The following is a 72089-nucleotide window of genomic DNA, read 5'->3' on the forward strand; positions in this document are numbered from 1 at the left end:
ACCACAAATTTAGTGGCTTAATGCAACATGAATTATTTTCCAGTGCTGGAGGTCAAAAATTCAAAATGGCCACAACGGGACTGAAATCCAGGTGTTGGCATGATTGCGTTCCTGACAGAGGTTCTAGAGGAGAATCCATTCCGATGTTTCTCCATCTTCTAGAGGCTGTCTGTGTTCCATGGCTCTTCCAGACAGCAGTTGTATCACTCCTACCTCTGCCTCTGTCCTCACATCTCCAGCCCGCCAGCCTCCCTCTTTCACTTATAAGGCCCCTCCTGATTACAACAGCCCTACCTGACTTACCCAGGATAAATTCCCATATCAAACTCCTTAACTTAATCGTATTTGCAAAGTCCCTTATGCCATGTTCGCTAACATATTGACAGGTTCTGAGAATTAGAATTTGGGGGCCATTATGCTTCCTAACATAGGGCCATAAGTATTGAGTATTGTTTTTAAAAGTTAAGTGTTAGAAGGCTTACGATCAGTTGTCCTGCTTTATAATTGTTCATCTCTTTCATATACACCCATCATTTTATTTCTGTGCCCTAAGTCTAGTTTATTATAATAATAACAATAGGTAACATTTATTGTTTTCTAAGTACCAGGTACTGTGCTTAGGAACTTTCATTTTCATATTTACTGCTCACAACAACCCAGTGAGATAAGTGCCATTATCATCCCCATTTCGTGGATGATAAAATTGAGGCTTAGAGAGGTTAAGTAATTTGTCTAAGATTAAACAGCTGAAATTCAAGGCAAGGTCTGTCTGGCTCCTAACCCATAAGAAACAGCTCAACTAGATTGAGGCTTGTAACAGAAAGGTGTATTTTTTTTTCTGTAAGCTTTATTTATTTATTTTATTTATGGCTGCATTGGGTCTCTGTTGCTGCATGCGGGCTTTCTCTAGATACGGTGAGCAGGGGTTACTCTTTGTTGCGGTACGCGGGTTTCGCATTGCAGTGGCTTCTCTTATTGTGGAGCATGGGCTATAGGTGTGCAGGCTTTTGTAGTTGTGGCACGCGGGCTCAGAAGTTGTGGCTTGCGGGCTCTAGAGCGCAGGCTCAGTAGTTGTGGCACAGGGGCTTAGTTGCTCCACGACCTGTGGGATCTTCCCCGACCGGGGCTCGAACCCGTGTCCCCTGCACTGGCAGGCAGATTTTTAACCACTGCACCACCAGGGAAGTCCGAAAGGTGTATTTCTTTCTCATGCTCCATACCCATTACAGGTCTGCCTTGGGTCTGCTGCATCTTCATATCTTCATTATTCTGAGACCCAAGATGAAAAAGCAGCCCGATCTGGGATATTGCCCTTCCCGGATATTGCCCTTGGTCAGAAGAGAGGAAAGAGAGAGATGGTGGTAGAACCTCCCATAGGCTTTTAGAGTGTTATCTTGAGGTGACATAATCTTCTGCTCACATTTCATTGGCTAAAGCAAATCAGTGGCTCAGCCGAACATCCATGTAACCAGGAGGTTTAATCTATTGCCAAGCAGCACAGCAAATATTTGGAAAGAATTATACAGTCTATAACAGCTTTAAGTATGGTACCGTCCCACTCACTGAAGACGAGAGGAAAAGTAATAGTTTATCCACAGTCACGATGATGTGGGACCTCCCTTGGTGGCCCAGCGCTGGTCTCTCAGCCAGCTGGACTGCTGGGTCTATGTGACCAATCACCTGTATGGAGGGAAATTCTCAGATACTGAAATTTTCCTTCATCCATGAGCCCATCATTAGAGAGAGAATTGTGCCACCTGAGGATAGCTGTGTGGTACTAGGAGTTATGAACTGTTCTCCAAGGGAACTTTCTCCCAACTGGTGGAATCTAGATGGATGCAGGCCTCCCTCAAAGTATCAGGTGAGGAAGAGTGTGGGTCTCCAAAGGTCCTCTCTAGTCCAAAGACTTCCTAGGATTCTAATCCAGGTGGAGAAGAACACTCTTCTCTGAGGACAGTTCTTAGGACCCAAGGATTAGGAGTGATGGTTGCTTCTTGTGCAGTGGCCCTCAAACTGTGCTCCAAGGAGCCCTTGAGGTTCTATAAAATTGTCTCAGAAATGGCCAGACAGAGGGACACACACCCAGACACATCCTTGCCCTCATTCCTGGAGCTTGCCACACAGACTAGGGCTAGGATAAAATATGTGGCTTTCATAATGAGACAAGAGGTGGATGGAGAGAGAGAAGAGTTCCTTTTGATAAAACAATTCACAGAAAATCTGCGAAGCAAGGCTCCATCTTAGTAGTCTAGAAGATTCGTCTGCCCAGTATTTGTTTCACCCAAGGTTATCAATGTTCTGTCCCACCCCTACTCCGTGTGGCCCATTCAGAGAGGCTGGGACTGCACGGCTGCACGGCTGGGACTGCACGGCTGCCCATGTGGAGGACATTAAGGACACAGGGCCAGGGGAGAAGCAAAGAAGGGAGTGTCAAAGGGGAAGGTTGGTTCCCCATGCCACCGAGGAGGGTGGCCCTGGGGCTGAGCCCATGGCTCTCAAGGCACAGAAGGGCGCATGCTGGATGGTGCACCTCGATGCTCCACCTCCCTCGGAACTCCGTGGGGTCCAGCATGCCCGGAGATGGCTGTCAGTGAGGCCACTTAGCAAAACACTGTTAGGACCACTTCATCTCATGGTAGTATTGAGCGCACACACAGGAAAGGCTTCCACTTAAGATTTACTTTGAATTTTTAAAACAAAAGCTTAAAAACCCCACAATTTAACTCAGTCTTCTCACTTCATGGGAAAGGAAATAGGAACTCAGATGAAAAGGCTTGTCCAAGATCAGAGAGAGATCCAGTAGAAAGTCAGAACCAGAACCAGGATTTTGGGCTCCCAATTCAGTGTTGCTTCCAGGCAGCCCTAAATTCCTCAAATCCTGGGCACGCATCTTTGGTGCTCACAGCCCTGTCACTTAGGGGCGATGACCATTTGCTTTAACTGGGTAACCTCACTTCCAATTCACTGATGGAGGAGAATGAGTATTTGGATTTTGCAGCAAAGCCCCTGCTTCAAAAGGAACCAAACCTTATTCTTGTAGTGTTACTGGGTTCCTCTAAAAGCCACGGCATGGGAGTGTGGGCTTCTGGCTCCCCCTGGGTCCCCACTGCCCCCCACATCCCTTCCCCCGGCCTTCTCACGCTCCATGGAAACGCCGCCCTGACTTGTCGGGATGCTGCAGCCTGCGAGCTGGCTGCCAGTTGGAGTTTTCTCAAGTTTGCCACGTTGCAGTGACAGGACTGTGTCGAGGCCCAGATGCTTCGGCATAAATAAATAGCACATCTGGGACCTGGAAGGGGTCCAGCTGCATAGGATAGAAAAAACTGGGGTGGAAACAGAGCCAAGTGATACACAGCTGGAAACCGTTAAGTTAGGAGCGAGGTAGGGGAGCAGTTGAAGTAGAGAGAGGAAGAAAGAAATGGAAAGGGTGGGGGGAAGATCAAACCAGCGATGACCGTTGTCTGAAGGCTCTGAATTATAATTGCTGAGAAACAGACCTGTGGTTTACACACAGCTGAATTAAGAGCATTCCTACAAAATGATAGTTTATAATCATTGACCTCAAAGCAGAGAGACCAAGCAGGGGAACTTGACTCCTGGATGTCTGGCTGCCTTGGATGTGTCGGTTTGGTCACCTCCTAGCTATTTGCATCTATAAATGGCCTCGTGGTGAGCAGGGTGAAGGAGTTCAGACCTGCATCGATGAGCACCCCAGGGCTCCCTTCCCAGGGTCATCGGCATTTGGGAAGCTCACTGAGTTCCCAGACTCCAGGGCAGCCTCAGTTGAACATGCCTGTCGCAAACACGCAGAGGATTAAAGCGGAGGCTGGGGTGGGGGTGGAGGGACAGTGACATCACCGTCTCCCAGCCCAGAGGCCCCAGCAGATGAGTCAACGAGATGAATCAGCGATGGCTGCAGAGGGAGCTGCACACCCACAGCCCCACCAGAGACTAAAAGCTACCCATGGTATCACCAAGCAGAGGAGAGGAGGTTTGAGTACGGGGAAAATTAGGACACAAAGAAGAGACAGAAACACAATCCGTTCCTCTCTTAATGGAAATCAAATGCATGGATTACCTTCTTAATGATGGCTTGATTTAATCTCCTGGATTAAAAATATCCCAAATGAAGCCATCGTCAAGAGATGCCAGAATGCAGGCTTTCTAAGCAAAGCACAGTATCGCAGGGCAAAGCTTTTCTAGATCCTTCCAGACCCTCCCACTTCATCCTTGTCTTGTCGCAGGCGATAGCAGGTAAATCCCACCATCCTAGAGAGGATCCGAGGCTCCTTCCAACTTACTTGGTGCTGAACATTGATGGCCATAAGATGCAGGCTTGTCGTCTTTTAAGGAAAGCAGATGACTAAACAAAATGGACCCTACGACAACTCTTACACTTGGTTTGGTTGAGATTCCAGGTTTTCTGCATTCACAGGGAATCTGAAAGGATAAATGACTTTCTTTGGGTCTTGGTTGGCAAAGTTTCTAATTGGCAACGATTGCACTTTGGAGAATTCTCAAAATGACTGAACCACAACAGAAAGACTAATCTTGGAAGCTAATTCTTAGTTTGTAGGTTCCCAGCATTCCAGTGAAGGGAGGAAACCAGTCAACCTTCACAATATCATTTATAGTGATTCTGAAAGCTCATAATAACACATATTTAGGGAATATGGTTGGAAGTTGGTATGGTTCAGTTATGGATCTATGCATTATTTAAAAACCTTTGTTCATTTATCCAAGAAATATTTACTGAGCACTTTCTAAGAACCAGGCATTATGCTGGAAGCTGGAGGTAAGTTGTTGAATGAGACACAGCCCCTCTTCTCAGGGAGCTTATAGTCGGGCAGCCAGAGTTCCTACAACCACTGTGACTGTGAAAACACAGCTGTTCATTGTATTTAAAATTAACTTCTTAGCGCATCTAAAGAGAAATTCTAAAGAATTTCTAAATCTAAAGAAAATTTCTAAAATTTCTAAAAATCTAAAGAAAATTCTAAAGAGAAAAGAAGTCTGCACAGCACTGGAAGTATCCCATGCCTCAAAATAAAAATAGGATTGTATTTAGAAAAATCTTAATTTTGTGGTATTCCAAGAAACAGAAACTGCATAAAGGGAGGTAAGCCAGAATTCCTTCTATAGCCTGGTAATTAATTTGCAGCTTAAAATCTCCTACAAGAGACTCTAAACCAAAGTACTATTTTGGGGAAGGAGACGAATTCGGGAGTTGATGGAAGGCATGTTTCCTAAAGCATCTCATAATTCAAAGTCCACACAATTCAAAAGCAATCCTGACCAGGGATAGATCGTTTGGAGGACTCGGGGGCGTGAGTGCTATTTACCAGCTGAAATGGCATGGCCATGTGGCAACAGCAGAAACACTATTTACAATTTGTCCTGCTGCTGGTTTGAAACTGTATCATTCTCGGCTCATTTTTCGGTTTAGTTTGGCAGCCCTCCAGATTTTTCTCCATCCTGTTCCCCCCCAGGAAGTCAATCTGTATGGACTACAGCAATGAGTCTCCTTGCCCTCTGGCTTCCAGGCAGGTCCCACCGGTGGGCAGCACCCACTGAAATCAGGGTGATGGAGGAGGGAGGTTAGGGTATCTACTCCCAGAACCCTCTGCCAGGCCACAGAAGATCAACTGTGTCCCTTTACCAAAGCCCCCAGCTCCTGTCAGGTGACCCTCTCCACCCAGCTACCCCCGGATGGGGTTCAGTAATTGCTTATTCGCCTCGTGCCTTCAGGTCAGGAGGGAAGATTTGTACTGTTGCTTGCGGTTTCCCTACACCCTGCCCACGCCTTTGTCAATAGCTCTTTAATCCAGTTTAAGTGTGCCATCTATTTGCTGCCGGGACCGTGGCAAATCAAGGGGATTTATATTATCTCAAATGTTGTACCTAAAGGGAGGCTTTATTATTATTTTCATATTACATGATTTCAAATTTGCTTGGTTCAAACTTGCATGAAAAAGCAATAAATTTCAAAAGATCCACAGGGCCATCTGCATCAGTAACAGTGTTGAAAATCAAAGTTTACAACAACCTGCCTTAGATCTCCCTCTGTAGCTTAACAGACTATCCTTTATGACTTTGGGGACCTTCCTCTTCTGCTTTATTTGTAGCTTAAATGGTAGACATTAGGTCATCCAACAATTCCTTCTGACCTAGCTTCATTAATTTCTAGGCAAGAAGACGAAAAGACTTTACCGGCAATGCATTAAGGCAATCACCCCTCTGTCTTTCCAGTCATTGGAATTCCATTCCCAGGCAACGATAATCTCTGAAATATTCAGAAGCACACACGCGACATCTCTTCTTCCACTGCAGCAATGCATGGGGGTGGATTTTTATTTGGCTTCATTTTTTCATAATTTCAGCCCCTTTTGTTGGGTCACTGATTCAGTGGTGGACAATTCGGCTTCCACTGCAGCTCAGAGAAGCCAAAGCAGACAGTTTGGCTGTGGGGAAAATGGGTGTCTGTCACCAAGAACCATGACACATCTGCTGATTTATGGACACAACCCATCGTTTCATCTGCCACCTCCATGTGGAACTCCCCATCCATCCATTCATTCTTACTCACTGGTGCCATTTCCACTTCATCACTTTCAAGGAAACGCTTTCTGGAAGCATTGTGGGAAAGGGCAGTCAACAATTTCCTGAGATTCATGTCCGAGGAATATGGATTTAAATGAAAAGGCAGGGATGGACAGTGACCGCCCTTGTAACGGGCAGACCGTGTAGTACGCACACTGACAGCACTGACTTTAGAATCAGATCTGCATTTTAATCCTAGGTTCACCTCCTATTAGCTAAGTAACATGAGTTAGTTGCTTAACCTTTCCAATTCTTACTTTTTTCCTCTGTTAACTGTGGATATCATTAATACTTACTTCAATGGCTGTTGTGGAAATTAAATGAAGGAGTATCAGTAAAGCTCTTAGCACATTGTATGGCACATGGAGCGCTCACTAAATGAGGGTTTTCATCCGGGAGCCCCTTGGTGGTTTTCTGCTGCTCCATGAAGCCCTTCAAATTCAACACACACTCCCCCTTCCACTGCCTAACTACTAACACATAGAAACAGAATTTCTCCCCTTGTTGGTATGTCTAGATTTGCCAATCACGGGGGTTACATCTTCCTGTCCCACAAAGATCTCAGACATATAAACTCACCATTACGGAAAAGTGTAGTGTCATAGGCACACAAGGTTTTGCCCTTTTCAAAGCACTGCTTTTGGGGGGGGGTGGGTGTGAAAGGTTAGGCTGAGCTGGGCTTCTCTGATGCCTCTCTGAATGATGGAAAGCCAGAAAAACACCATTCAACCCATAAAACTATCTAGCTACTAACCCTTCCTACCTACCTACAACTCCTCTATTGGAATCATGTTTATTATTTACCCCTTGTCTCCCCAAAAGCTATGATATTTAAATTTAATTCTTTAGATGAATGGATATCATTGAAGAATTTTAAGCAAAGAGTGTTTAGACTTAGATCTTCCAAGAGCATTCTGGGAGCACTTAGATCTTCCAAGAGCATTCTGGGAGCCGCATAAAGGATGGGGAGGAGGGGCCATAACTAGCTCAGTGCTTCTGGAATGTTTCAGTGTGTCTGGTGATCTTGTGAAAATGCAATTTTTTTTTTTTTTTTTGTACACGGGCCTCTCACTGTTGTGGCCTCTCCTGCTGCGGAGCACAGGCTACGGACGCGCAGGCTCAGCGGCCATGGCTCACGGGCCCAGCCGCTCCGTGGCATGTGGGATCCTCCCGGACCGGGGCACGGACCCGTGTCCCCTGCATCGGCAGGCGGACTCTCAACCACTGCGCCACCAGGGAAGCCCCTGTGAAAATGCAAATTCTTATTTTCAGGAGGCCTGGGGTGGAGCCGAGGTTCTGCAGTTCTAATCAGTGCTGCTGGTCCATGGCTGTACTTTGAGTACCAAGAAGCCAGACCATTTAGTCCAACCTCTGATAGTCCAAGTTTGATAAAGGATAGCGCCCATACCGTGTACAGAGCTGTATCTTGCTCTGTACAGCTCCTAGCATTGGGTGCAGTATAATTATCGTGTTTAATAAGTGCTTTCTGACAATGCTGATGTTGATCGATGACAATGAGAAATAAAACGAAATTGAATTATTGAAAATGTGTCCCAAAGATTTCCAAATGCTGGGGTTTTGTTTGAGAGTGAAGGAAAACAACCCAAGGTTTACCAGTCTTAGTTTAGGTTTTGCTTTCCACCAATTTCAGGCTGTTTCTAAGGGACCACCAAATCAATTTTTTTCAAATGAATGTTTTTAGTTTCATGAAATAATGGGTTTTTTACTTTGATGAAATGAAAAAATACCTCTCACCATGGTTCTATAATACTGGGTTGACCAGAAAGTTTCTTCAGGTTTTTCTGTAAGATGTTATGGAAAAACCCGAACAAACTTCTTGGCCAGCCCAATAATATTAACAGATCCATCCAATGCCCCTTGTAAAGAAGGACTGAGTGTCAGAATGGTAAAAATCCTTCTTGTCAGTCACCTCTTCTCTCCCTGGTCTGTTGTGAAAACAAAGCCATTGGGACTGCATTCCCCGTTCTGTCACTCACACATCTCCATCTCCACGTCACTCAAACCACAAGCAGTTTGCTCATCCAGGCAAAGAATGACTGCTCTACCTCTTGGAGGAGACCTACATCCTCATAGATCAGAGGTTCTCAGTGAGGTTCCTGGACCAGAAACATCAACATCACCTAGGGACTCGGTAGAAATGCAGATTCTCAGGCAAACCCCCAGACCTCCTCAGATTCTGGGGGTGACCCAGTGATCTGTGTTTCAGCAAGCCCTTCAGGTGATCAAGTTGAGAACCGCTGTCCTGCGTTTGGGTTTTCAGGTGAAGGCACTCCAGCTGAGTGACCCTCCTGATTATTTTCTCTGCCTTTTGGAGAGGATCTGTGTCTAACTGGTGAGTCTAGGAGAAGGAGTTGAGTGTTTGGGGTCCGCCACTGCTGGAATCTCTGATTCTGATCTTCCTTCCCACAGAGGATGCACTCTGCCAGGGGGCAGGAACTGGGGGTGCAGAATCTTCTCATTCTTCCTACCCATAAACAATGACTGTGATGGCCTTTGAGGCTGAACTTGATCTGACCTTGCAAGAGCCCTTCATGCCTGAGCAGGCATGGCTGTGACATAAATTTCATTCTAGGAAAAATAGAACGTTTTAGACCAGTTAAAACTAATCCTAAAATTGGCTGTAGCATATGTGCTTTTTATGCATTGGATTTGGGAAATTTTTTGCTACTTGGATTATGTCTCTTCAACATTTCTAGAGGCCAGGTGTTTAAACTACAAAGGCAGCTAAGTTCTTCCTGGCTGCAGAGCGCCAGTGTGAGTTTCATGCCAGACCTTAATCTAGATCAACTACTCAATGTTCTGTTCCTTTCTGCATTGTTAGGAACTGCATTCAAGGACAAGGAAGAGAAGTGTGGAAGTAGGGGGATGATCCACAGGCTCAAGTCACCCCCAACCACCAGACCTCATGTTTATCCTGTATTTGTTCATTATGTAAATTCTGGCCCTAGCTTTACATCCCAGGGGCACTAACACTCCCCAAAGATGGTAGATTTCACTAATGAATACATCAAAGAAGGAACAGGAGCCACTGTTTTTATAAAGAATATCCCATCTTCTTGGGAAAACGAAACTGCCCCTCCCCTACAAAAGCTCAGTGAAATTATTATCAGCCCCAAAGCTAAGAAGGCGATTTAGGAGGCCTGAGTCTGAAACAGTGTATCTGGAAGCAGGTTTGCTCAGAAACTCAGGAAGGAACTGGACTGGCTGTCAAAATGCACTTCTGCCTTATTATCTCAATAGGAGCAGAGAGAGAATGAAAGACAAAAGCAGATGGGCTGATTAAACAGGAGGAAGAGAAAGATTTCCTTAGAAGGTTTGGGTTTTTAGAGACAAGGTAGATGGATATAAAGGAGATCAGGGAACATACCCAGCTCCAGCTGCTCATAAAGAGATTAGGAAGAAAAGTGATGAAATCTAACAGAGCCAGCCAGAACGACCCCTCCCCCATCCCCACCTGCAAAGGGATCCCAAGTTTAGGAAACCGTTGAGAGAGGCATGCCCTTACAGCTACAGGAAGAGAGTCCATAATGAGAGCAATCAGAGAAACCACATGCAGGGACTGAGGCAGCAGTGGTTACAGAAATCTTAGATTTGAGAAGTGAGGATCCATCTAAAATATTCAGAAGAAATACTGGGTTAGTTTCAAGGTGGAACTGTTATCATAAGTGAAGATGCAGATAATACCTATGACCTGAAAGAAATGCCCAAGAAATCCATGGAATTCACACAAAGAAAAGCACGGTGAAAAATGAGACCTTTTAAAAAGAAGGCGAGCAAGACAAAAGTAGGTCAGCTGCAGACCTCAGGTTACATATTGGTTTAATGGAACTGCACCCCTTAGGTTGGATTATCCCATTTGTGAGATGAAGATGGAAAGCCTCTCTGTGAGCAATGGATGCTGGAAAGATCCAGAAATCTTTGATTTCTTAGCTCTCAGTATGAGGTACCCTCAAGAGAAAAATCTAGAAATAGAAATAGAAAAACAATCCTAAAGTTTCTAAATTTTAATTTGCTTCATGGGAGAGAAATAGACCTTGAATTAGGCTTGGTGACTGGGGCTGTCACTGCTGTAAATTTCTAAACTTGGCAAGAAAGGAACGTCCAGTCTCTAATGAAGGCAGTGGCAGTTTCATGTGGATTTCCCTTCCACCTGCCCACCCCAACCCAAGTATGTTAAATGAGTGCCATAAGTAACCTCTTTATGAAAGTTGTCTCCCAACCGAGTTTAAGTTCATAGGTTCATAGTTTAAGTTCACAGATTACGGAAAAGTGCCCTGGATAAACTGGATGGCATTCTGAAAAAGGTGCAACCGAGAGTTATCCTGTCTATCCTCTTTCTCACAGCCTTTATTATGATCTTCAGGATGCTAAATATAGAGTGATGGAGATAGAATTTGGCCAGGCAGGGATACCTGTGCTGGAAGATGGACATTTGATTATGTTCCTCTAGAAGATGGTAATTTTCTCTAGAAGAAAGTAACTGATCATTTTAGGTGTCTTATGAATTATTAAACTAAGAGACTTGGGGTTGGATTAATTCACTTCAAAGACACCAAAGGAATCACACATCTTTCACTTGAAGGAACCCCACCTACAAGAACCTCTGAGAATCCTTTTGGCCCAGCCTGAGCCAAACATACCTGAACAGAACTGCTCCAGCCATTGTACCAAAGATGCCCCAGCAAACTTTCAAAGCATATTTTCTCTTATGCTTTCCTACTTTCCAACTCTCCTCCCCATTCTCCTGTTTCTGGCCACTTTCTACTGGCTCCTGGTTCCCCAAGGCTCCCCCAAATGCAGTACCTCCTCCCTGTTTCCCCCCCTTCCTCTTTGCCTCCCTCTGTGACAACAGGCACAGATCTGTACTGTCCAATATGGTTACCACAGGTGGCTACCAGACACTTGAAGTGCAGCTCATCTGAACTGAGATTTGTGATAAGATTAAAATACATGCTGGATTTTGAAGACAGCATGAAAAAATATGTAAAGTATGTCACTAATTACTTTAATTATATATTGAAATAATATTTTTGATGTATTGGTTAGATATAATATATTCAAATTAATTTCATCTGTTTCCTCTACCTTTTTCAGTGTGGCTACTAGAAATTTTCTTTTTAATTTATTTATTTTTGTCTGCATTGGATCTTCATTGCTGCACATGGGCTTTCTCTAGTTGCAGCGAGCAGGGGCTACTCTGCGTTGTGGTGCGCGGGCTTCTCATTGCGGTGGCTTCTCTTGTTGCGGAGCACAGTCTCTAGGCGCGCGGGCTTCAGTAGTTGTGGCCCGTGGGCTCAGTAGTTGTGGTTCACGGGCTCTAGAGCTCAGGCTCAGTAGTTGTGGCACACGGGCTTAGTTGCTCCGTGGCATGTGGGATCTTCCCGGACCAGGGCTCGAACCCGTTTCCCCTGCATTGGCAGGGGATTCTTAACCACTGTGCCACCAGGGAAGCCCTAGAAAATTTTTAATTATTTATGTGGCTCACATATTTCTAATACAGGTCTAGTGCCCTGGGCCCTGAGAATCTCACTGCACCTTGTCTTACTCCTGATCTTCTAAAGTACCCAAACCAATCTAACTTTTCTTCTTCTGGCTAAGCACAAATTTCAGTGTTCTTAGTTGGAGAATTACGTTATAAATGCACCATATGGTGCTAAGATTGACGATGGCCTAGCATAGTCATACGTTGGGGCTCTCACATGTATTTATTAAACACCTACCACGTGTATAGATTGTACTTGAACCAAGCGGGCATACTAAAGGAAGCATCAATAGCTTCAATCAACAGCCATCCAACAGCTAACAGTCTAGTTGGGTATCACCATTTGATGACACTAACCTGAAATATTGACATATCTTCCCCTAAATGAATGAATCAAATAGGAATTCTAATGCACCGTGGTAGAATAATGGAAACTACTTGTATTATGGTTATAGAGGAAGTTTCATGGAGCCATTCAGTTCATACCACATATGTCTGCATACTTCCAGCCCACTGCATTGTCAAGCAGTTGGAGAATTTTTTTTTCTTTTTGTCCCTGACAAGAATTACAGACTCTGTGTTTCTCTGGTGTAAACAGCATCCTGAAGAAAGGTAAGTGACTTGAGCCAAGTCAGAAAAATAAAAACAAAGTGTCAAAATACTTTCTACTTTGTCTCTTCTGTTTGAAGACAGAGGAGTCTGGGGGCTGTGCCTTGACTGGTGGTCTACCCTGCAACCTCTTCTCAATTCCTGCTCACAGAAAAATCAGACCACAGCCAATTAAATAGGAGCCCCACTCAGAGAGGAAATGATTCTTGCTTCTCTTTTTTCGTTTCATGGAGGAAGCCAATCATGTCAGTTCAAGAGGCCAAGGATAATTTCATTTATAAATCATACATTTTGACTACATGAATTTTAACACAAATTAGGGGTGGGATTTAGTTTCAATTCTCTTTCCTTTGAATTTGATTATTTTAAAAGAGGAATGTTTTCCTTGAAGCAGTTAGTATTTGCAGGCCAAACATTTGCTGCTCACAGCTGTCTACAGGGTTGCCTTTGGATATAAATATTCCTAATAGATCACAGTTTGGGGCTTAAAATGTCCATGTTTATCCCAAAATGTTTATTTTCTTTCTCATTCTACAAACACTATAGTCAATTTCTTTTCCAACCCTTTTTTATCTCAAAGAAAACAAGTTTTATCATTTGAAAGTATATCTTATGCCATAAAACCAGGTCAATATTAAGAGAAGAGTGTGATCACATAGATCAGTATCAGACACAAAACGCAGGATTTAGAGTGGAAAAAGATGAGCTCTTATCAACCACAGTAATTAATTGCAAAGAACAGAGAAAGCGGAGCCCACGCTTCAGCGTGGAGATCTTATTTAGTGGGATCTGTGCACTGGGACGGGGTTCCCTCCATCCAGGAGCAGAAAGAACTCTACTCTCTCCACCTTAAGGTGCCATAGTTAAGTTTGAGCCCCAGGTTCCGATGATAATCAATCATTGATTTACTTTCCATGTCATGCCAGACGTTCCCAGCCCTGAACACACCCCCGCTTTCTCATGTCTCCTTGTTTTTATGGTCTACACTCTGCTCTCTGCCCAGTACGCTTCTCCTCACACCGCTTCCATCCTCCCCCGTTTCCTCACTCAGACATGCCTGCCACCCCACATGTCCTCCCATCCCCCAACTCAAGCAGAACCTCCTCTGAGGAGCCTTCCCTGATGCACCTTCCAACCACCCACACCCTGGCCCCCAGGCAGAGGGAAATGCCCCATGATCCCACTGTAGAACTTCTCACTGGTTTGGTTATTATTTGCCTCTAGGTCTGTCTCCTCTCTGGTAAACTCGTGAGGTGAGGAACTGGATCTTGTCTAACGTGTTATCAGTAGGGCCTAGCGCAGCACCTGGAACCAGCCCTGCTCAGCCAATATTTTTTGAATGAATAAAGTCAACATTTAATTCATTCTTTCTTATGTGCTGAGGACTGTGATAATACCAAGGGCAATTCAAGAAAGCAGTTAGACAAAATCTGTTCCCTATGGAGTCCAGAATCACAAGAAGTTGTACCTAGCCAGCATCATGACGGAGCAGGTGATGATTAAGTTCCAGAGTGGGAGAGATATTGCTGCAGGGTTGAGGGCAGGAAACCCACAGTGGCTGAGAATAACAGCCAAAGCACAATGTGAATATTCATTCATTCATTCAGTAAATATTTATTGTGGGCCAGATGCTGATTTAGGGGTTGTGGATACATCAGAGAATGAAACAGACAGAATTCCCTGCCCTCATGGAGCTTACTTTCTATTAAGGGGAGACAGACCAACAAGTTCAAACAACCCCCAAGAAGACACATGCTAGCCCAATAAGGGGAACAGAGACACTGGTTTTGTTAATCTGCTTCTTTCTGCTACTTGTACTGTATGAGCTAGCCGGCCTGTTCAGCTAACATTAAAAAATGGAAGACCTGGGACTTCCCTGGTGGCACAGTGGTTAAGACACCGCGCTCCCAATGCAGGGGGCCTGGGTTCCATCCCTGGTCAGGGAACTAGATCCCACATGCATGCCGCAACTAAGAGTTCATATGCCACAACTAAGGAGCCCGTGAGCTGCAACTAAGGAGCCCACCTGTCGCAACTAAGACCTGGCACAACCAAATAAATAAATAATTTTTTTTTAATGGAAGACCCATTTGCAACTGCCATTGTGCTCACATTACTTGGAATTATCCTTGCATCATTCACACTCCCAAACAGCTACTTCCCACTCCAACTCTCCTTCCCTTCTCCAGTGAGTTGCCCAGGTCAATTCACAGGCAGTGACGGGGTTTGGGCTACACAATGGTCACTGGTCTTCATTTGCAGTTTCTAGGGTCTGAAGCATTGAGGAATCAAGTAAGAAGAGGATGTGGTATGATGCTTGTGGCAGGCTTCTGTCTTCTTACTTCTTTTGACATATTTTTGAGCACCCTAGTGATCGCCGCTGAGCACACCAAGGCAAATAAATAAAACCACCCATTCATTCAACAGATATTTAATGAGCACCTACTAGAGTCCAGGCAATAAGTCTATCACTGGAGATTCAATGTTGAGCAAAAGAGATGAGGACCCTGCCCCAATGGTACTTGCAGTGTAGTCAGAGGGACAGGCATAAACAAGAAAATAAGTCCATTCATCACACAAATGACAGCTCACTGGCCCTTGAGCAGTGGTGCAATGAAAGCAGTCTTCCCTGTGCTTTCATTTTACCATTTTCTCCTTTTTTCTGTTTCTCTTGTTTATGTCTCTTTGCCTTCTTTGTCCCACTCTTTCTTACTTTTTCCTCTTCTTTGTTTCTAAAGCTTGAGTGTCTCTAGAAACAGCCTTCCCATCCCATTCTACACATTGTACATCCACTCACAAGGTTTCAACAACACCTCTCTGCTGAGGACCCTCAGATCTCTCCAGGTGAGGTCTCTTCTGGGAGCACTTGGCTTCAGGCCTACATATGAAACTGCTCACTAGAAATCCCCACTTGTTTGTCTTCAAAATTCGTAATGTAATACAGTCAAGTTGAATTTATTATCCCCATGCTACCCCCAACCCATAACAGGCTTACCAGCTATTTCCCACAGTCTCGGAACCAAATTGTTAATTTCCTATCTCAATGGCAAGAACCACTTTCCCCCTAGACACTCACCAGAAAGCCAAGGGTTGGCCTTTTCACCTCCCTCTGTCTTCCCGCCACGTTCGATCAGGTTTCAAGTCCTATGGAGTCTGCTTCCCTGACATCTCCTAAACCTACCCCTCCTCTGCATTCCCTTCACCACCACCCCTTCCAGGTCTTGTAGGGATTATCCTACATGCTTTCCATTTCATCCCAAACACCCTGACCTGCCTTTCTGTGGCCACCAGAGTCATCTCTGTACAATGCAAATCTAAGCAAATCTTCAGCGGTCCCCAGGTTATTTTAGGATACATTTATAAGCTTCTTCTCATGGCACATAAGGTTTTGCATGTCTCTCCAGCCCCATCTCTTGCTATAGCCATGCTTAAGCACTTTGGGTTCCACACGCGTGCGCTACTCTCTGTCCCCGAAAGAGTGCCTTTTATACCTCTATCTGCCAGGAACATCCTTCACCCACTTCTTTGTCTGATTAAGTCTTACACACTCTTCAAGACTCAGCTCAGAACTTCCTTCAGGAAGACTTTTGCATCAGCTTGTACGTTTTCAGCTTCAACTAACAAAATATCAAACTAGATATTTATTATAGCATAATTGAGAGGTTATTATTCCCCTGCAATTTCAGAGCTAGTTAATTTAGCAGCTGAGCTCTAGGCTGCCTTTTCTTTGTCTTGGCTTTCCCCATATGATCTCAAAATGTATACCTTGCCTCCAAACATCAAATCCACACAAAACCACACCCAAAGACAGAAAAAAATAAGAGCTTCCCCTTGGACATCTCTCTTTTTTATCAGAGAAGAAAATCTTTCCCAGCAGGCTTCTCTTCTGGTCCCATTGAGTAGGTCCAGGTCACTAGCTCACCCTAAACCAAAGGGAGAAGCATTACTATGGTTTATCTGTGACTGGCGGAGAAGCCCCTCTACTCTGAGTGCCTTCTGCCTCATACAACAAAGTTCAGGTTCTATTGACAAGAATGAAGGAAGGAAATGGTGGTGATGAATGAAGGAAATGGTGGTTAGGTAGGTTACTGACAGTTTTGGCCATGCCTCCTCTCCTAGAGTTCTTTGCTCACCACTCCCTCACCAGAATGAATTAGGTTCTTGTCAAGTACTCTGTCATTGTGCTTTCCAAACTGTTTTGCAGTGTTGACTTAGTTATCTGTCTCCTTATACTGACCTCCATACAGTTTATTCATATTTGATTCCTTAACACCCAGCAAAGACCTAGTGCAGTGCTCAATAAAAATTAATGTTTGAATGATGAGTGATTTAATTAATTAATTAGTAACATGTCCGGGACAATTTCCACATGGTTTCATTAATCCTAATAATTTGACCCATCTATATAGTGATAGAAAAAAAAAACAAACAGACTGACATATGACCATACAGTTTGTGCTGTTTGCTCCATGCAAGTTCTATTGTTTTATTGCTTTTGTAGCTCAACCCTATGGTTGGTTACCTTCTGCTCCCTCTGCAGCAGCAACCAAATGACCACTTTCTTCATTAAATAGAGTCAATGTCTCGTGGCCCCCAAAAGGACCATGCTGGGGCTGAGCCATTTTTTTCTATTACTCTGTTAGTGTCTGCCAAGCCAGCAGGAGTCAACACCATCTGTCAGCTTACCATCTTTGGGGTGGAACTTCAAAGGCAGGGTTTCTTTTTCTGGGTCAAGTTGACCTGTAACTTTCATCTTCTTTATACTAACCCTCCATCTGTAGAACTGCATCATCTCTGCAAAGTGGCCAACAGCGTCTCATCCAGTGCCTTAGCAAATATTTATTGAGGGAGCTAGTGAATGAATCATTTAACTGACTTATATATAATCTTCAAAAACAGCCATAGCAGACAACAGTTCTTATTTAAAAGGTATGTGCCACAGTAGAAACTTTTAAAAATAACCAAAGCAGCACCTTTTATCAATGTTGGCATTCTGTTCGCAAACTAATTACCACCTTATGTAACCGACCTTATTAAGGGATGTTGACACCTTCTTAAATTATCTTTGGAAACCAAAATCAAACCCAAATACAATCATGATCTTGCCAGGTTCAAACACTGCCGTTTTGATGTGGCCAGAATTCCCTATTGAGTTCAGAAATCCAACTCAAATCCTTAAGTTGGAAGAAGGAGGGATGTGAATCAAATCAATAAATGAATAATGAATAAAATGGCCATTAATTAACTTAGGCATGAAAATAAAAATAGAAGTGTCAACTGAAGCCTGCCCTGGTAATCTTCTAACGTAGGATAAACATTAGTTGGTTGGTGGAAAATTTGTTTTTGGCATTTGTATGGAAGATGGCTCCTTAGCAAACCAAAGAACTACAGAGCGATGTCATGTCAATATGCCACGTGACGGTAAGCATTTTCCCTGTGGCGGGAATCACAGCCAGCGTACTGGGGGATCCCCTCAGCACAGTCGAAACATCAAATAGAATGCTCTGTTAGAAGTTAGGGTCCATGAAAACAGAGTCATGGACTCATGCCCCAGGCCGCCCAGGCAGGAGTATATCTTGACACAGGTCCCGTGAACGGGACTTGCCAGAGTTTCGGTGAGAGCCAGACGTCAGTCTAGCCACTAGGTGTGGTACCTCCCGCTGGAACAGGGACAGCATCCTCATGAGGACGTGTGGTGGCACAGCCTCAACAATTCAGCGGCTGGAAATGGGGCTTATTTGGCACAAGATGTAAACCAACCTATGAAACAAAGGAACAACTACCAGCAAACATTGCCTATCACAACAAACCAAAGGCTAATCTTAGCTCACCAAGGTCATAAACTCCTAGAGGGCGGAAACAGCTAGACGGTGGCAAAGAGCATTCACAAATAATATTAAGGTTGGGCTGACTCTGAAATACATGTTCAGAAAATTGTCGTGTGAGATGCAAGCTATTATACGTAGAATGGATTAAGAACAAGGTCCTACTGTATAGCACAGGGAACGATTTTCAATATCCTGTGATAAACCGTAATGGAAAAGCCTGTGAAAAAGAATGTGTGTGTATGTATATATATACACATACATATATATATGTATAAATGAATCACTTTGCTGTACAGCAGAAATTAATACAACACTATAAATCAACTATACTTCAATAAAATAAATTTTAAAAAAGAGAAAATTGTCCCACAAAGATGAGCTTTAGAACTTGTTTAATCCAAACTCCTCACTTAAGAAATCGAGTTTTAAAGAGGGGAAATGACTTGCCTGATCTCACACAGCTTTCTCTGGGAGTGTTAGAACTGGACTCCTGGACCCCTAACTCCAACTGAGGGCTCTTCCCACTTTAACTCTGCACCCTAAAGCTCCTACCACAGTGCCCTGCGTGCAGTTGGCTTTCAACCAAACTTGATGAATAAACCATGTCAATCATGATTGTGTGTTAGCAGGGGCAGATCCTGGTTATATGGGGCTTAACACATCAAGTTTGGAGGAAGGGACTTCTTTAAGAAAAATCATACAAAATGAGGAATATAAAATGTGGTACAAAGGTGACTATTTCTTCAGATTGAGAGAAGAAAGTTTAACAAATTACAAACATAACAAAGTTAACAACACAAGTGTTACAAAATCCATAAATGTAAGATAATATTCTTATGAATGAACTGCCTGGCACGTCTCTGTAATACTTTCTTGCCCAATAGTTTCTGGCGCAATACTCTCTGGTTAACTCTTCATATAATAACAATTGTGTAATCTTCTCCACAGAGAGAATAGAAAATTTACTCTTTCTTCTAACAGAAAAAAAAATTTATTTATTGTTAACAGTTTAGAAGAGTTACTTTGAGCTTCACAAGTTCTTACTGGCGATTTGACATTAATTTTTAAGGTTTTCAAACCTGGAAAAACTCTAATCTAGTTGCTTTCATAAGAGCTGCAGGATTTCAGGACATTTCTTGGCTAATCTTAAATACTTTTAGAATTCATGACACATTCATCAGAGAAAATGCACTTTAAAATGGCTGCTAATCCCACTACTGGGCATATACCCTGAGAAAACCATAATTCAAAAAGAGTCATGTACCAAAATGTTCATTGCAGCTCTACTTACAATAGTCCAGAGATGGAAACAACCTAAGTGTCCATCATCGGATGAATGGATAAAGAAGATGTGGCACATACATACAATGGAGTATTACTCAGCCATAAAAAGAAACGAAATTGAGCTATTTGTAATGAGGTGGATAGACCTAGAGTCTGTCATACAGAGTGACGTAAGTCAGAAAGAGAGAGACAAATACCGTATGCTAACACATATATATGGAATTTAAGGGGAAAAAAATGTCATGAAGATCCTAGGGGTAAAACAGGAATAAAGACACAGACCTACTAGAGATCGGACTTGAGGACACGGGGAGGGGGAAGGGGAAGCTGTGACAAAGCAAGAGAGAGGCATGGACATGTATACACCATCAAACGTAAGGTAGATAGCTAGTGGGAAGCAGCTGCATAGCACAGGGAGATCAGCTCAGTGGTTTGTGACCGCCTGGAGAGGTGGCATAGGGAGGGTGGGAGGGAGGGAGACGCAAGCGGGAAGAGATATGGGAACATATGTATATATAAAACTGATTCATTTTGTTGTGAAGCAGAAACTAACACACCATTGTAAAGCAGTTATACTCCAATTTAAAAAAAAAAAGAAATAGCTTCATCTTGCTAAAACGTTTAGGATTTGACAATTTGAGAGAAAAAACAGGAAATCCTGAAAGTACTTACTCTCTCCTTGTTTAATGGACAACACATGGGTTCCTGACTGAGCGATGCTTCCTCTTGCTTTGATCTGAAGGCAGAGGGAAATACATGTATTATCATTTTAAAGGGTACTTATTAAACTTACTTAAACATATGTATAATATACAAATAAATAATAACTCACTACTTCCAAAAAAAATGGCTGCTATATTTCAATGAGCTACATAATTGTACAATAAATTAGTCATATGCTACACAATGATTCAAAGATGAATATGTGTAGTTTTGTTCAAGGGGTACACTTGTTTCTTCAGCCTGTTTCTTGCATGCTGTTTCGTCTGGAATCGCCAGACTTCCTGAGGACAATTTATATTAGATTCACAAAAACATGATCTGACATGCATGCAGAAAACACAACTTTGCATTCAGAATGGACTCAACATTTACAGCATTGCTACAGGATTGGGTCCCACAAACATAAGAATTCAGATGAAATTCTACTTTATGAGACTCCCATTACAATATTTAAAAATGTAAGGAGTGGGCTTCCCTGGTGGCGCAGTGGTTGAGAATCTGCCTGCTAATGCAGGGGACACGGGTTCGAGCCCTGGTCTGGGAGGATCCCACATGCCGCGGAGCAACTAGGCCCGTGAGCCACAACTACTGAGCCTGCGCGTCTGGAGCCTGTGCTCCGCAACAAGAGAGGCCGCAACAGTGAGAGGCCTGCACACCGCGATGAAGAGTGGCCCCCGCTTGCCACAACTAGAGAAAGCCCTCGTACAGAAACGAAGACCCAACACAGCAAAAATAAATAAATTAATTAATAAACTCCTACCCCCAACATCTTCAAAAAAAAAGAAAACCACAGCTTTAAAAAAAAAATGTAAGGAGTGTTTATTGGTGTACACCCTACATTATCGAAGTATAGCTCTGACAGAAGAGAACTTCCTTTTTGACAAAGAGTTGATGGGCAGCGAAGTCTCCAATTACAGTTTTACACATCTGGTGATTCAAAGACTTCTTCACAGACTAGCGTCTGGATACACTTCAAACCTTGTTTCTTTTCACCTTCCTCCTAGTGTCAAGACTGGGCATTGAAGGACACACGTGTGTCATGGGGCAGCCTCTGGCACAGGGAGCGGGGTGGGGGGAGAATTTCAGAAAGTCATCTACACTAGGAGATCTAGCAATAACTTCACTATACATGCAAGTGACTGAAGACCACAGAATTATATGCCACTAAACCAAACTAAGTGTATCTCCAAGTTTACATCCTCTTAGCAACATCCCTAAAAGTTCAGGCCATGATAAAGTCACCTGACCCAAGGCAAAGTCGGAGAGGAAAAAGATAGTACTCTTAATTGATTGTGGTGAAAATACCATTTTGAAATTTTTACAAAAACTTATAATTATGTGAACACAAATCTGGAGACCCTCCTGTGCCCTTGGAATGGGCCTTATAAGTGAAGGCCCTTGAAGTGGAAGCTTTATGGCCTCTTCCGTCTTCTGGTGGTTCCTAGGAACCCTTGGCATGCTTCAGTCTCTGCCTGCAACGTTGTGTGTGTCTGTGTGTGTGTCTCTGTGTCCTTTCTCCTCTTCTCATAAAGACACCAGTCATATTGGCTGAGGAGCCCACCCTAATCCAACGTGACATCATCTTAACTAATTACATCTGCAACGTCCTTACTTCCAAATCAGGTCCCGTTCTGAGGGACTGGGAATTAGGACTTCGACATATCTTCTTTGGGGGACACAATCAACCCGGAACAGAAAGGACACAGCACTCTCCTCGCTATGCATTAACCAGCTGTGTGGTCCTAAGCAACTCAAACTTGCGATTCAACAGACATCAGTTAGCACCGAGCACGTGCTAGGGATCCCCAGAAAGGAACGATCAGGCAGCCACTCTTACTGAGCCCCCAGCCTGGGAGAGAGACACGTGAACTAACAACACACCACAGGCTTATGGTCGCTTTATTGCAGGCACATATGCCTGGGGAGATCAGCCCTCTGAGGAGAGAGCCCACAAGCACGAAGGTTGGACGGTTTCTGCAAAATGCGGTCTATTTGAATTGTTTTTAAGAATGACTGGATGGATATTCACCAAATGGACAAGAGAGGGGAAGAAATTCCAGGCAGGAGTAATGGTGCATGAAAAGGCTTGGGTTAATGGGAAATCATATGTTCAGGGAGAGTTTTGTGTAATTTTGTACACAAAATTGGAAGCAAAGCAGTACTTGACAGATTAGGTCAGAAAAGTAGAGGGAGCTGGCATGAAAGCCTTATAAACCATGATAAGGAGTCTGGTCTTTATTGTTTAGAGGGAAACAAGAGAAGTGTGGGAAGGAAAATAAAGTGGTTGGATTTGCATTTCAGGGAGATTGCTGTGACATCAGTGTGGAGGCTGGGTGAGACAGAAGAGGACAGAGACCCTTCTGGGGATATGCAGGTTCACATCTTCTTTCATCTCCTCAACAACACTTGAAAGCTGTAGGAACTGGAGCCCAGAGAGGGGAAGGAACCCTCACAGCTCAGCAGCAGGCTAATGCATGCTTGGTTCATAGGCTCAAACCACAGCTGTGGTCCAAGGAAGAGGCAACCAGAGCCTGATCCAAGGCAGGAAGAAGATAATGAGGAGAGGACAGACTCAAAGGATGCTTAGAACTAGATTCCCATAGAGGTGTGGAGTAAGAGAAAAAGGGAAGAAGTCCACTGCCTCTTTGAGTCTTATTTGCTCATTTCTCATGGTCCTTACAACCTGAAGTCAAGTGATCACCTATGACAGAACACCTTGAGGAGATGAAAATGCACGAGACCACCTGAGCATCCCCTTGAAGGAGCGGTTTGGTTTTGTCGCCCTGGCCTCTCCTCCTGGAGTCCTCACACCATAATAGAACTAAACATATCATTCCAGGGATCAGCAAGGAAAAGGGGAAATTCCAGGGAGGAAGGATGAGGGCAGGAAGTAGTCCAGTGCCTTGGAAACAGGTGTGTGTGTGTGTGTGTGTGTGTGTGTGTGTGTGTGTGTGTGCACGCACACGTGAACCAGAGTTAAGAGAATCAAGGCTTTTCTTTTCTCTTTGGCTTTTCTTGGGTTTTTTGTTTTTCTTGTCCTTTCCTTTTTTACCTTTTTTCTTTTCTTCTCTTTTCTTTCCTCAGGTCTATTCCTTTGTGGGGCATTCTCTAAAAGACCTTGGGTGAAGTATCTTCCCAGACACTAGTCTGAGTGTGAAGAATCAGGCTCCCCAGATCCCATAAGGTAGGGAGGACCTCAGGGAGTGGGCTGGGACTCCTACTGGCCCCACCTTTGGAGCTGCTTAACATGTATACCTTACTAATTATCTATTCCAATACATATGTAACATGCATCAGATTGACCCTATTATAAGGTTTATGAAATTGTGGTAATCAATCATCTTCACAAATCCTCAATCTTTATATTTGTTGCTCAAAGATTCATCTACTCACAAATGTTAAGAACTGGGGAGCTTCCGTTTTTATCCTGCCTTTTCATTCTTTCATGCATCTATAAGTCATTCTTCATTTATCAAATGTGTATTAAGAAACTTCTGTGTGCTATCCTAAGATTATGAAAATAAAACCATACTATAAAATAGCATAAAATGTGAATTTAGTAGAACATTCATGCTCCTCTATAATGTGTGTTAGGCGTTACTGCGTCTTCTCTTTTATATGCAAAGATGAGAGCACTAGCCTGCCATCAGTGATGTATATACTTTGAGCTGCTTTCCGGGTATGGCATAGGGTGCCGGAAAACACCCCTTCCATGCCTCAGGCTCTCTGTGATCCTGTGCAGTGATTGTGTTCTGAGACTCCATTCACTCATATACTCCAGGCTTGAGTCTCCACATACAGTGGTTCTGATGACTTCTAATTCATGTAAATGTTAGGGTTGTCTCCTTTTATTCTGCAAAAAGTACCTAAAATACCTTTCTTTTAACCATAATGGTCAACTGGTAGTGTATGCTGAAACCATTGATTTCCCAAATATAGCGCCTGCATTTAGCACTGAGAATAGCCCTTTAATTACTACAAAACCAAACAATATTTGGAGAAGCTTGCACATTGGGGTGCAGCAGATGCTGGGGCACAGGGACTCTGGGTGCAGGTCCAGTGTAGCAGGCAGACCCTTGCCATGTGGAAGACTAGACCCAGACAACAGGGGAGTCAGCACACGGATGCATGGCCAAAGCACAGGAAAAAGGCATCTCAAAATAGACAACACTCCAAAACAGGCAGGCAGTGGGGCTGAATGAAGGCTTTCTGCAGGGGCAAGAGGCAGGCCTTCAGATGGGAGTGAAAGGACAGCTCGCATCAGGGGGACAGAAGAGGGCAGTGATAAGAAAGGTTCACTCTGGCAGACAGACCTGGGTTTGAATCCTGGTCCAGCCACTACGTAACTGGAGAAGACTGCTGGCGGATTCCATACCTGACTCTCTTCTTTCTGAGCACGCGTCCTTTGCAGTTAGTTGTGGCCATGGGACTGCCTTCTTGCCAATGCACCGTGAATGGAAGCCGTTTGGATTGGCACCTTAGCATTTCCCACACCCAGTCCTCCATTCTGCCGCCCCCTTGCAGTGACCTTGGTATTGAGAGGCAATACTCTAAGATGGATGGGGCCTCTGAATCCCTACCTGGAGGAAAGGCCTGGCCAGTCAGGAACACCTGCCCTGGATTTCAGGTGAGCAAGAAATACATTTCTACCTTAACTAGTACAACTTAGACAAGTTATGCAGCCTCTCTAAAACTCATCTGAAACCTAAGAGGAATATTAATTAAATGATTTCCTATCATCCTGCACAACCTGGACCCTCCTTCCCAGCCATCTTCCTGTGCCATTTCTTCACTCCACAAAGGTGCGCTCACACATGGCTGCTACCTGGGAGGGGTGCACCTTGGCCATCCTATTTCATCCTATTTTCGTGCCACCCACCACCATTTTTCTTCTAAATTTACTTCCCCCACCTCCAGTTCCTTTGACAGATGTGTATACCCACCTCCTGCTTTAATTTCCTTCTTGGCATTTATTACTATCTGATTTGTTTGGTTGTTTGTTCATAATATCTCCACCATTAAAATAAAGGCTCCATTATAATATAAATATATAACTATATAAATGTAATGTAAAATAAGTATATAAATATATATATTATTGTAAATAATATAAATATATATTATCAATAAACATAAAATATGATATAAACACTGTATCTTTTGGGTTTAGAATAGTATCTGATCTACAGGAGGCCCTCAGGCAATATTTGTTGGATAGATGGATGGGTGGATAGATGGATAGATGGATGAAGCAGAGCCCAGCTCTAAGAATAGGAATACAAAGTCAAGGACAGACTAAGCAGCATGGGTGACTTCATGTGGAGCTAGAGTCCTAGGTTGGCTCTCTTTACCATCTCCTACACCCAACTGGTCCAAGAGTAGGGAAGCCAAATATGTTCCTGCCTGCATGCCAATCCTCGGCCATTGGGTAGAGCTGCCTGGAACACTGAGTCAAGTGGGATTCTAAGGCTGCAGCTGTCTGGGCTTAGCAGAAATGAAGGTGATGGTCCATTAATGGTGTCTGTCTCAGAAAGGGAAGTAGGAAGTAGTGGTAAGCATATTTGCAGTCCTTTTCCTGGAAGTTACTATGGGGCTGAACCTGCTGGTGTGGGTCAAATTATCTCAGCTGTAGAAGGAAGGGAGCCACAGAGGCTGGGGAAAGGCAGGACCTGACAGCATTTTTGAAATGCCATTTACCACCTGTGCTGGCTGTGATTACACCAAGGCTGACAGTCATGTGATTAAACGTGCTGAGATGATTAGTCTGAACGGGCTTTGGGCTCCTGGCTTTCTTCCCATTGATTTTCAATGGGTACTGATAACACACTGATAAATTCTACATAGGGAAAGAATGCAAGGGCACGAGGACTTTCACGCCCGCCTTAACCAGGCTTGTGTTCTCCTGTGACAATGGCCACATTTCACTAAATTAGTAGTTGTGTTAGCCCCCTTTTCATTCCTGCAGTATGATTTTTTTTCCAGTGGATGGCTTGGCTTGAAGCAAAGTACCCGAAGCCTGATGAAGCCTCGTCTGACAGTAATTGAAGATAAAGACTAAGCCTTCAAGTTTTGAAGCATGTCACAAGGAATTCAGCCTTGTTATACAGCAAACCATAAAGCTAAGGGGTCTGTTATTACCATAAAATATATCTTGCAAAACCATTTTCTATTTGTCCAAGACCAATCATCTCTTTCTCTCTTAGAAAGGAGAGAGCCACTTTTCTCCAGTCAGTTTTAAAGCCAGGATGCTGCCTAATATTCTGTAAGGCTTTAGGATTTGCATAGCTCAGAGGCTGAAATAACAATATAAATGAGTTGTTTAACTTCTCAAAACTTCCCCCTCAAAGGTCACAGAGTCTCTCTGCTGTCCAAGTTTCTCCCTGGAAGAAAGTCAAGAACCCAGCGGTCCTTATTTTGCACACCTTTAATGTATTCAGTGGCCTTGCTTGGGGATGCTATCAAATCTGTCATTGCCAGGATGACACCCAGACCCAAGCTGGTGTCCTGTGTATGTGTATTCATATCCATATCCATTTTTAGGTCTTTTAACTATTTTCAATACATTTTTATTATAGTTTCCATAAAAGCTTTGTATATATTTTTTGTATCTATTTCTAGGTATCTAATTTTTAGAGGCTACTATTTTTTTATTTCATTTTTTAAATGTATTGCTGATAGATAAAAATTCAGTTGCATTGCTGTTTTTGTTGGTTGTTTATCCAGCCACTTTACTAAACTTTCTTATTAAGTCTAATAATTTATCTGTAGACGCCTTTGGATTTTCTATGCAATTTTTAATTCTGTTACTATGACTCTTAGGATCCTTGCATTCCAATCTTATTTCTTTATTAAACTAGTTAGGACTCCTACTACAGCATGAAATAGAAATGGAGATGGTAAGCCCTCTAGTCTTATTCCTGATATTAAAGGGAATATTTTCAATACTTCTCCATTTTTTATGATATTTGCTGTTGGAGTGCTTTTGTAGATTTTTCTGAAGTTAATGAGGGTTCTTCCTATTGAGCATTCTTCCTAGTTGCTAACAGTTTATATATGAACACGTGTTGAATTTTAGCAATGCATTTTCTGTAACTATTAATTGTATACTTTTCCCCCTTTAATTTTTTTTTTTTTTTTTTTTTGACCGTGCCACGTGGCTTGCAGGATCCTAGTCCCCGACCAGGGATTGAACAGGGGCCACCGCAGTGAAAGCACTGAGTCCTAACCACTGGACCGTTGGGAATTCCTATCTCCCTTTAATTTATTAATGCAGTGAATCATATTAATTGATTTTCTAATGTTTAACTTTACATCTTTGGGATGAATCCAACTTACTGACATATTATATTCCTACATCGCTGAATTCAGTTTGCTAATATTTTTGTGTAGAATGTTTGCACCCATGTTCATAAATGACACTAGACTGTAATTTGCTTTTCTTGTACTATTTTTACCAAGTTTGGTATTATGACTATGCTAGACTCATATATTCTGAAATCATTTTTATAAAATCGAGATTATTTATTCCTTGAATGTTTGATAGCACTTAGTAAAATTGTTTTTCACAGTAAATTGTGAAAAAATATTATTTTGTGGGAATATTTCATATTACCGATTGAATATTTTATTTATTATTAAAATATTTTTAATTATTATATTTTTATTTCCTCTTGAATCAGTTTTGGTCAGTTATATTTTACTAGGATTTGTCAATTTTATCTAAATTTTCCAATTTATTGGCATTAGGTTGTTCAAAAGACCATATTTTCTTTTTAATATATGCAGCATCTATAGTCATATCTTTTATATTTCTAATGTTGTTAATTTGTGCCTCTTCTCTCTCTCTCTCTCTTTCATTAATTTTGCAGAGGGTTTCAATTTTATTAGCCTTTGAAAAAAACTTTGGTTTTGCAGGTCTTCTTTATTATGTGTTCATTTTCTGCTTTAATCTTGTTATTTTCTTCTACTTTTTTTGAGTTTATTTTACTGCTCTTCTAAGGATACTTAGTTCATTCGTTTTCTACCATAATTCTTGTCTGACTGTTCTTTAGACTATAAATTTCCCTCTAAATATAGCCTTAGTGGAAATCTAAAATTTTTGATAAGTAATATCTTCAGTACAATTCCGTTCTAACATTCTTTTAATTCTCCTTTTTATTTCTCCTTTGGCCTTGGAATGTTTAGAAGTATGCTTTTTAATTTATAAATAATTGGAAATTTTTCGTATTTTTGTTTTTTATTTGTAGCTTAATTAAGCTGTGGTTAGAGAATATGACCTATATGATAAAATTCATTTAGAATTAAGCCTTGATTTGTAGACTAATACGTGGTTGATTTTCACTGATGTTCTTTGTCTCTAAAAAAAATGAGTTTTTTACAGCTGATTGATGTGGTTTTATGGAAATGATCTATGATTAAGTGAACCACGTTCATTGTATTATGCAAACCTTATTCATCCTTAATGATATTTTTTAGTCTGCTTGTCTTATTATCCCCTTAGGATAGTGGATTTGCCTATTTTCCTTTGTAGTTCTGTAAATTTTTACCTTACCTATTTTGAGGCTACATTATTAAGTCCATATAATCTTGGGATTATTTTATCTTTCTGTTGAATTGAACCTTTTATAAAATAAAGAAATTCTTTCACTAGGAATACTCTTTGCCTGTGGTTTATTTTGATATTAATATAGCTAGGCCAATTTTATTTTACTTAGCATTTGACTAATTATCTTTTCGGTATTGCTGGATAACAAACTACCCCAAAACCTGGTGGCTTAAAACAGTAATCCTTTATTATTGCTCATATGTCTGCTGATCTGGAATTTAGCTGACCTGGTCTGGGATTAGATATGCTTCTTAATGCAGATGCATGGATTGGACTGACTATGGTGGTTCTGCTCCACGTCTCATCTACCTTGGACCAGTGGGCTAGCCAGGGCCCCTTCTTCTCATGGCAATGGCAGGGATACAAGAGTACAAATGGACACTAGTAAAGCCCTTTACAGCCTAAGCTTAGAATTGGTACATTATCACTTCTCTCCATAGACCACTAGTCAATGAAAGTCACATTACAAGTCCAAAGTCAAAGTGTAGGGAAGTATACTGTACCCATAATAAGACCAGGAAAAGGGAGATGGAGGGAAGGGTGAAGAATGAGAAGTAAGTATTCAACCTATCACACCATCCTTTTGCTATCAATCTTTCTGTGTCCTTAGGCTTTTATATGTCTCATGTAAATAGGATAAACTGGATGTTATTTCCTGTTCAGTGTGATCATATTTGTCTTTTTCTCATGTATTACAATTGCTGATATATTTGGATTTATTTCTAGTCATTTTAATTCCATCCTCCATAATCTTAACCTCTCTTTCATCTTTTCCATCTCTTTGTCTGTCTCTGATAATTTCTCTCTCTCATCTTCCAGGTCATTAATTCTGTTCAGCTGTATCTAATATATTAATAAACACATATAATTCATATGTTAATTTCAATTATTGTATTTATCATTTTGAGTTGTATTTTATTTTGTTTCAAATTTGCTTGCCTATTCTTTACAGATTCTCTCCAATGCTCATATTTTCAAAGTTGTCTCACTTCTTTAAATATATTAACCATAGTTAAGAATATCTAAAGTATTTATAGGTCTGTTTCTGAAGTCTTTTTTTTTTTCTTCTGGTGCCTTATATACTCATGATTTTTACTATAAGTTGCTCATTTTTCTTGGAAATTTATCTCCGAAAATCTTGGGGGATCTGGAACGAAGTTGGGTTCCTGCAGAGGTGATTTACATTGGTGTCTGTCGTGCTCCCGGAGGCTCTGATATTTTAAGCCTAACTGTAAATTAAATTCTTGGTTCAATGTTTTTGAGTTGCCAGTTCCATATGAATTCAGGCTTCATATTAGCACAAAGCCCAGTTTATGGCTAAAAATTCTGAGAGGATTTCTTTTTCCCCTGATTAGCAACAAGTTTTGAGACAGGTAATTTCCTCTTCGGTCTAGGGTGAGAGAAAGGAAGAGACCAGGTGGCCCTTTAGTTCTCTGCCTTGAACATACCCTGAGTTTTCTGGTGTCTCCTTTTTCCATGAATCCATGAGAAAAACAAACAAACATTAAGTTTACCAGGATCAGCAACTCTACACAAAACATCATAAGCCCTATTGTTTTCTTAATAAGTAAAACCACAGCACCTTGTGCTTTACAGTTCCTGTATTGAATACCTGAGGAGGTCAGAGATGGTTTAGCATCACCTCTTCAGTTCAGTGATTTGACTCAAATTCAAAGATGGTACACCCGTTTCAATAATTAAACCACCATTTCAAGGGCTTTATCATTAAGCATAAAGAAATAGGAACTAATGAGAGTTGGAGGTGGGGATAATATTGTGCGATACTAGCAATATTCTTGGCAATGTCATAGAAGAGAAAAGCTTAGACTTTAGTTATCTCAAATAAAGCCTTTTCATTTCACACACGAGGAAACTAATGATCAGAGATGCAATGTCATATAGCAGATCACACAGCTAATAAATGTCAGAATCAGAATCAGAGATAGTCTAACTTCTACCTTAGCCTTCTTTCCTCTTAAACCAGTGTCTTCCAAGCTATAATATCTGGAATAATAGTTTCTCCATGAGTTGCTCCCCAAAGGGTTCTTTGATCAAATAAGTTTAGGAAATTCTGCATGCCGTTAACTCTCTTTCATAGACTTAGAAGTCATATAGCATAACCAAGGCTCAGAGACATTGTGAAGTAAGAATTCTTTTTAACTATCTCTTCCCAAATTAATTTAACCAAAAAATCTTTTCCTACAGAACACCTGTTAAAACTGTGCAGAACATTTATGCTCCCCAAAGCAATTTAGGAAATGGTCTCCTGATAAAAAATCATCTCTGCCATTTTCTAAGTAGTATAAAACTCTGTGCAGTCATTAAATCCCCAACAAAACAAAGGGGATCCTGTGGCACATACTGTTTTATTACATCTGAAGTTGTCATGTCTGGAGATATACATCAAAAATTTCATCATTGATTTGAACCTTCAGTTATATAAATAAAAAATCTTAATCTTTGAAAAATGGACTAGAGCGTACTCCCACTTCCAACTATGACGGAGTACCTTTATCAGACCATTCTTCCTGCTATGAACAATTATGAATGCTGAATAAAATATTGAAAAACAGCTGCTTAAAGATATCAGCAACCAGTCAAGGCAACCAAAACCTGATTGGCCAAGACCCCAGAGAGAGGAGAAGGACACTTCAGTGAGCCTGACCTTCTCCACTGACAATTTGTAAATAAAGTGGGGTCAAGAGGCCAAGCAAAAAGTAACTTCTCAGAGCTTTTGGTAGTTCCATAGGGCTGCAGAAATAAAAGTTGGAGTTTTAGGTGACCCAAAGTCAGTACCTGAAGTCTTAAGATACTGGAGAAAAGGAAACTACAGATAAGTGGGCCCAATATTCTGTCTGTGTGGCTTTTCTCATTGAGGAATTTTCTGATTCTCAAGACACATCAGACACAAAGCAACAGCTAAGAGGTGAAAAGCCAAGCAGAACTTTTAGGATTCTCACCATTCTGGGGAACAAACGCTACAAGTATTAGAATTATCAGATATAGACTTTACAATAACCATGTTTAATACTTCATGAAAATAGACAACAAAAGGAAAATTTGACCAGAGAATTCAAATCCATAAAAAAGGGTCAAATGATAATTTTAGAACTAAAAAGTACAATAACTGAAAATAAAAACCCAATGGTGGATATAACAGCAGGCTAGAGATAGCAAAATAGAGGATCAGTAAATGAATGATAGGTCAGTAGAAAATATATTACTGAAGTACAACTAGGAAAACGTGTAAAAAATTACTAAAAGAAGCTAAGAAACATGGGATGTGATAAAAGGTCAACTTACTATAATGCACCTCCCAGAAGAAGATAGGACAAAGCAGTACTCACAGATAATGACAGCACCATTTGAAACAAATTCAAGTCATCAAACCACAGATTTTTAAAGCTCTACAAATTCCAAGTAGCATAAATATAAAGAAAGACATGCCCAAGTACATCATAGGAAAACTATGAAAACCAAAAGCAAATAGGATATCTTAAAACCACTCAGGGAAAAAAGACACATTACTTTCAAAGGTAATACTGGCAACTAACTACCCAAAAGAAATAATGGAAGTCAGAAGGCAATGCAATGTGACATCTTTAAAATGTTGAATGAAAATAACTGCCAATATCCAGTGAAAATCTCCTTCAAAAATGAAAGCAAGATATAAACATTTCCAGGCAAAGAGAGAGAGAGAGAGAGAATGAGAGAGAGAGAGTTTGTCACCAGCAGACCACTCTAAAAGAACTACTAAAGAGAGTTCTTGAGGCAGAAAAATTTATCTTAGCTGAAACCTGCAAATATAGGAAAGAATGGGTATCAGTGAGAAAGGTAACTATATGGATAAATCTGAAGAAAAATTAACTGTAAAAAATAATAACAATGATGCTTTGTTCCATTTTAAATATATGTATAATTAAAATGCATGACAAAATATAGCAAAAGTAGAAAAGGTTAAAAATAATTAAAGTGTACTAAGATTCCTGCATTCTCTGAAAAGTGGTAAAAGTACTCCTTTAGAATGCACCCTTGTAACTCAAGATCACATGTTGTCATCTATAGGGTAATTGTTAAAATAGTAAATAGAATAGAATAGAATAGTAAAATAGAATAGTAAAAATAGATAATACATATAGAGAACAAATAGTAAGATACACAGGACAAATAATACAAATATATCAATAATTACATTAATTATGAATATACAAAATATTTTATTAAAAAAATAAAACTTGTCAGACTATTGTAAAAAGAAACAATTACATGCTGATGATGAGACACACATTAAGTGGAGGAAAAAATTTGAGAGTAAAAGCACAGAAAAAGATACACTACACAAACACTAAACTATAAATAAACAAATAAATAAGGCAAATGTAGTTCTTTTCTTGTCAAACAATGTTAAACGTTAAGGCAAAAAGATTACTAGAGGTAATTAGGGACATTTTATAATGATAAAAATGTCAATCCACTAAAAAGATGTAGCAATCCCAAATTTGTATGCATCTAATAACATAGCCTTGAAATATAGAAAGCAAATTTTAAAACCTCAAGGATAAATTTTAAAATTCACAATCACACTGAGGTGCTTTAATACATCTCTTTTAGTAACTGATAGAACAAACAGACAATGAATCAGTAAAAATATGAAAGATTTAAGCAACACAATTAACTAATCTGACCAAATTGTTACATTTAGAACACTCCATCCCCAAACTGCAGAGTATACATAACATTTACCCAAATTGACCATAAGCCAGGCTGAAAGGCAAGTCTCAATAAATTTTGAAGAACTGAATTATACAAAGTATATTTTCTGACTGCAGCCAAAGCAAGCTATAAATTAATAACAAAAATATAATTAGAATATCTTAATATATTTCAAATTTTTAAAATATATAAGTAACCCATGGGATCAAGGAGAAATAAAAATGGAAACTGGAAAACAACTTCTAACTGATTAATAATAAAAATACAATATGTCAAAACTTGTGAGATGCAGCTAAAGCTGTATTTAAAGAAAAATATATACTTTTAAATGCATGTATTAGAAAAGAAGAAAGCTGAAATTTAATGATCTAAGTATCTATCTCAAGAAATTTTTCAGTCATCAAGAACAGAAATTAATGAAATAGAAAACAAATACACAATAGAGAAAATATACAGAGACAAAAGTTGATTCTTCGAATTTAAGTTTACGAACTCTATAAACCCCTAGCAGTATTGAGAGAGAAAAAAAAGAGAAAACACAAATTACCAATACCAAGAATGAAAAGAGAGACATCACTACAGATCTTTCAGATATTTAAAAGATAATGAAAGCAAATTATGAACAACTTTATGCCAATACAAGTGAAAATTTGGATAGAATGGACAAAGTCTTTGAAATTTTTAACTGGGAACTGACCCCCAATACAAGAATTGTATTGTATTGTATCGTATCGTATTGTATCGTATTGTATTCTTGTAGAAATACACGAATAGAAATATGAATATTCCTGTATTTATTAAAGAAACTGAGTCCATAATAATAACCTTCCCGCTAAAACACACACATACACACAACACTAGGCCCAGATAGTCCACCAATAAATATTTCCAAACATTTAAAAATAACACTAATTTTATACATACTCGTCCAGATAATAAAAAAATATATAGTGTATACATCACAACTTGTGTCATGAGCGCAGCATAACCTCGATACCAAAGCTGACAGAGAACAATTTCAGGCAAAATCACTCTTGTGATACTAACACAGTATTAGCAAATCCAATCCAGCAAAATGTAAAATGTATAATCTAACATAATCTAGTGAGACTTATTTCAGGAATGGAAGGTTTATTTAACATTCCAAATCAATCTCTGTAATTCACTAAACAAATACAATACAGGGGAAAATTATACATTTATTTCAATAGGTACAGAGAAAGCATTTAATAAAAATCAACACTCATTCACTATAAATACTCTTCATAACTAGGCATAGATGTAAATTTCCTGTAAAGTGGATTTACCTGATAAAGTATATGCAAAAAACTTACAGCAAGTACCACAATTATTTTTAGATTATTAATCTATTTGATAATTATTAAGCCTCAAATCCACCCTTTTTTTACTTCATTTTGTGTTTTGGGAGCTGGCACTCTGCAGTTCACATTTTTGCTTTGCCAGCAAGCTTCCTGTTAGGCTTCAGGGAGCATGAGACAGAGGCTGCAAAGCTGGAGGAGGAAGAAGGGACTTTCCTGTTTTCTTCGCACTTGTTTGTGTTAATGCATCCAAAGTTCTTCATCCTGGAAGTGACAGTTGTTTCCAAGAGCAGCGGTTGTTTCCAGTTTGCAGCTTTTTCATACTTAAGACTCTGTCGCACCATGCCCCATCAGAGATAACAATGCCAGCCCTTGTTGCCCCCTCCTCACAGCTCTGAAACCAGCTCCAAAGGGCCCTCTTCAGGAGCACCTTCAGCTCCAAGGTCCTCAGGCACTGATCAGGCAATGTCCTGTCCCCAGAAGACTGCAACCCAAATCCATGGAGCCTCTCATCTAAGCTTTTAAGTTTTACTAATGTCAACCCCTTTCCTTTGTTTCCCTAGCACCAGGGTAGTAGCTGCTTCCTGTGGTTACAATCTCTGTGATACTCAATGTCATCTCTTTGCCTTTTCTCTTCTCCAAAACATGGATGATAATTCTTTAAATTAAATTATCTTTTTTAAAATAACTAATATGGTTTCTGTATTCTGACTGACCCTGACTGATAGAATACCCAATGGTAAAGTAGTGGAAGCCTCTCCCAGAGACTTGTAATTAACAAGGACATCTGCTGACATCTCATCTATAAAACATCATACTGGAGGACCTAGCCAGTGCAGTAGGAAAAGAAAAAGAAGTAAAAGGCATAACAATTAGAAAGGAAGAAATAACATTATTTTGACTATATAATTGTATACATAGAAAACACAAAAGAAAGTACTTAGAAATTATTAAATATATTATATATATGTATCAATGTCAATATTTTAAAAATTATATTTCCAAATACACTGGCAACAAAGTATTAGAAAATGGAATTTTTTAAAGAGATAACTCTACGACAGTATCAAAATCCCTCAATATCTATAAATTTAGCAAAAGATGTACAAACCATTACTGACAAAAATTTTAAAAGACTTAAATAAACTAAAGGATTCCTACCCACTGACCAGGAATACCTGCTTTATATTTACACTGCTGAGGGCAGAAAATAAACTTCTACTGTGCTAAGCCAATGAAATTTAGGGATTTATTTGTTACAGTAGTTGGTGTTACCCTGAGTTAAATGTTTGGGCTGAAAATGCGTGCCAATATGATATGATTTTCTCAAAGGTTAATTAAGTAAGTGTACAACCCCTAAAAATAAGATTTTTATTAGGTTCCATATCAAAAAGTTTTAATTAAAAATCAGTCTCTCTTTATTCAGCTTTCACTCTGCCCATTTCGGAGGCCAAGAGGCTTTTCTATTTGTTAGGCCTCAGAGGTGTGTTAAGATCCCAAGACCATTCTCATGTCCAAGGGAGGAAACCCTGGAAAAGAACACCTCTTTCATCATCTCTCTTTCCTTGATCACTAATACAGTCTTTTTAAAGGCTAGTGTATCAGAGGTAAGTTCACCATCCTTGCCCACTGGTGCTTTTTTTAGAATATATCTGCTCTAATCTCAGCTTCTTGTGGATGTGTGAGCTGAAGTCTTAATCCTTCCCCCTCCCCCAGCAGGCGGGCATGTGATTGAAACCCAGCTGATTTACTGGTCTGTCAGGGACAAATCAGTTTCTGGAGCTGGAAGATCATTCAGATCCATTTTAAGCCACGTTCATGCTGATAAGTAAACAGGGAAACTAGTATATAACCAGTATATAAAGAAGCCAGAAAGCAGTGTTCATTCCTGGAGAAAATCAGGGGCCAGAGAGCATTTGGAGTGAAAGAACCTGAGACTAACTGACAGTTTTCCACTCCCTTGGAAGCTTTGCTATACTTCCTGGAAATGAGTCTCATGAGACTCCTATAGGCTTCCAATAAGTCCCTTCTTCATTTCAATTATTCAGGTTGGCTTCTACTGTTTGTAACAAATAGACCCTGATTGAGATAGAGAGTGTTATGACAGTATTTAGCCAGGAGTCTGAAGAAGAGATGAATCCTGTCTTCTCTTGGTTATTCTTGTGTTAGAGTATCATTCTCAGAATATTAAAAACCTAATTTTCATATAGATAGATAAGTAAGCCCATATCATAGTTCTATTCAGTTCATTAATGAGGGAACCAGCGGGATGGCAATGCTGTATCAAAGGAGGATATGAGAAAACAGGACTTGTGCAGTGAGTGGGGGGTGAAAAGAGGGCTGAGGTAAGATTGTAAATCCAGATACAAAACTGGTTAATATCCAAGAGAGCAGCAAAACTGTAATATTTAGGGTTATCTTCTCTATTGGACAGAAGATAAAATCATCATCATCTCAACAGTACTGTAAAAGGTCCGAGGCCAAATCAGCGGTATAAACTATGTTGCATTCCCCAAAAGAGTGAGAGGACCCCAGGCAAGCTTCTCTAGACCAGTGCTTCTCAGACTATACAAAAATACAGATTCCTGGATCCTGCCCCCAGAAATTCTGATTCTATAGGTCTTGGGCTGGGCCAGAGAATTTGCATTTTAACAAGTTCACAGGTGCCACTCTTAGTCAGCAAAACCATACTTTCAGTAACATGGCCTTAGATGACATTAAAAGGTCATGAAATAATCCTTTTGCTTTCCAAGGTTTGAGTAACATTTCTCAACACTCCACTCAAAGTGGGACTCAAAGTCCCCAAAGGAGATCTAAGCCTCTGGATGAAGAAAAGCAAAGTAAGACAAATAGCACTTTACTCTTGGCTGAAGATTTGAGCTCAGAACTGAGCGAAGGGCTTAGATGAACAAAGCCAGGTCATATGGAGGAGCCCTTCTTTTCTGTGCTAGGTAGGTCCCAGTCACACTGAACCAAAGCAGGCCATTTTCCCCCATACTCGTATTTGAGTCTCTGGTATTAGGGTTGCAGTGCAGGGAAAAGCTTATTTAAGCCACACTAGCCAGTGTCAGAGGAGAAGTAACTAAAGAGAGAGGGAGAGAGTAAATTCCTTTCAAAACCAGGAACCAGGCTGGTCTAGGCTGCCTTCCTGGGAGGCCTCCTTTTGCTGCCACAGTAGAGAAGAGAGCTTCAAGTGGGAGAGGAGAGAGAAGCAGGCCTTCTCCCAAGGGAGCAGTCCTGACCCTGCGTACTCTTCTGGCTCCAAGGGGTAATGCTGCCAGATAAATTACAGGACAATTGACTAAATTTGAATTTCAGATAAACAATGAGAAACTTTTAGTGTAAGTATGTCTCAAAAATTGCGCAGGACATACACTAAAAAAAATTATCGTTTATCTGATATTCACATTTAACTGGGCATCCCATATTTTTATTTGGTATTATAATAACACCAACTTTATATGGCTATCGTGAGGATTAAATGAGATAATGAATGTAAAATATTTAAAACATAGGAAGTGTTTGACACGTGTTAGTTGTTAACATCTTTCCGGTTGTACAGAGGGTAAGTAAGGCTTGGAGAGAGAAAGTAATCTGCCAATACTGGACAGCAGGTGTTAGAAGCCAAATTGTGTCCTCCCATGCCCCCAACACCTGCCAAAATGCATATGTCGAGTCCTAACTCCCAGTACCTCAGAATGTGACTGTCTGGAGATAAGAACTTTATTTTATATATATATATCTTTATTGGAGTATAACTGCTTTACAATGTTGTGTTAGTTTCTGCTGTATCACAAAGTGAATCAGCTATACATATACATACATCCCCATCTCCCCTCCCTCTTGCGGCTCCCTCCCACCCTCCCTATCCCACCCCTCTAGGTTGAGATAAGACCTTTAAAGACGTGACTAAGTTAAAATGAGGCTATTAGGATGAATCCTAATGCAGTCTGACTGGTGTCTGTACAAGAAGAAGAAATCTGGACACAAAAAAGAGGCACTAAGGATTCATGCACACAGAGAAAAGATCAGGTGAGGACACCAGGAGAAGGTGGCCATCTGCAAGCCAAAGAAAGAGGCCTCAGGAGAAACCAAACCTGCTGACACCTTTGCCTTGGACTTCCAGCCTCCAGAACTGGGAGAAAATTAATTTCTGTTGTTGAAGACACCAAGCATGTGGTATTTTGTAACGACAGCCCTAGCAAACTAACAGAGCAGGTAAGGGGTCAAGCTGGGTTCAAACTCAAGAGACTGGGCCCCAGTGATTAAGCAGTGCTTAACCATTAGCCAAGACTACCTACACTGTGACGTCAGCATGGATTCATCCCAGCACCTAAAGTAACTGTCAGTTGTGACAATAAATCCATCTGTTACCACCATCCCTGCCATCCACCCACTACCATCTCCTCCAAGGCTCACACTCACTGTGTCCTGGTTGATTCTAGTTTATCTAATAATCTAGATCATTCTCTACTTCACCTTCCACCTCCCTTAACATTCCTGGTTGCCAAGAACCCCTTACTGAGAACTACGGGTTATCGTCTGATGGATACAGGCACAGAGTAGCACTCAGTTAATGGTCACGGCACTGCTACTATGGCTGTTTAATGCAGGGGTGTTGAATGAACATGTGAGTGGCTGAATGCATGGTGTCCACCTGGTTCTCTCTCCCAGACTCTTCCAGGACCTACCTGTCCTCCTGTCCTCCTGCTTAGACTGCCATGCTATTCCAACCCAGCCCCCACCGGAGTGAAAGCTCTGTGGTTGGCCCTGATTGCTTGTATAACTCTCTGAGCTTTGTGACTGAGTGTGAGTGTGTGTGTGTGTGTGTGTGTGTGTGTGTGTGTGTAATAGAAGTGGTGGGGGGAGAATAAGGGGAGGGCCCATATTCTCATCTGATTGCTCAGTTTATTATATAACACAAGCTGTAACAGGCAACAACATGGACTGGTTTTTTCCCCCTAGCCTTACCAGTGTAAATACATCTAAAGGCTAGTCATGAAACATTTCCAATTAAAGTTGTAAATAAATGTCTCACTAGAATGTTGAATGCTTTCAGTTCTTGAACTGAAAACCAAAGTAAAAGCTAAAACTGGAATAGAAAACAACAAATTACTTAGCTCTGCTCGTAATTTGGGAAACGTGTTCTCCAAGAGAACAGCCATTTGGCTGCTAGCTGACCTCTCACTTGTCCAAAGTACCTATTATGGGTTGAATTGCAACCTCCCGCCAAAAAAATATGTTCACATGCTGACCCCTAGTACCTCAGAATGTAACCTTATTTGGAATAGGCTTAATTAGTTGAGATGATATGAAAAGGAGGAAGGGTGCTGGGCCCCCATCAGTACTGACCTCCTCTTCTCCTCTGTCTACAGGAACCTCTCCTCTCTCAACTACACAAAGCCCTGGGGTACTATTATTTCCTCCGGAGCATCGCAGACCTTTCCCCACCCCTGTAGCAGCTCTCTGTCTGCTGGGACAGCAGCCCCCCACCTTCAGGAGCCCTCAGGTCCCAGAGCAGAACTTCTGGCTTCTTCTGTGGTCTTTCTGGTTTGTGCAGGTCAGTATAATTTTCAGTGTTGAAAACGGTAGATGATTACTTTCTGCTAATGATCTTCTGCCTGGCCTCCTAGATTCCTTTCAGTAACTCCCACCAGAATTTCAGCAATCAATGAGTCAGTGCTTCACTTGTTTGCCTAAGGAACTCCCTGCCTGCTTATCTATGTGGCTCACTGGGACCTCCCCTTGTCCTTACCTCATTTCCCTCTCTTCTTCCCTGACAAGTTGCTTTTTTTTCCTTAATTTTTAAAAAATTTTTATTGGAGTGTAGTTGATTTACAATGTTGTGTTAGTTTCAGGTATACAGCAAAGTGAACCAGTTATACATATACATACATCCACTCTTTTTTAGATTCTTTTCCCATATAGGTCATTACAGAGTATTGAGTACAGTTCCCTGTGCTATACAGTAGGTCCTTGTTTGTTGTCAATTTTATATATAGTAGTGTGTATATGTCAATCCCAATCTCCCAATTTATCCCTCCCTCTCCCTTACCCCTGGTAACCATAAGTTTGTTTCTACTTCTGTAACTCTACTTCTATTTTGTAGATAAGTTCATTTGTACTCTTTTTTAGAGTCCACATATAAGTGATATCATATGATATTTGTCTTTCTCTGCCTGACTTCACTCAGTATGATAATCTCTAGGTCCATCCATGTTGCTACAAGTGGCGTTACTTCATTCTTTTTTATGGCTGAGTAATATTCCATTGTACATGTGTACCACATCTTCTTTATCCATTCCTCTCTTGACAGACATTTAGGTGGCTTCCATGTAGTGTTTCTGAGCCTTCTGCTCTGGCCTCCAGCACTGCCCATGTTCCTGCTCCATATGTCATCCCCACCTACTGGAGTCAAATAAGACTGGACTAATAAAAAGAAAGTCTAATGTCTCCAAAGAAAACATACAGGTGACCAACAGGCACATGAGAAGATGTTCAACATCGCTAATTATCAGAGAAATGCACATCAAAACTACAATGAGGCACCACCTCATTCCAGTCAGAATGACCATCATTAAAAAGTCTACAAGTAACAAATGCTGGAGAGAGTGTGGAGAAAAGGGAACCCTCCTACACTGTTGGTGGGAATGTAAATTGGTGCAACCCCTATGGAAAACAGTATGGAGGTTCCTTAAAGAACTAAAAATAGAATTGCTATATTATCCAGCAATCCACTCGTGGGCATATATCCAGAGAAAATTCTAATTTGAAAAGATACATGCACCCCAATGTTCATAGCAGCATTATTCCCAATAGCCAAGACATAGAAGCAACCTAAATGTCCATCGACAGATGAATGGATAAAAAAGATGTGGTACATATGTACAATGGAATATTACTCAGCCATAAAAAAGAATGAATTAATGCCATTTGCAGCAATATGGAATGACCTAGAGATTATCATATTATGTGAAGTAAATCAGAAAGAGAAAGGCCAGTATCATATGATATTACTTCTATGTGGAATCTAAAATATGAGACAAATGAACTTATCTACAAAACAGAAACAGGCTCACAGACATAGTAAACAAACTTATGGTTACCAAAGGGGAAAAGGGATGAAGGAGGGATAAATTAGGAGTTTGGGATTGGCATGTACAAACTACTATAAATAAAATAGATAACCAACCAGGATCTACTGTATAGCACAGGGAACTATACTCAATATCTTGTAATAACCTATAATGGAAAAGAATCTGAAAAAGAATATATGTGTGTGTGTGTATCTCACTTTGCTGCACACCTGAAACTAATGCAACATTGTAAATTAACTATACTTCAATTTTAAAAACCACTATATATAAAATAGATAGACAACAAGGACCTACTGTGTAGCACAGGGAACAATATTCAATATCTTGTGGTAAACCATAATGGAAAAGAATATGAAAAAGAATATATATATATTACTGAATCACTTTCTAAATCTAAAGATTCTAAATCATCTATACTTCAATTAAAATTAAATTAAATTAAATTAAATTAAAAATAAAAAGAAAGTCTAATTCTTCTGTCTTCGCATGCTTCATGAATCCCTGTCAATAGCTAGCAATTTAACAGGTGTCACTTTTCCTAAAGGTCATTTTTGCCAATTCTCTTTCCGCCAGCTGGGTTCTCTGGATGGCCCTTGATAAGTACACGTGAGAAGGTGTCATTCCTTTTGTCATATCTGCAGGGCTTCTTTACCTTAGCCACGAATGACACTTGGGTCTTAGGAAACAGACCCAGGTGTGTCCTGAAGCTTCACACGGCATGGCCAAACTGAAGGGTTCCCCACTCTTTCCACACGTTGTCGGGGTTATCGCTGCAGAACGCAGACCTTCAACTTGAGTTCACAGCTACCATGAAACAACACGATTCTGTCCTGCTTCCCCTTCATTTGGCAATTGCCATGTTATGGGAGCCAGCATTACTATCTGAAAAGTCATTTCCTTCTCTTACACTCAGACCCCCAGATACATGTAGCTACATTGAGAGATGCATGAGCCAAGTGAAAGACAGAGAATCTCCAAGGGTAAAATTTACAGAGGAGAGTTAGCGCCTGACACCAACACACTTTACTCTGACTCTTGAGCCAGTCCGAGTCCTTTTTTCCACGTGTTTCTCTTTGTCCATAAAGCAAAGGGAAACCTGATGAGTAATGGAGAACATGAGAGTCTATTCAAAGCCTTCTACCCACAGCATGAGAGGAGGTGGCTGGTGACACCGATGTTAAGAGCGAGCCCTAGATTGGCATCTGGCCAAAGACTGTCAATGTTATTGGGAGATGATCATCTTACTGGTCATTTAAGACTGGCAGTGTATTTGGTTTCACGAACTCCAAATCAAGATGAGCAGTTTCTAAATTATTTTCCCGCAGTAAGCAAACACGTCTCTAGAAAAAAAAATTAAAGATTTGTGTGGATGAAGAAATGTCCCTGGGCAGGAAAGTACAAACAGATCATGCTTATATGACGCTGAATAAACGGTCAGAAAGGACCAAATCTATTTGGAGTGATGACTAGTCATCTGATGTCAGACTGCCTGAAACAGCTGAATAAAGTGGGATTTTTACTCTGTAACTGATTCTGGCCCATTAAAAACATGACTTGTTTTGCCTCTCTGTAGCCTCTTCTTCCAAGTTCTGCTTGGAAGTCTAGGGTGGCCCACCCTAGACTATTAGACATTCATTATTCTATCAGTTTACTCCAAAAACATTTATTGAGCACTTATTCCATTCATAGCACTGCATGGGACTCAGCAGAAATGTAGAAGTAAAAAAGCTAGCCTGTACTTTCAAAGATATTAGAGCAACCAGAAAGATATACAAGTGGACAAATAACTAAAAGACAAGAAAGAAGGTTATCACTGTCATTAAAGAGCTACAAGAAAGAAAGAAGGAAGCAGTTAACTCTGACTTAATGATGCTTGTTTTGACCTAAATCGTGTTAAAGTTAGTTGCCTAACAGGGGCACTGTGATTTTCCAAGAGGGAGTTACAGTATGCTATGTCCCCGCAACTCATGTTCATGTCATATGGTGCCTTCATTTAAGGCAAACTGCTGAACCTCTCCCTGCACTCAATTTGTTAAAATGCTGGGGAAAGACATCTATTGTGCAGAGAAAGCTGTGTTTGGAAAGGGAGGCTGGGGTGTGATGGGAAGGGGCCTGGAAATTCCCTGCTCCAAAGAAACTGGCTTAGCCTTCTTGGCTACACCGGGTTTTTCTGAGGCAGAAATAGTTGTCCGGTTGGGGCCTGCTGGCGTGATTCACATGAGGCAGAATTGGTTCCTCAGGGGTTTAACCCAGCCTGGCTGCAGCTGGAGGGCCCCTCTCAAGACCCTTTGTTTTCTTTAGCCAGTAAGTGTGTTTACCCACATGTCAATGGGCCCAAAACAAATGTTTAAAGCCAAAATTTACTAACAACGAATTGCAAAGGCAAAACTACCATGTCCTATGCTAAAGAATTCATCTGTAAAGGACATGTTTCCCATCTGAAAATCCAAACAAGCAGATCACAAATGTAAACAAAAACAGTTCAGGGGAAAAACAAGGCATTCTACCCCTTTGACAGAATATATGTCCCAGATAATAAAAAGTAAAAATGTTCAGAATATTGCTTTTTATATGAAATTAGTTCATGAATCTTATTTACAATCCAAACATATTTTCTAAATCTGAGTTGTGTCAAAACATGCCTGGTTGAGTAATAGGCCACTTAAGAAGAATGACCATCATGGGCTGGTTTCCACCAGCGTTCCTAAGAGTAATGTTTGCATTGTGTTTGCAGTTTTCCAAGCACTTTTATATCTATGACCTTGCTTAATCCTCACAGCGAGCCTATAAGAAAATACAGACAACTATTTTACTTTCACTTGTTGCGTGAGAAAACCAAGGTCTGAGCACAGCAAGCATGGCCCATGAGCCTCAGAGCGGCCCTAACTCTCTAGCTCAGCATCCTTTCCATTCCCCTACACTATTTCCTGGGACAAGTGCCAGCTACTTATAGTACGAGCCATACCAAGGGGACAAGGGATCTCTCAACCGTCTCATTAATTCAGTTATTTATTCATTCATTTAACAAACCCTCACTGAGTGTTGCTGGGCACAGGAGATAAAGTGGTGACACAATACAGCCCCAGCCTCATCCAGTTCAGAGTCAACTGCAGAAGACACACAACTAAACAAACCTTAATAATAGAGTATAGTGACGCTATGACAGGGCAGCCAGGAACTCACTGCCTTAAACTCACTGCCCCATTGTGTGTAGCATTCAGCTGTCTCTGGGCTTTGCTGCCTTTCAGAAAATAATAACAACAACCATTTGCGAAGTACCTACTATGTGTCAGGCACCGCATTTGGCCTAGATACATTCTCTCATTGAATTCTTGCTGTAACTCCTGCAAGTAGGTATTGGGATTCCATTTTACAGAGGAGGATACCGGAACTCCGGGAAAGTAACTTGATGTATTGATATTTGTTCTGGATTGCCGCATAAAAAATTCCCCCCAAACTTGGTGGCTGAAAACAACCACATGTATTATCTCACAGCTTCTGAGTCAGGACTCTCAGCATGTCCCCGGGGTCCTCTGGCTCAGGGTCCCCACGAGGCTGCCATCAAGGTATCAGCTGAAGCACCAGTCACGGCAGAGCTCCACGAGGGAACAATCTCACAGCTCACTCACAGGGTTGCTTGGGGCTTCAGTTCCTGGTGGGCTGTTGGACTGAGGGCCCCGTTTCACATCAGTTGGATGGAAGCCACCCCCAGTCCCCTGTCACATGAGCCTCTCCATAAAGCAGCTCGTGACACGGCAGCAGGCTTCATCAGAGTCAGAGCTAAGGAGGGGGCCGGCACAACAGAAGTCACTGTCTTTTACAAGCTAATCTCCAAAGTGACGTCACTTTTGCCAGATTCTATTCATTCGGGTCACCAGGTCCGGGCCACCCACACAGAAAAGGAGGGAGTTGCACAAGGGAGGACATCCAGGAGGCGGGAGTCATTTTAGAACGAGCTTACCATTCTTACCAACAGCTAATTTCTTGTATATCCAGAGCCCAAATCCATGTCTGTCTGACCTACAGTTCACGCTCAATGCACCACCTGGTACAGCCTCACAGGTTTCCAACACGTACATAGTTAATCATATTACAGTTTTCAAAGCATTAGTACACATGTGATTTGTTTCATTCAAGATACGCACAGGCAGATATTTTAATTTTCATTCTATAAAGGAGAAAACTGAAATTCATAGAGCATAAATGACTCATGGATTTGTGTAAGTCGTTATAATTTTTAGTGTCAACATTTGACGGCATTCTAGTGTTGGAGCTTAAATGATTTTCCCAAGCTCACCCCAGATGGAGCCTGGATTCTGGTTTTCTGCCTGCAAATCCCAAGATGCCCAATGCTGTGATTATCCTTTTGACTGACTTCCACCTATTTCTATTTCTATTTCTACGAAGTCCTCAGTTGCAGCTCCTTATCCCCACTTATCTGTGGGAGGCACTGTCAGAAGATCTTAAAGCCTCCTAAATCCCATCAGAGGGGTCCTCAGCCCCCATCCCCCAGTTTCCCAGTGTGACTGCAGCGCCAAGGCCACCATGACAGTAAGATTGGGGATGAGGCGAGAAGAGAAGCTCCCAGAACTTTAGGATGGTCCCTGTGTTGGAGGCACATCTCACTGCCCCACCCATGGGTCACAAGGTGGCTTTTGAGAACAGTTAGAAGCGGAAAGGTGTCTACCCAATACTCAAAGCAAGCATCAATCTTACGTTCATTCTTATGCAGATAGTTTTGGCCCTTCTTCCTCTCTGGTCCTCAATCACAATCAACCACTAAGAACCCCCCCATTGTGTTTCAAACCCACACTCTGTCGCTTGGTTAACATAACAGCCTCCTTACTAAGTGGTTTCCTTGCCCTAGTTTCCAGCCCTAAGTTCATTCTCCATGGCATCCAAAGTAAGCTTTCTGAACCCAGATCTGATATGGAAACTCTTCTGCTTGAAAATTTCAATTCATTCCCATCACGCTCAACATCAAGTGATATTCCTCATCCTAGAAGGCAAGGCCCTGCTTATCAGAATCCTCTCCTTTCCTCGCCAGCCTCCCATCATCATTTCTGCTCCAGCCACACTGACGTGGCGTGGCCAGTGCCTCTTGCGTACCGTGCACTCTCTCATTTTCTGACCGTTCCTGCCCCCATCCTCTTCCACCCTTTACCTAGTCAAGACTTCCAACTCATCCCTCATATGGCCATTCTTCACCAAGGTTTCCCTGACTGCTTCCAAGTCTGAATTTGGTATCCTTCCTTTGTTATCTCAAGGTATGCCTTGTGCCTGCCAATTGTGTTGTTATTGTGTCCGTGCCAGGAGGACAGAGCCTGGATTTGCCTTGTCTTTTATATCCACCACGGCCAGCATAGCATCAGAACCCATAGTAGTGACTTAAAAATTTTTTGAAAGAATGAGTGAATGTGTGCCCCCTGCTCCCATGTTCCCAGGATTAAAGGTCTCCAGCTGCTTACTCATCACCCCACAGGTCACCAAGGTTCATTTGGTCCTGATGCCTTCAAGGAGATTGTCCAGTTATTGGTGGGGACCTCCCACAACTTGAGGCAACCTATTCATTCATTTGTTCCATCAACAAACATTTGTGCCAGGTATGTTCTGGGCGCTGGAACAGAGTCAAAGATGAGTTAAGCACATAAAAATTCAGACCAAAGTGAGTTCTTAGTCTGGTGTTTGGAGCTTATGCTATTTCAGACAGTTCCTCAGGGAAATAATAGGCTCATGTTTATAAAGTACCTTAATAAAGACACTACCTTGGTATTACTATTCTTTCTCAAATACATCTGGTCTTTAGTCACTGTAACATTACCAGCCTGTGCTAAAATAGCATCATCTTCTACTGTTCCATTTTGTTTTATTGCTTAAGTTTTGGAGTATGTGGCCTGTAGCTAACAATACCCCCTCTGAACTGATGACAGCATACACACCAGCTGCAACGTTATTGTTTGGAATTGTTTTTGAGATGGTGATAATTTTAGGAGTTAATAATCTTACTGTTAAAAAGTAATATAGGGGGCTTCCCTGGTGGCGCAGTGGTTGAGAGTCCGCCTGCTGATGCAGGGGACATGGGTTCGTGCCCTGGTCCGGGAGGATCCCACATGCCGTGGAGCGGCTGGGCCTGTGAGCCATGGCCACTGAGCCTGCGGGTCCAGAGCCTGTGCTCTGCAACAGGAGAGGCCACAGCAGTGAGAGGCCCGTGTATCGCAAAAAATAAAAAATAAAAAAAAATAAAAAGTAATATAGGTCAGTAATATAGTCAGTAATACACTTTAACATTTTACGACCCTTCCTCCATTCCCTTCTTGTTAAAATATAAAAAATAAATATTCTTCTCAGAGGCTTAGGGGTTTGTGAGGTTCTACAGGATTTTAAGCCGTCTTCATTAGAGTTTATACAGCTTATTCTCTACTCTGCCTCAGCCCATGGGAGCAGAGGAAATGTCCCAGCAAAACAAGACTGACTTTTTCTCCTCCAACAGATACATTAATTTATTCAAGTATTTATTTATTCTCTTACTAGTTCTAATACTAACGATAGCAATAATTACATAACACTGATTCAGTATAGTTGGCTCCCATGTCCCTCGATGCAGAACCCACAGATACGGAGGGATGACTGTACTACATCCTTTTACATAACAGACTTGAGCATCCATGGATTTTGGTGTCCGAGGGGGTCCTGGAACCAATTCCTTGCGATACCAAGGGACGAGTGTACTTACTATCTGCCAGGTGCTGCATTAAAAGCTTTACATTTACTAGGCACAACAGCCTTTAAAAATTGGTGTTCTTGGGCTTCCCTGGCGGCGCAGTGGTTGAGAGTCCGCCTGCCGATACAGGGGACACGTGTTCGTGCCCCGGTCCGGGGAGATCCCACATGCCACGGAGCGGCTGGGCCCGTGAGCCATGGCCGCTGAGCCTGCGCGTCCGGAGCCTGTGCTCCGCAACGGGAGAGGCCACAACAGTGAGAGGCCCGCGTACAGCAAAAAAAAAAAAAAAAAAAATTGGTGCTCTTGTTATCCCACTTTACATATGAGAATGCTGAGGCTAAACAAGGTCAGATAAGTTACCCAGAGTCACAAAAGTCCTAAATGGCAGGGCAGCAATTCAACTTCAGATCATCCTGATCCCAGAGCTCACATTTTTAATCAGTGCGCCCTTCTCAATGTCCTTTATTTCAGAAATATCTGAGGTGACTTAGAGTACTTAGAGTAACACATTCAGTACGTGAGGTAACACATCAGTGAAGTAAAGAGATAAAGAGGAAACTTAAGGTAGAAACAAATAAGATGAAGTTGGAATTAGCATATAAAATGTACACCCATAGAGTCCTGTGTACTTTGGAGAAGAAAGCAGCAACTTGGGCTCTACATTTCTCAGTCAAAGAGGGACGTGTATTCATTTACATACTTCGCAGTATTCATAAAATGAAAAACAAACTAGGTGCTTGGGGGGGAAAAGTCTCTATCTTGCTACTGAGACTTATAGAAAATTTCTCACTTGAGTCTCTTAAAAAGGACCGTGTGATATCATGATAGACAGACTGTCGTCTGCCACAGCCTCCAGGCAACGGTTCTGTGAGGCCGGTTCATAGATCCGTTTATAATACATCTCAGTGCAGTGAAACAGCTTAACCTCAAAGCCCAGGTGAAAAGAGCCAAGTCCAGATTTTACAGCTTTCCAACGGCCCGGCTCCCAGGAGGCAGGACTCCATAAACACATTCTCTAACACCAAGGGTGCAGGCATGTCACAGCATCAGCTAAAGGCAAGTCCATGTCCTTCCATTGGGTGTGTATGTATTGGCACACCTCTATGGAGAACAAGAAGCGTTTTGAGGATGGGCACCTGGTACATGCTTCCCATCCCACCCCTGTGCAGAGCCAAACACAGGAGAACCCCCAGAGTACGTCTCAGATTCTCTCTGAAAATGATTTCGGGTACATCAGGGTAACATGGGTGACTGAGCCCCCAAAACCTTACTCCATAGAGTGTAGCTGTGAACATTTCAGCCTAGAAGAAAAAATTCAATCAGCTATTAAACTCCAGGCACAGTCATTTTTAAAAAAACAATAAATACACTGATTAAAGCAGATCTTGAACATCTAAGTTTAAACAATGTCACTTCCTGGCAAACTCTCCAAGATAAACCAGTAACTAAATACACTGACTTGTTGTAGAGGGCTGTCAGGACACGTTAGTTAGATGCTAGAAGATATTTAAGATATGGTCCGTGGGACTCAATCCCAGCATCTTGAATAATTTCTTTCCCACCTGCTTTGAAAGCAGCTGCCATGATCCAGGAGTGGCATCCCAGAGCCTTAGAGCCAATTTTACCACCTGAACAGGACAGTCTCATTCCTGGGCACAAGCAGGCCTCTACCTACACCCTCAGTGGGAGTAGGGGGCAGGCTGTGCTATTGGGTTTTAAAGTACTGAGTGGCCTCAGAACTCTTTGGTCCTATACCCAATCAGTAAAGTATTTTATATTTTATTTATATATAGTACATACGTGTGTGTGTAGGTATATGGTACTACATTATATGTAACAATTACTGTATGTTATATGTATCAATTACCACACTAATGTTCTACAAGCAACAGAAAACATTCATTAAAAGAGACATTAGGCAATCCTACTCCTGGGCATATATCCAGAAAAAACTCTAATTTGAAAAGATACACGTACCCCAATGTTCACAGGACCGCTATTCACAATAGCCAAGACACGGAAGCAACCTAAGTGTCCATCAACAGATGAATGGATAAAGATGTGGTATATATCCACAGTGGAATACTACTCAGCCATAAAAAAGAATGAAATAATGCCATTTGCAGCAACATGGATGGACCTAGAGATTATCATACTAAGTAAAGTAAGTCAGACAAAGACAAACAACATGATATCACATATATAGAATCTGAAAAAAAATGATGCAAATGAACAGAAATAGACTCACAGACATAGAAAACAAACTTATGGTTACCAAAGGGGAAAGGGGGAGAGAGGGAGGGATAAATTAGGAGTTTGGATTAAAATATATACACACTATATACAGAGTAGATAACCAACAAGGACCTACTGTATAGCACAGGGAACTCTACTCAATATCTTGTAATAACATCAAATGGAAAAGAATCTAATAAAGAATACATATGTATGTATAACTGAATCACTTCGCTGTACACACGAAACAAACACATTATAAATCAACTATATTTCAATAAAATTTTTTTAAGAAACAGAGACGTTTGGGAGGAATGAGATACAAAATGAGTAGAGACAAAAGTTCTCCAGAAGTTCTAATATTTTCTCCCCATCCCCCATTATATAGTCTCGCACACTCCTCTTTAGGGGCCACCATCTAAGAGTAAGGAGCTAGGCCTTTGCTGGACTGATTCTTGGCACCTCAGGCAAGGTTTCCATGGTCCATCCCTGACCCATCTCCCAAGCCGCATCCCTATTAGGGCTCTCTACCCACACTCAATTCTCCACATGGGCACCCACAGCGTTTCCTACATGCACAATGCACTCTGCACTTTTTGGGCAGGATCACGTCATCCCTTCAGTCCAAATGCCTTTCCTTCTTTCTCCAGTTATCACACTTTTAAGATCAAGCTCAGGTTCCATCTCCACCCTGTAATTTACCTAGATCCCTTCTCAAATAGGAATCACTTTCTTCCATAATAATAATTCCCACAATTATCCTTTCTATTCTCCCTAATATTGCTGCAAAATATTATTATCTGTTTTGCAGATGGGGAAACTGAGATTTATGGAGGTTGCATAATCCACCCAAGATCACATCCCTAGTGACCGACAGGAGCAGCATTTGAATTACAAAGCTTTCTCTCCTTCATGCCCTGGAATCCCATGACAGAAAGTATATTTTACATATATTCCCTTGTGGCATCTTCAATTAGCCCTGGGAGGACATGCCATCATCCCTAGATTGGAGCTAAGAAAACAGAGCCTCAGAGAGGTAAAGTGATTTGCTTAAGGTCACACAGCTAGCAAACAGCAGTAATGGTTTCAACCCAGATAAATCTTTCTGCTTTGCCTGGCAGGTACATCCATTCTTCTCGCTACTTGTTACTTCCACCTCACTTTATCTTTCAGTTATTTTGCCTCAGATTAAATATCAATTTCAGTATTCCTTTCCTTCATTGTTCACAGGACAGAAGATGTGTTTTACTCAACTCTCTGGTAGCCAAGACCTACACATAGAAAGTATGCTTGTAAATATTAAATGAAACCCTACAGGCAGAATAACTGCAAAGAAATCTCAAGTCACTGTACTGCCCCATCTCCAGAGCCTCTGCACCTATTGGCTGTCAACACAGGATTCAAAGAATATGAAAAGGAAACTGGAAAAGGTGGAAGAGAGTACCACCTCTTGCTATCCCCTAAAAGATCATACTTAAACCATGGTTGTCCTTGGAAACTGATAAGAGACCTTTTTCTGTCAGCTGTGAGCAGAGTGCTGGAACATCTCCTGTAAGATGCCAGAGGTTCAGGTAGCCATCCAGACAGCAAGACATGCCTGGGGACAAGGAGAAAAGTTACTGATATTACAGTGTCCAGGGGATGGTCTGTAACACTCCTCTGCTCTCCAACACTCCTATCTTTGGTGGGATTTTAAGGGACAACACACATGGCTAAGGAGAGACATGGTGTAATTCAGTCTATTTTGCAAGTATCTAAAAGCCCTAGTGTAGGGGACTGAAGCCTAGTGTAGGCTCCCCAAAGATATCAGATTCTAATCCCTGCAACCTGTGAATGTTATTTTATACAGTAAACTCTTTGCAGATGTGACTACATTACAGATCTTAAGGTGGTTAAGAGTATCCTGGATTATCCAGGTGGGCCCTGAATATGGCCCTATATATATAGCTATATAGATAGATAGTATACTGATATATATCTATATAGACATATGGAGAGATATATATCTTTATATAATATCTTTATAGTTTCCTTACACATATCTAGATAGATAGATAGAGATGAAGCTGCCCTGAAAATTATACACACACACACACACACACACACACACACACACACACACACACACACACACACAATGGAATATTACTCAGCCATAAAAAAGAACAAAATTTTTCCACTTGCAACAACATGGGTGGACCTGGAAGGTGTTATGCTTAGTGAAGTAAGTCAGAGAAAGATAAATACTGTATGTTTTCCATTTACACATGGGATCTAAAAAATAAATGAACAAAAATAACAAAACAGAAAGAGATGCACAGATAGTGGTTACCAGAAGGGAGGACAAGCTAGTGGTTACCAGAAGGAAGAGGGGTGGGGGAGGGGGGAAATAGGGGAAGAGGATTAAGTTATAAAATAAATAAGTCTCAGCAATGTAATATACAGCACAGAGAACATAGTCAATATTCTATAATGACTTCGTATGTGTGTAATCTGTAAAAATATTGGATCACTATTTTGTAAACCTGAAACTAATATAATATACATCAACTATACTTCATTAAAAACAAATTCCCATATCCCAATAATTCAATTAAACATGAATGTAGGTACTTCTATGAAGGTATTCTGCAGATAGAATTAAGGGTAGTAATCAACTGACCTTCAAATAGGGAGAGTATCCTGGATTATCTAGGTGGACCCAATGTAGTCACTTCTGCCCTTAAAAGGAGAAGAGTCAGAGAGATACCGCAGGAGAGATGGGGCGGAAGGGAAAGTCAGAGAGCACCAGAGTGTGAGAAGGACTTAGGTCACCACTGCTGGCTTTGAAAGGGCCCATGAACCAAGGAATGTGAGTAGCCTCTACAGTATAAGAATAACTCCCAGCTGGCAAGGAGTCTGCCCACAACCTGAATGAGCCTGGAAATGGATTCTCTCCTAGAGCTTCCAGCAAGGCAACTTGACTTCACACTTGTGTGACTCTGAGCAAAGAGCCAGATCAGCCATGCTGAGCCCAGACTCCTGACCTACAGAAACTGTGAGATAGAACATGGGTGTTGTTTTAAGATGATAAATTTGTGGTAATTTGTACAGCAGTCGTAGAAAAGGAATATATTTTCCAACAGCTCTTTATCTGCCCTTTTGTGGGCCTTTCTTACTCTCCTTGTTCCTTAAACACTGATTCCCATTCTACTCATTCTCCCTGAGTAGTATTCTTAGCGTCATGGCTTCAATTTCCATCTATATTCTACTGAATCCCTAAGCCATGACTCTACATCAGATGTCTTCACGGAGTTCCAAACCCATAGATCCAGCTGTCTGTTCAATATCTCCATTCCTGTGTCATCTGAAACTCAACATGGCCAAATATGAAATCATTTTCTTCCCCTAAAGCTGCTCCTACCTCTGAGATCTCTGTGAGAAATGGTGTCACAGTCATACAGCTGCCAGAGTCTAAACCTGATTCTCATCCTCATCTCCTCCCTCTTCCTCAGTCCCCAAGCCCCAAATCCTGTCTGTTCCAGCTCCCAATCTTCTCTAACCCAGCTACTTCTCTCCATTTCCCAGTACAAGTCACTGTTATCTCTCATCCATGCTACTGCAAAAACTCCTGACTTGGTAGTCCATTAGGAGTAGTAGTCCATTCTCCTAGCTGCAGCCAAAGATCATTCCTAAGATAAAATCTCTATCTGTGGGAGGAATATAACAAAGTGGATATGACTGGAGACCAGTTACCACTCTGAAAGATGAGGTCAAGGGTACCATCCATAACTAGGGCAAAAAGATAAGTAGAAAAATAAGAGGGAAAAAATAAGAGACATGGAGAACCACATTATGAGGCCCAATATCAACTATGAAAAGAGGGAGTGTCTAGCAACAGATGAATGGATAAAGCCAATGTGGTATGTACTATGCATACAAGGAATACTGTCCAGCCTTAAAAAGAAGGAAATCCTACCATTTGCAACAACATGGATGAACCAAGACGACATTATGCTAAGTGAAATGACAGTCACAGAAGGACAAATAATGCATGATTCTATTTTGTGGACTCTAAAATAGACAGGCTCATAGCAGCGGACAGTAAAATAGTGGCTGCCAGGAGCTGGGGTGGGGGGGGTGGAAATGAAAAATTGTTGCTCAATAAGTATAAACTTGCAGTTATACAAGATGAATAATTATAGGTATATGCTATACAACACAGTGCCTTTAGTTAACTACACAGTATTATAAACTTTAAAATGTTAAGAGGACAGATAAGATGTTAAGTGTTCTTACCACCAAGAAGCCCAAAAAAACCCAAAAGAAATTTTGGAGGTGATGGGTACATTCAGTACCTTGGTTGTGGTGATGGTATCATGGGTATATGCATATATCCAAAGACATAAAAATATAAACATTAAATACATGCAATTTTTATATATCAGTTATACTTCAATCAAGTTTTAAAAATAAAAATTAAAAGGTGAGAATGGGATATCCCAAAGTTCTAGAAAGCAATTTCCAAGTGCCCAAGAGTATTAATGAAAAAGACCTCTGCCCAAGCATATCCTAATAAAATTTTTCATTGGAAAGTCTGGATGCCTAAAGACAAAGGAGAAATATATAAAACTTTCTAATGGAAAATTATTTTATTTTTTAAATATTTTTAAATTTATTTATTTTTATTTATTTTTGGCTGTGTTGGGTCTTTGTTGCTGCACGTGGGCTTTCTCCAGTTGCGGCGAGCAGGGGCTATTCTTCATTGTGGTGCGCACCCTTCTCATTGCAGTGGCTTCTCTTGTTGTGGAGCACAGGCTCTAGGCACGCGGGCTCAGTAGTTGTGGCACGTGGGCTCAGTAGTTGTGGCTCGCGGGTTCTAGAGCACAGGCTCAGTAGTTGTGGCACATGGGCTTAGTTGCTCTGTGACACGTGGGATCTTCCCAGATCAGGTACTGAACCCGTGGCCCCTGCATTGACAGGTGGATTCTTAACCACTGTGCCACTTGGGAAGTCCCCTGGAAAATTATTTTAAATGTAGAATCATATTCTCAGCCAAACTAACTTCATATGAGAAGGCAAAATAAAGATTTTTTCAGATATACGTAAAGAGTTCCAACTCTCTAAATGAACTGTCTGTGATGTACACTGAGCAAGTATCTCAACTGGCCTCCTGCAAATCAAAAAGGCAAGTTGCCTCTGACAGATCTGATCCAAGCAAAACAAAATTCATCCTACCACAACTGGTAAACAAAGAAACCAGAAGAACTTGCAGTTAAATCTAAATAAGTTGGTACATGTTTTACAGTTAACCAAATTTTAGAATTTCGCTGTCTCTGGGATAGATTATACTTTGATTCTTTGAATCATGAGATAAATTTCAGAACGTCAAGAGACGGGCTGATTTCACAGCCCTTTATCCACTGTTGTATGTAATGCTTAAATGATATTTAGATACTGCCCACATTGATTTCAGCCCTCTGCTCAAACAATGAAAATACCAATTTTGCAAACAGTCCCAGGACCCAGATCTGGGTTGCTTGCACAGTGCTTAAGGGTGGAGTATGCAAGAAATGCCAGGAGCCTAATGCCAAGCCCTCCGGGGAATTTTCAGGTTATAATTCCAGCAAGCAGATTATAGAGCTATGGTGAAATTTACTTAAAACCACCACCCATGGGGAAATCCATTATGCACTCTGGCCATGACAAAATCCCTTACAACTTTCTTCTGATACAAACAAAAGAGCAAGCAATCAAGAATCCGAAATAAAAAGCTTCAAGCAAATATTTTTTCTCCCTTTTTGCAGATACTGCAAGATAGGGGCAGTGAGCCTTTGGCCCATATTGCTGAAAAACAATGGCCACAATTAGCATCTTCTGTCTATTGCAGGGTTTTGTTTTATTATTAGCTGTAGGCAAGGTTATACCAAAGGCTGCCTAGACTACCTTAGTGACACACTAGAAGCCTTTTTAAAGTTATGAACTCATGCTGATGTTTCAATTTCACTCTAATTTTATTAACTCTTTTCTCATCTGATTTTATATAAGCATTTCCTGATTCACTTTTTCTCTAAAATGCCAGCTTTTCTCCTATCTTCTGTATACAACACATTTTACCAATTTTAATACTCTCTTGTTATATATTGTCATATATATATATATATATATATATATATCTCCTATATATTGTTACCAGGGGTTTAAATTATAATATTCTTCAAAACTTTAAAAATATTAAACTTTTCCATAAAACAATTAACAAAATCACTAAGACATTAATAAAACATATTAGAAATTCACAATTAAAGAAAAGAATCTCTGAGGTAGGGTGGATAATACCCTCCTAAATTATCCACATCTTAATCTCCAGAACCTGTAAATATGTTACTTTGTATGGCTAAGAGCACTTTGCAGAAGTGATTAAATTAATGATTTTGAGATGAGGGGATTAGCCTGGATTATCCAGGTGGGCCCAATGATGTAATCACAAGTATTCTTATAAGAAGGAAGCAGAGGGAGATACTACTACAGAAGAGAAGGCAATGTGATGACAAAGGTGGAGATTGGAGTGTTGAGTTTTGAAGAAGGAAGAGCCACAACCAAGGACACAGGCAGCAACCAGAAGATGGAAAAGGCAAGCAAACTGATTCTCCCCTCAGGCCTCCAGAAGGAACCAGCCATGCCAACACCTTGACATAAGCCTAGTGAAACTGATTCCATACTCTGACCTCCAGAACTGGAGGAGAAAAATTTTGTGTTAAGTCACTAAATTTGTGGTAATTTATTACAACATCAATAAGAAACTAATACCATCTCCCACCAAAAAAAATTTTTTTAACCTGGAAATTGAAAAGCATTCAAAATAACTATTTAATTAGATGAGTAATTATAAACTATTTAGAAAGGAATGAGTGTACTACATATTGAAGGCTACGATATTTGGCCACAGTGGTAGCAAAAGGAAAAATGTATAACCTCATAGGCATTTATTAGAAAACAGAATAATTAAAAGTAAATTTAGCGTTCAATTCTAGAAGCTAAATAAAAAAACAAAAGAATAAACCCAAATAAAAAGCAGTAACTAACAACCAAAAGGCAGACATTAATGCATTAGAATACAAAATAAAAAATAGCAGACAAACACTAAAACTAAAAGTTGGTTCTTTAGAAAGATCAATAAAATAAACATTGGCAAGTCTTGTTAAGAAAGAAGAGAGGAGGGCTTCCCTGGTGGCACAGTGGTTGAGAATATGCCTGCTAATGCAGGGGACCAGGGTTCGAGCCCTGGTCTAGGAGGATCCCACAGGCCGCGGAGCAATTGGGCCCGTAAGCCACAGCTACTGAGCCTGCACGTCTGGAGCCTGTGCTCCGCAACAAGAGAGGCTGTGATAGTGAGAGGCCCGCGCACCGCGATGAAGAGCGGTCCCCGCTTGCCACAACTAGAGAAAGCCCTCGCACAGAAACAAAGACCCAACACAGCAAAAATAAATAAATTTAAAAAAAGAAAGAACGAAAGAAGAGAGGAGACAAAAAACAATGTTAGAAATTCAAAAGATAATAGAACCATAGATACAGAAAAGATTATTTTAAGCATGAAAAATATTCTATACAACTTTATACCAATAAATTTGAATGTTTATACAAATTGCATGTTTTTCTATGAATATCTATGATTCCAGAAGAAACAGGAAAACAGTGGAACGATAACCAGTTAATAAATTTTTTTAATTGTCAAAGATATATCCTGAAAATGATAGTAAGCTCAGATGATTTTAATGGCAAATTCTAGCAAGCACACAAACCCTGTGTTATGTAAAATAATACAGAGCATAGGAGGCATATGAGGCTGGCATAACCCTGAAACCAAGAAGGAAAAGATAAAATAAATCTAGGAAACTATAGGCTAATCTTTCTTAGGAAAAAAGCATAAAAGTCACAAATAAAAAAGCAGCAAATGGAATACAGTAGTAACCTTTTAGAATATACAGCATGGTCAAGTTGAGTTTATCATAATTATGCAAGAATGTCTCAGTAATAATATACCTACTAATTTAATTCAACACATTATCAAGTTACAGATGAAAAATAATAAAATCCAACATATTCTAAAAGAACACACTGGATTTAAAATAAAAAAAAAAAACAACCTTATCCTGTTTTAGGAGGGAAAAAAACCTTAGCAAGCTAAGACTAGAAGCAAGCTTACTTAATACAATAAAATTATCTGAAATTGCTAACCTATATTAAAAGCATTCCAATTAAAATCAGGTATAAGACAAAGAAGTCTACTATCATCATTCTGCAGGAGATCTAGCCAATCCAATAAGACAAGAAAAAGAAACAAGAGGTATTATTTGCAAGATTCGAAAGTACCAAAAGAGCTGCATTCAACACCTGATCTATGGAAAGCTTACAAAGGAAGAGGGAGAAGATGGGACAAAGAGCCAAAACCAGGTCAAGACATAGAATGTGGGGCAGTGCTCTTTTGAGGATGCTAGATAAGCTCAAGGCAGTAGCTCCTAGGTCAGGTAAATTAGTATGTTAGAGTCTTAGCCTTTCCCCCCCCTTCTTTTATTTCTTTATATTATTCAAATGTGAGGTTTTGGAGGAAATCTATCATACACACATACACACCCACAGAAACAAATGTCATTATGTGTATTGGATAATGATACCTTCTAAGAAATACCAAGATAACTTTATTAATGAAAACTAGTAATGGATTCATCAAAGGAGCTGAATACATGATCAACAAAACCAATCTTTTTCCAAAATTAATCAATTAGAAAATCTCATAGGAAGGGGGACCCCATTCACTATCACAGCATAAAAATATCTGGGGGGAAAGTTATAGACAATACTCAGAAAAAAATATGGAGAAAACTCTGGAGAAAATACATTGAAGGATATTTTTTAAAAGGCCAGACTAAATAGCTATCCATGTTCCTGAATTGAAATGTTTATTATTATAAGGACTTTAATTCCCTCCAAATAAAATATAAATCAATATAATTACGATCAAAATTCCAAAAGGACTTTTAAGCTATTTAACAAGTTGATTCTAAAATTTCATCTGGAATAAAGAACACATTAGAATACCCAAGTAAATTTTGAAAAAGAACAATGAAGAGGAATGTGCTCTACGAGCTTTCAAATCACATTATAAAGATAAAATAATTTAAAGTGGGATATTGGAGGAAGAATAGATAAATAGATCAAAGAAAATAGAGAGTACGGACACAGTCTAATGTACACATGGAAATTTAGTATATAATAAAGAGCGATTGTTGTTTTTCCAAATCTTTAGTGAAATAAAAATGGTATGTAACTACCCATTCAAAAACAAACTTATATCCCTGTACAACATGATTTACAAAAACTAAATCTAGATATATTGAAGAATTAAACATAAGAAACAAAACCATAAAATTTTTAGATAGGACTTCCCTGGTGGCGCAGTGGTTGAGAGTCTGCCTGCCGATGCAGGGGACACGGGTTCATGCCCCGGTCCGGGAGGATCCCACAAGCCACGGAGCAGCTGGGCCCATGAGCCATGGCCGCTGAGCCTGCGCGTCCGGAGCCTGTGCTCCGCAACGGGAGAAGCCACAACAGTGAGAGGCCCGCGTACCATAAAAAAAAAAAAAAAAAAAAATTTTTAGATAGAAATAGTGGAAAACTCAAAATCCATAAAGGAAAAAATTGAAATATTGAGCACATAAAATTTTTAAATTGCTATGTGGTAAAAGATGTCATAAAAGATTAAAAGCTAATATGAAAAATATGAAAAAATATTTGCAATAAATATGAAGACTATTTATTAGGATTAATATCCAGACTGTGCAAAGAGATTCTACAAGTTAGTAAGACAACAGTTTATTTTTTAAAAAATAGATCATGGGATAGAAATAGACATTTCACAGAAGAAAAGATACAAATGGTCAATTAAGAGATTAAAAGATGACAAAACTCACTAATGAACAAGAAATCCCAAATTAAAACAACTATGAGATGTATTTTTATCCATTATATTTGCACTAATTCTTAAGTATGAAAATCCAATACTAGGAGAAGTTATGAAAAAGAGCACTCTCATCCACTTTTTATGAGATGGTAAATTAGTAATGCTTTTTGTATCAAAATTAAACTACACCTACTCTTCAACCCAGAATTTCCAATTATAGGTATCTACCTGAGAGACATACCCACATATGTGCACAGAGACACATGCTCATTGCAGCATGATTTGTAAGAGAAAATCTTGTGGGAAAAAAATGAATTTTCAATAAAAACGAGATGGCTGAATGATTTGTGGAAGGGTAATATAAGTAGCTAGGTTTTTAGACCAACTCTTTCACTAAAAACAACTAAAGGCTGGGGGAAATACTAGGAATATCTTAAAGGCAAAGAGAGCTGAAAAATAATTAAGAATTACTAACATCAGATCATAACTGAGGATGGGAACCTCAAAAGATAAGAAGAGCACAGAGGTTCAACTTTCACCTGAGGGTATTTGCCAAGCCTAGTGTACTTGTATTTCATTTTTATAGTCTGAGGAAGGCCAAGACCCATCAAAAGTGGGAGGACTAATAGAAAATTCTCATCCCCTAAAGCTGTATTCTCAGGAGGAGAAAAACAAACAGAATCCTATAAGTTATACCCACAAGCCATTCCTCACTCCAATTTATTGCCCAAATTCATAGTGTCTGACGTGGTTTAAAAAAATTCTCAAAATGAGTATTTAGTTTAAGTTTTTCTGAACTTGAACTTGTAATGCTCTCAGATGCCTGGCAAAGGCAAATACTCACTGGAAGAATTCACCTTCATTCCTGCCTCAAGAATTTTCATGCGCAAACACACACACACATACACAATGAAAGTATTTGAGCTTTTCACAAGAAGTCCTGTCACCAAGTTTGAGAAGCAGCTGAAACAACAGACAGCAAAAACAGACCCCAAAGGAATTTAGATATGTGAATTATGAGTCAAAAACATGTAAAATAGATCTGCTTACTCCAACCAAAAAAAGAAAACAGAAACTTGAAAAATATGTGCAATAAATAAGAAACTATTAAGAAAAAGACCAAGAAGGGTCCAGAGGTTAAGAATCTGCCTTCCAATGCAGGGGGACACGAGTTCTATCCCTGGTCAGGGAACTAAGATCCACATGCCGCGGAGCAACTAAGCCCATGTGCCACAATTACTGAGCCTGCGCTCTAGAGCCCGAGAGCCACAACTAGAGAAAAGCCCTGGTGGTGCAACAAAGAGCCCACTCGCCTCCATAAAAGATGCCACGTGCCGCAACGAAGATTCCGCATCCCACAACTAAGACCCGATGCAGCCAAACAAATAAATAAATATTTTTTAAAAAAAGACCAAGAAGATTTTTATAAAACCAAACAGATATAACTAGGCATGAAAAAAAATCATAATTAGTATTTAAAGCTCTATAGGTAGATTTAACAGCAGAATAGATTCAACAGAAGAGACAATAAACTGGAAGAAAGATTTAAAAAAGTATCCAGAATTAAGAAGTGAAGAGAGAAATATACAGAAAAGATCAGCAAGTTAATAAGAGACACAGAGGATAGATTTAACATATATCTAATGGGAGAAGGAGAGAAGAGAAGGGACAGCAGAGGAAATATTTGAAAAGATAATGGCCAAGAATTTTCCAATAGTCTTACAAGACACCAATCTGTAGACTCAAGACACACAAAGATTGTGAAACAGAAAAAATAAATTCATATATATATACATATACATATATAACCATGAACACAAAGAGGGTCTCTATGTTAAAAAAGAGAAAAAAGACAGATTACCTCCTATCGGTTGGGCTGAAAGCTGAAATGCTGACAGCCACAATGAAAGCCAGAAGTCAATCTTCAACAAAATGAGAGAAAATCACTGTCAACCAGAATGTTATACCCAGAAAAAAAATTTTATAATACATCCATAATATGCATTATGTGCAGCATGTAAAAAGAAAGTGGTATAGTTATATGTGCTGAAAAGAAAAAATTCTGTACTGTATATCATCATGGGGAAAAATCACGTTGCAGAAAATACAGTATAATTCAATGTATACAAAATATAGAATATGTTTGCATGTGTTTCTATATTATATGAATATATTTAAGGAAAAGGCTTGGAAGAAGCCATTAAATAGTAAATAATGATTATTTTGGAGGGGGAATGATTTCTCTGACTATTGAGACAGGGAAATGAGGCAGGAATACGTGTGGCTCCACCTGGCTCTTCCGTGCTCTAGGGTTTGGACAAGGCTGACTGCAGGACACTCGTGTTCTTCCCTCCTCCAGGTAACAAACACCAGGCCAGACCCTGCCTCACACCAGACACCGGGCCCTGGGCCTGCCAGTGCCCTACTCCTCCATCCTTACATCGATTGACAAGCTCAACTCAAATGGGGAAGAAGCATGTGGTCTATTTTGCCCTTGGGTCAAAGTAGCATTTTCTAATCCTGTTTTGTCAGAGATAAAATTCATATTTTGATCCCAATTTGACATCTGTGTCTTTTTTCTCAATATGCTCAACACCTGGACAAGAAATGACATGAATAATTGGCCACTTCAAAACTCCAACAGTGAGAATGTATTTATGTATTAACTTGGAGAGTCCTTGCCCATAGCATGATTTCAAAACATAGAAAACCAAAGTTAGTTGTATTGAAAAAGAAGCAGATTGTCTTCGATTCAGTTCAGTTCAACAACCCAGATATTATAAGCACTGACTATATGCAACCAAACCACTATTTTTGGTAGATACTCGGATGTGTAGGACAAGGTCTAACCTCAGAGGGCATTACAGTGTAGGGGAGGGGAGGGCATGCGGCAAACAAACTTTAACACAAAGCAGAAGGAAAACAAATGCTCAAATAGAGGTAGAATCAAAATTCCATGGGAACAAAAAGAACGGTCAGTTAGTTCCACAGGGAGTCTGAGCAGACTTCACACAAGAGAAGGCATTTCAGATGATCAGAAAGATGAGAAAAACTGTGATGGAGAAAGAAGGGCAGAGAGAATAGTAGACACAAAAACATAAGGTGGGAAAACGCATTCCAGGTTTGTAGAACTCTGAGCTGCATGACACAGTTGGAAGAAAATAAAAGAGAGAGAGGAAGTGACAAAAGAAGACTGTAGTCAGATTAAAGGAGGTGATGAATGCTGGGTTCAGGAATTTTTTTTTTGGAATTAAAATAATCCCACTTTATTGCCCCCAGCCACAGGCAGGAGAGAACAGCCTGCTAACTGCTTCTTTGAAGAGGCGAAGACTCTTGTACCCAAAAGGTACTTGTCCTCCCTAAATGGGATTTCAGAAACAGAGCTGAAAGGGGAGGCGATGGCCTCAAGAGCCTAAGCTTGTATTATACATTAGACAGATATTTAAAAATAAACAGCGATTAAAAGCAAAGCCGTGAATGGCAGCAGAGAGCTCCAGACCCTCCAAGGCGTTCATGCAAATGTCTCACTGCTCTCTCAGCACTGGAAATCTGGGCCAAACTGTAATCATTGCTCTGATTTTTTAAAAAATGTTGTTACCCAGCTGCTTTGAGGGGCTGTGCTCTGGTCCAGGTGGTGTGACCGAGTCTGCGGAGAAGCCTCTGAGCGGGTTCCCAGTGCCATACCCTCACCAAGGAGGCCTGTGCGCATGCTCGGGGCTCAGCTTAGCGTTCCCGGGTCCGGGAGGCTCCAGGTAGGTCTGTGCACCCATTCCCGACACTCAACACACCCTGTGCCGAGGCCTGTTTCCTCACCAGTCTTCCCCCCAGCTGTGACCTCCAGGGGTCAGGAACCATGTCCCACACTGGGTAAGCTCGCAGTAAGATTTTCTGATGGGCAGTCTGCCGTGACACACCTCTTAAGAGGTATGCCAGGAAGGAAGGCAAAGTCCAGGCCAATAAACACCTGCTTTAGCAGGTCTACATTTTCCTTGTTAGTTATCATTGTTATCATTGTTATTGTTGGTATCATCCTCATTAGCACCAGCGTCAGTCATGGTTGGAATCCCAGCCCTTATCTAAAGACTTCAATCATTGTGAGAGACAATCATATGCTCAGCTTTTCTCAGTTGCTCCCTTTTCAGAGAAAATGAGTTTAGATCCTTTTGTTTTAGCTGCACTAAAACTTTTTCAGATTGCCTTTTTTCAGATTTTATTACTTTTGATCTGATGTCCGTTTCCTGTTCCAGGATCCCATCCAGGATATTACATCACATTTAGTCATCCTCTTGGTCCCCTCTCAGCAGTGCAAGTTTCCTGATTTCCTGGTTTTTGATAACCTTGACAGTGTTGTGGGATCTGGTCAGATACTGTGTCAGATGTTACTCTACTGGAATTTGTCTGACGTTCTTCTTCTTTTTTTATTTTTTTAACAGACAGAAAATTATATTTCAATAAATTTAATCAGAACAAACGTAACATAGGGGTTGGGTTCAGGAATTTAATATTATTCTGTAGACAGTGGGAAGCCATGGCGGATTTTTGACATGATCAGATCTGTGCTCTAGAAAACAACTTTGGTGTGAAGGATGGACTGGAGAAAGGAGAGGGTATCCAGTGAGGAATTCTGTAATGATGATCCACGTAAGACTCGAGGGGTCATTTCTCCAAAGAAGATACACCGATTGCCAACAAACACATGAAAGAATGCTCAACATCATTAATCATTAGAGAAATGCAAATCAAAACTACAATGAGATATCATCTCACGCCAGTCAGAATGGCCATCATCAAAAAATCTACAAACAATAAATGCTGGAGAGGGTGTGGAGAAAAGGGAACACTCTTGCACTGTTGGTGGGAATGTAAATTGATACAGCCACTATGGAGAACAGTATGGAGGTTCCTTAAAAAAACTACAAATAGAACTACCATATGACCCAGCAATCTCACTGCTGGGCATATACCCTGAGAAAACCATAATTCAAAGAAACATGTACCACAATGTTCATTGCAGCTCTATTTACAATAGCCAGGACATGGAAGCAACCTAACTGTCCATCAACAGATGAATGGATAAAGAAGATGTGGCTCATATATACAATGGAATATTACTCAGCCATAAAAAGAAATGAAGTTGAGTTATTTGTAGTGAGGTGGATGGATGTAGAGTCTGTCATACAGAGTGAAGTAAGTCAGAAAGAGAAAAACAAATACCGTATGCTAACACATATATATGGAATGTAAAAAAAAAAAAAAATATGGTCATGAAGAACCTAGGGGCAAAACAGGAATAAAGACACAGACCTACTAGAGAATTGACTTGAGGATACAGGGAGGGGGAAGGGTAAGCTGGGACAAAGTGAGAGAGTAGCATGGACATACGTACACTACCAAACATAAGGTAGATAGCTAGTGGGAAGCAGCTGCATAGCACAGGGAGATCAGCTCGGTGCTTTGTGACCACCTAGAGGGGTCGGATAGGGAGGGTGGGAGGGAGGGAGACGCGAGAGGGAAGAGATATGGGGACATATGTATATGTATAACTGATTCACTTTGTTATAAAGCAGAAACTAACACACCATTGTAAAGCAATTATACTCCAATAAAGATGTTAAAAAAAAAAAAAAGACTCGAGGGGTCTGCAGCGTTGTCACAGTTAAAGGTAAAGGAAAGTCATGGCGAGGGCAGACCTTACTTAGGGCATCATGTGAGATGTGGGGAAAAGAGAACCGTTTCAGGCTCAAGCAAGCCACTTTGAAGCAGGGGAGGAGAGAGTCCTCTCCAGATGCAGCCTGGCCACCCAGGAGCAAGAGGCATTGCCAGGAACCCAACAGCCATCAGGAAACCTGGTTTCTGGAACAGGCTGAAAAGATGTCACCATAGAGTAAAGTGAAATCTTAGGGAAGTTGCAGAGTAGCCCCAGAGCCCAAGAGCAGAAGCCAAGTGTGACCTACTTTTAATTTTTTCCTTTCTAAACAGAGGGCCTCTGGTGCTATGGCTCTGGGACAGGGTCCACCCCTGGGGCCTCGGTTGTTCTGGCGGGCTTCTGCTTTCTAAAGAGAGCACCTGTGCAAGTCTTGCAGCAGAGGAATGGGCCTGGGGCATGGCTGGATTTGGGGGTGCAGCACCCCTTTCTCCTGAGCCACATGAGAGCAAGTGGGAGGGCAGAGGAAAGTTCTCTGAGGGGAAGTCTGTCATCTCTGGCAACACCTGGCCACACTGGGGTAATCTGGGACCAGAGAGATACGAACAACTCGGTCTGATGCTCCCTGATTTTTCTTCAGTTTCACTGTTGTTAAGTCTGGACAAAATAAGCCTCATTAGCTATCTCCAAGATCTCTGGAACACATATGCTGAGAGCTTCCCAGCAGAGGCTTCGTTGATCCCTATAAAGGACTTTAATTATGCAAAGATATGAATCACTTGATTAATTTTCAATATGCACAGAAGCTATTCATTTCCATCAAGCCAAAATACTTTCCGGAAGCCCGAATGGCCCCTATCTTTACAATTTATCACCATCATTTTATTACCACCATCTCTGGGGACACCCAACTCCAAGCTTTAAGGTGGAAGCTTTTAAAAAATAAGGACCTTTTCCACATTTCTGTGGCTGCCACACAAGATCCAGCCTCCATAGTCCCCCCCACCCTGGCCCTCTGGGCTCCCCACTCTGTTGAGCACCCAACCCACAGATGCGCTGGGAGAGGGCCAGACCACAGCTGGGGAAGGTTGGCTGCGTACGCCTAACCCTGGCAGCTGGGGATCCGTGTGCTGCGCAGGAGGCCTCTGTTACAACAGCCTCAGTGTTGGAGGAGAACATGCCAGCAGAGGCCTGAACAAAGGGTCGCTTGTGTGAGCTGGACCTCTTTGCTGCTGTTTCTGTTAGCTGGCTGCCCTGGCCATCAGATCCTCCAGCTCTCACTCCATCCCATTCTTTCTTCTCCCAAGGATTGCTTTGGCGGTACCCCGACACCAGTGCCACTTCCAGACTCCTGCTGTTCTTAGGACCAGGGCTCCGTGATGGTTCCCAGGACCACAGAGAACCACCACCACAGCAATGTAAACAGAGTAGTTCATATTTACTGAGCACCTACTGTGTGTGAGCCAGACATGGTTTTGCTCATGGAGTCCACACCACGAGCCTAGGAGGTAGATTCCATTGCGCGTGTTACAGATGAGGAAGCTGGAGCTTGGAGCACTCCATTCACTTACGCTGCGCTGCACCACGAGCCAGTAGAGGCTGGAGCCCCCGGCTGCTGACTCCCCTCCTAGAGCTTGTAACGGCCACTCTGTACTTGAGATGGTTGCTTGAGCTTCCCGTTTCTCCATTTATATTCTCCATCCACTAACCTTCCAGAGAGGCCAAGGGAAAACAAAAGCTCCCCTCCTATTGGTATTGAGATTCCTTCAACTTTGGCCAAGGTGCAAATTTGGGCGAGGCATGGAATAGATGGCCTCACTGAGCCAGAGACCAAAAGTAGCGGGATGGGGTTAGAATAATGGGCAGACTCTAACATGATGAAGTTTCACAAGGACAGAGCCCCACACTGGACCCCTAAACACCACATGGGTACATCCGGATGCCTATACACACATCCTGTAAGAAACACCCAAGCCCACACTGGGGCTTGAAGCAATCCTAATAATGATGGTGCTAACAGCTAACTTTTACTGAACATGTCCTAGATTCCAGTACCATGGGGACTAATTTCGTCCCCATTTAAAACAAACATATACATTTAGGAGGTTAGGGCCACTAGCATTCCCACAGAAGAGGAAACTGAAGCTCTGAATGCTCGTGAAGTGATTTCCCATAATCCCCTCACTAGCAAGCGGCCACGCCGGGATTAGGATCCAGGCAGCCTCGTTACATTCTGCTCTAGCACCCTCCCACCTTTACAGAAGTTCATTAAATAATCCGGTGCAATCGTACACTGCGCGCACGGTAGTTTTTAGAATGAGGGAAGTGTGTCAATGCTGGCACATGCCACGCCAGGCCAGACACGGAGTATTACTGCATCCAGTCCAGGAGGCCATGCTTCAAAGTAAAGATGATCTGGCGAGGAGCTCATCAGAAGTAAGTGGTCAGGATGGCAAAGGAGCCAGAACTACATCCCACCAGGAAAAGCTAAAGGAGTTGGCCAGAGTTCCCTGAAGAAGCCGCTTCTTCAAATTCTTCAAATACCGAAAGGGCTTGTTAGTGGAAAAGGGACTGGATTGATTTTCGATGGCCTCAGGGGTTGGAACTAACACCAGAGGGGGGACGTGACAGGGAGAAAGCCTTCAGCTCAGCAGTCTGTCAGTTCTGGGGGAAGCGGGAGGGACAGGATTGGCCTTCACTGGAGAGACTCTCACAGGCTGGACCACTGCGTGGTAGAGTGTGGTCACGGGGGCCCAAGCAGCAGACTTGCAGCTAGACAAGGCACAGAAGCCTGCCTGCATGTGATGATTCTCTGATCTTTGAGGATGACCTGCCCACACCTCTCACTCTCAGACACAGCCCATCTAGAACAACTGGGTAGCGCCTGAGCCCTCTCTCAGCCCCCGCCCCTGGCCCAGCCACAGATGATGGGAACAGAGGCGGGTGCCCGGTCCAAACGCGGCCATCAGATGCCCCATCCTGGGGATCTGGGCTTAGGAACGGACAGCAGTGGGCCACGTGCAAGTGGCTGACCCTGTATCATGTATGCCTGAGAGTTTTAGGGCAGCCGTGTTCTGCCAAGTGGCCAGAGAAGCACGAAGATCAGTCTGTATAAGCGAAGGAGGCGAGGGTATGCACCAGAGCCTCCCAGGTCTGTGTGCCAGGTGCCAGCTGAGGCCGGCTGCTCCTCGACCCCAGCTACAGGGAGACACCCCCACCTCCTTTTACAAAATATTCCCCAGGGAGCTTGTGACACTTGTAACCAAAAGAATCCTGATAGAGATAGCGGCTGGCCGGGCAGGTCTCTTCCACGGAGGGTCTGTGACCGGAGAGCCTGTCAGCTCCTGAACAGTAGCACGTGTACTGAGGTAAGATCCTGAAATAGGAAACTTGAGGCTTTTTCTTTCTTCCCTCACTTGCTGACCTTGAAGGGAAGAGAAGGCCCTGAGTGGAGCAGAACTTCTAGTACGCGCCATAACAAAGATTAGGGACGGCCACTCCCCCTCAGCGGGCCCCGGGTAGCTCAAGTCCTTGAGCTGCAGGGACACAGAAGAAAGGGAAGAGCTAATAGTCAGACTCCTTTACTTCCAGACTCTTGGGAGTCATGAGAAAGCCCTGAGTGGAAGAGAACACAGAGTTAATTCTGTAATAAAGACTAAAAAGACATGGAGGAGGAAGAGGCAGCCGAGAGGCCCTCTCCCCTCCTTGGGAGACAAGGTGAGCATCACCAGGACTGGAGGAGCGGACTAGCATGGTGGGACCTTGACCTTGGGGGGCTCTATACTCAGAGACAAGAGGACTAGAGTTGGCGTGAGGTACAGGAATGACTCTCAGGGAGGGAAGTCTGTGTTGAGAGGCATCTGAGCCCCTCATGAGCCCATTGAGTGCCTGGAGATCACTCCAGCCCTTCAAGGGAGCAGCTCCAGTGCAGAGGTCATGTCCACCAGTCACTTCCGTCGAGGCAGCCTGCACATCCCCTGGCTCATCTGGCAGCCTGTGCTGCCAGGATTGCTGAGCCCCAACCAGAATGACCCTATGTGGCTCCTCCCCTATCAACTGCCCTAAATGTTCTAATGTCCCTAGAACAGAAAGTGGGGCCTTAGCCCCGGGGAGCCATGGTGATTTGTAAGCAAAGCTCCAGCCCCGGGGTTGGGTGGCACAGGGCGGGAGGGTATGAACCCCACCTCACTCCCTGGTACACACAATTCACAGGACCCAGTGACTGGAATTAGAGACCGTTTGGGCTCCATCTCCAGGGAAGGTCACAAAGGAGGGACCTTGAAGGGCGTGGGTACTGAGGAAAAGAATGGAGTCAATTGCCCATTTCTGTGTTTATGGGCAATGCACAAACATCAGTTGCTTTTCTCAGTTTACAGGGTAGGAAACTGAGGCTCACTGAAAGGAAAGAAGGAAGGAGGGAAGCAGGTTTGTTGAAAGCCCACAGTGGTAGAGGCTGTGCTAGGCATGTCCTGCCCAAGTTGGTTCCCTTGGGTCACGTCAGCTCCTGTCCTCAGTTTCTGTCATTCCTGGCACCTCTATCATCACGGAGGCTCTCACCTTGCCATCCCATGGCCCTCCACTGCTTCCCTCCACCTCCGCTTCCCCTCCTTTAGACAATGCAATCCCTATCAAACTACCAGTAGCATTTTTCACAGAACTAGAACAAAAAATTTCACAATTTGTTTGGAAACACAAAAGACCCCGAATAGCCAAAGTAATCTTGAGAAAGAAAAACAGAGCTGGAGGAATCAGGCTCCCTGACTTCAGACTAAACTACAAAGCTACAGTAATCAAGACAGTATGGTACTGACACTAAAACAGAAATATAGATCAATGGAACAGGATAGAAAGCCCAGAGAAACCCACGCACATATGGTCACCTTATCTTTGATAAAAGAGGCAAGAATATACAGTGGAGAAAAGACAGCCTCTTCAATAAGTGGTGCTGGGGAAACTGGACAGCTACATGTAAAAGAATGAAGTTAGAACACTCCCTAACACCATACACAAAAATAAACTCAAAATGGATTAAAAACGTAAATGTAAGGCCCAACACTATCAAACTCATAGAGGAATACATAGGCACAACACTCTATGACATAAATCACCTCAAGATCCTTTTTCACCCACCTCCTAGAGAAATGGAAATTTAAAAAAAGTAAACAAATGGGACCTAATGAAACTTAAAAGCTTTTGCACAGCAAAGGAAATCATAAACAAGATGAAAAGACAACCCTCAGAATGGAGAAAGTATTTGCAAATAAAACA

The sequence above is a fragment of the Lagenorhynchus albirostris genome, chromosome 17 (genome assembly GCF_949774975.1).
Source record: "Lagenorhynchus albirostris chromosome 17, mLagAlb1.1, whole genome shotgun sequence".
NCBI classification, from domain to species: Eukaryota; Metazoa; Chordata; class Mammalia; order Artiodactyla; family Delphinidae; genus Lagenorhynchus; species Lagenorhynchus albirostris.